The 68,952-nt window shown below is 49.8% G+C and overlaps 4 protein-coding genes across 7 annotated transcripts; 1 reads left to right on the top strand and 3 right to left on the bottom strand.

Moving 5' to 3' along the window:
- The first annotated feature begins 19,264 nt into the window (after positions 1–19,264).
- LOC119821354 (60S ribosomal protein L34-like) lies at positions 19,265–19,632 on the top strand. Its single transcript, XM_038340333.1, has one exon. It carries the CDS (start codon positions 19,279–19,281, stop codon positions 19,630–19,632), a length of 354 nt encoding a protein of 117 aa, XP_038196261.1. The 5' UTR covers positions 19,265–19,278.
- A 2,879-nt stretch (positions 19,633–22,511) lies between these two features.
- On the bottom strand, positions 22,512–26,320 carry Lypd3 (LY6/PLAUR domain containing 3). Its single transcript, XM_038338342.1, has 5 exons — positions 26,236–26,320; positions 25,646–25,777; positions 24,356–24,526; positions 23,847–24,008; positions 22,512–23,005 (listed from the first exon to the last, which is right to left on the bottom strand). The coding sequence occupies exons 1-5, from the start codon at positions 26,318–26,320 to the stop codon at positions 22,512–22,514; spliced, it is 1,044 nt and encodes a 347-aa protein (XP_038194270.1).
- Positions 26,321–33,482: 7,162 nt separating this feature from the next.
- Positions 33,483–51,052, bottom strand: Phldb3 (pleckstrin homology like domain family B member 3). 2 transcript variants are annotated; one of them, XM_038341091.2, is made up of 16 exons: positions 50,865–51,052; positions 50,167–50,616; positions 49,119–49,301; positions 48,797–48,934; positions 45,041–45,169; positions 44,635–44,793; positions 42,895–43,005; positions 42,663–42,746; positions 41,698–41,820; positions 39,177–39,276; positions 38,953–39,043; positions 38,781–38,868; positions 38,501–38,557; positions 36,494–36,719; positions 35,845–35,930; positions 33,483–33,920 (listed from the first exon to the last, which is right to left on the bottom strand). In XM_038341091.2, exons 2-16 carry the CDS (start codon positions 50,398–50,400, stop codon positions 33,786–33,788), a joined length of 1,944 nt encoding a protein of 647 aa, XP_038197019.1. In that variant the 5' UTR covers positions 50,401–50,616; positions 50,865–51,052; the 3' UTR covers positions 33,483–33,785. The 2 variants fall into 2 exon arrangements, with proteins under 2 accessions (XP_038197019.1, XP_038197020.1); XM_038341092.2 differs by lacking the exon at positions 45,041–45,169.
- A 907-nt stretch (positions 51,053–51,959) lies between these two features.
- On the bottom strand, positions 51,960–66,948 carry Ethe1 (ETHE1 persulfide dioxygenase). 3 transcript variants are annotated; one of them, XM_038341094.1, is made up of 8 exons: positions 66,791–66,948; positions 66,248–66,392; positions 65,677–65,825; positions 55,157–55,286; positions 53,778–53,867; positions 53,273–53,389; positions 52,930–53,018; positions 51,960–52,095 (listed from the first exon to the last, which is right to left on the bottom strand). In XM_038341094.1, the coding sequence occupies exons 1-7, from the start codon at positions 66,869–66,871 to the stop codon at positions 52,966–52,968; spliced, it is 765 nt and encodes a 254-aa protein (XP_038197022.1). In that variant the 5' UTR covers positions 66,872–66,948; the 3' UTR covers positions 51,960–52,095; positions 52,930–52,965. The 3 variants fall into 3 exon arrangements, with proteins under 3 accessions (XP_038197022.1, XP_038197021.1, XP_038197023.1); XM_038341093.1 differs by lacking the exon at positions 51,960–52,095 and having other exon boundaries at positions 52,825–53,018; XM_038341095.1 differs by lacking the exon at positions 51,960–52,095 and having other exon boundaries at positions 52,825–53,018; positions 66,248–66,441; positions 66,791–66,923.
- Between the last annotated feature and the right edge of the window lie 2,004 nt (positions 66,949–68,952).

The following is a 68,952-nucleotide window of genomic DNA, read 5'->3' as shown; positions in this document are numbered from 1 at the left end:
CTAAGAGTGACCTTGAACTCCTCATTCTGCTACCAATTTCCAAGTGCTGGGATAGAAAACAAGCGTCGTAAACCCTAGTGATTGGGACTCGGGTCATTTGTGCATGCTGAGCAAGTAAGTGCCTGCCAACTAAGCTGAACCTCAAGCCTCAACTTTCTAGGCAGGCTGAGTAGGCCTGGGAAACTGAGAGGTGGCGCTGAGATACCATCTTCCACCACAGGGTGGCACTCCTCTCCTCCCCCAGGTCTGTACAGTTAAAACCAGCGTGGGAACCAGCTGTGTGCTGTGCATGAGCTGACGCTCAGAAGTGGAGGAGGGCTGCGTGCTTGAGTGAGATGCTGCACGAAGACGCAAGCCTCACTTCGGGATAGCGTGGCTAGAATCTCAGTTCTGCCGCTTCCCAGCCATGTGATCCTTGACCTCGATCCACTTCGTCTGTTTGTTGGAAAATCTGACAGCACATCCCTTGCCTGTATGATGGTGGTTGCCATAGCGTTCAGTTCATCCTAATAATTAGGCTATCACCTGAGTGTTAGCTTTCCGTTGCTGTGAGAAAACTCCTGGGATGATCAGCTTGTAAGGAAGAAAGGGTTGCGTGACTCCTGGGTCCCCAGATTCATGGTTGCCTTGGACTCGGGGCAGCACGAGTGCCCCAGGGTGTGAGCACATGGGAGGGCTGATCTCATGGCATCCAGAAAGAGAAACAGAGAGGAAGAGATGAGAGAGTGCCCTAACTTCCTTAAGGGCATAGCATCAATGGGGCTTCCTTTCTCTCGGTCCCATCAACCTCCCAAGGGCACCACAGCCTGGGAGCTGAGCTGTTAACACACATCCTTCAGGAGAGACTTTCAAACCAGAGAAACTTGACACGGTAAAAGCTTGAAGTCTTTTCCAAATATATATGAAGAAAAGAAATTTCATCTGTTCCACCTACTTGTGAGACCCAAGAGAGGAAGATCACATGACATGTTCAAGAGCAGCCTCAGTAGCTTCGTGAGACTCTCAGAAAGGGGGTAGCTCAGAAGCAGAATACATAGAACGAATAGGTAGTGAGCCTGAATTCTAGAACCCCTGCCTAGAATCAGTGAGGGCTGGGGATGTGGCCTTCACAGGTCATATGATCCTGGAAAAACTGCTTAATGTCCCTGTGCCCCAGTAATCAGACATGAGTTCCCTGAACCTGTTCCTCTCGCCTGCCTCTTCTCCCACGCCATGGGATTCTGTGAGGATTGAATAAGGGTCCAGCACCTAAGAAGGCTTGGGTTTTATGTGCTGGATTCTCTCTCTCTCTCTCTCTCTCTCTCTCTCTCTCTCGCTCTCGCTCTCGCTCTCGCTCTCGCTCTCGCTCTCCCTCCTCCCTCCCTCCCTCCCTCCCTCCCCCCCTCTGTGTGTGTGTGTGTGTGTGTGCGCGCGCGCACGCGTGCTTATGCATGTTAGAAGAGATGGGTGTATGTTGTATGTAGTGTGTACACACAGGTGCCTGGTGCATTCATCTGTAAGAACACATAGAGGCCAAAAGAGGATGACAGATGTGTTCTATGGTTCTGCCCCTTATTCCAGAGACAGGGTCTGGTCTCTCCCTGCACCCGGAGTGAGGCTGGTGGCCAGCAAGTCCCAGCCCTCCTCCTGTCTCCACCCCATCATAGCACTGGAGTTACAGGAATGTGGGACTCTGGCCAGCTTTTTTCCTGGGTTCTGGGGATGTAACTCCAGTTCCAGAGAATCTGATCCCCTCTTCTGGCTTCCACAGGCACCAGGCATGTGTGCATGCAAGCACACATATATACAGGCAAAACACACTCACATAAATTTAGAAGCAAATAAATATTTTTAAAATGAAAATGTAAATGGTGTATAATTGATATAAAGTCAGTCATGCCGGCATTCCTCTGCCAGCTAGGCACCTGGGAGGCTGAGGCAGGTGGATGGCCAGTCTGTATCAAACAAACCAATAATTATGGTTTGAAGGTGAAAGCCCCCACAGATTTGTGTATTTAACACTTGGCCCCTAGGTGGTGATGCTGTTAGAGCAGACTCTGGGACCTTCAGAACAAGAGGTCTGATTGACAGGTAGGTCACTTGTGGGTGGGCTTCTGTCGTGTGTGTATGTGTATATGTGTGACTGTTTGTGCACATTGGTGCAGGTACCCTCAGAGACCATTAGATGGCATCAGATCCCCTGGAGTTGGATTTGTAGATGGTTGCAAGCACCCCATATGGGTGCTGGGAGCTGAGGTCACAGATAAGAGATCCCTCTAGACCCAAGGGAAGCAAGTTCTTAAGAGTTACAGACTAACCCCTCATCCTGTCTGAGCTCTCTGAGTCCTGAATGGCACCATGAGAGACACACCACCCCGTACAAGCTCACAATGTCACCTCATCTATTACATCTTTCTCACCATGATGAACGATTTCCTCTGAACAGGGAGCTAAAAACAAATAAATAGATCAATAAAATCTCTGCTTTCCTTATATTGCTTCTGTCATGCATTTGTTACAAGGATGGCAAAAGTAGTTTTCAAAAGGACGAATAGACAAAAAATATAGTTGGCTACATAGAAGACGATAGATAGATAGATAGATAGATAGATAGATAGATAGATAGATAGATAGATACGGTGTGAGGGAGAGATGGTTCTGTTAGTGTTTGCCATACAAACAGAGGATCTGTGTTCAGTCCCAGCACCCTCATTAAAGTACACACACAAACATCTCAGCTATGGTGGCCCACGCCTGTAATCCTAGCACAGTGGAGGCAGAGACTGGAGGACCTGGGGCTCCCTAACCAGCCCCCTAGCCTACTCAGTAAGTGTTCTAGTTGGCTTTTTGTTGCTGTGATAAACAAACTGGCCAAAAGCACTTTAGAGAAGGGATGAGTTCATTATTAACCTGTCCTTCCAGGTCACGGCTCTTCACTGAAGAACTCGTGGTGGGAATCCCAGAGGATTTCCATCCCCTGGCTCCCTCACAGGCAAGCTGAGTAAACTTCCTTATGCAGCCCAGGATCACCTGCCTAGGGTGGTTCCGCTCACAGTAGGCTGAGCCCTCACCCTCTGCTATAATTAAGATAGGGACTGGAGAGATGGCTCAGCAGTTAAGATTGTTTTCTGCTATTCGATTCCATTGGTCAACTTCTCTGTTTTTATGCCAGTACCAGGCTGTTTTCATTACTGTAGCTCTGTAATAGAGTTTGAGGTCAGGGATGGTAATGCCTCCCGAAGTTCCTTTATTGTATAGGATTATTTTGGCTATCCTAGGTTTTTTGTTTTTCCATATAAAGTTGATTATTGTTCTCTCAAGGTCTGTGAAGAATTTTATTGGGATTTTAATGAGGATTGCATTGAAATTATAGATTGCCTTTGGTAGAATTGCCATTTTTACTATGTTGATCCTACCCATCCAAGAGCATGGGAGGTCTTTCCATTTTCTGGTGTCCTCTTCAATTTCTCCAGCTCCACATGATCTGACCACACAAAAGCCTTTGCCTCTTCAGGCATTTACACAGAGATACACACACTCACATAGCAACACACACACACATAATTAAGAATCAAATAAAGCTTTAAAAAGTAATCAGGACAACTCCCCCATAGGCCGGTCTGATCTGGGCAGTCCCTCAACTGAGGCATCTCCGCTCAGATGCCTGTGTCGAGTCGACAAACTGATGGTCAGTGCAAACTAGGAGAGTGAGACCCTGGGTCTAAGGACAAGGTGAAATGTGGGTGGCACCTGACACATTGTTGCAGAACTGGCGGCCAGCTCCCAGGACGGCACCCAGGGTACCGAGGAACCTAGAAATTTTTCTCCTCTATCTTTGGGTCAGACTCTTCTATCTGAGGGTAAATAACAAAACATACACTTTCTGCTGGTAACTCAAGGAAAAATGAACAAGCACACACTTTCCTGACGGTAACCTTCTCTTTCACTTCAACTTGTATAGTCTCTCTTTGACAGTCTCTATACAGCCACGTCTCTGTTCACACCACTACATAACACACTTCTCTCTCCGTCTCTCACACCGCTCTCTTCCCCATCACACCTCTCTCCTGCTTCTCCTACAGCAGCAAAACCTCTAGACAAATAGGAATCCCATCTTCAGGGTCACACAGAATGCGAGTAAACAATAGAAATGAGCCATACTGATCACACAGTTTCTCTCAGGCTAGGGAGGTCGTACTGATGCTGACCGGGCAGTAAACACGTAGCTCTGAGTGGTGAGGGTTCCCAGGCAGAAAGTGACATTGAAATTCAAGACTTAAACAATAAACCGTTAGCTGGCTGAGCCTCGAGGTTGAGAGTGCGTGCAGAAGTCCATTGCTGAGAAAGTTGTGTCTACTAAAGTTGCTTTGTGCTCTGGCCTAGAATCAGCAATAAAACGCCTGGGAGATTGACCTTGTACATTCATCTCCAGGGGCAGCCAGTTTGCTCTGAATTTGTTCTGAAGTCTAAAATTAGCTGAGTTGTAAAAGACTGTCTTTGTCCTAGATATACAGATTAAGAGGAAATCGTCTTCCTGACCATCCACAGCTATATGTATGCCCAGTAAATGAAATGTTTTCATGCAAACAGTGGGGAAAATACCCATAGCTGTTTTTAGTGACACAGGAGAAAAAATTACAGGCAGAGACAAACAGTCATTTACAGTCGGTGACCTCACAGTCCTTCCAAGTGGGACCCCCCATCAGAGAGTTATTCATCTGTTAGGTCAGCCTGTTAAATACTGGTTGCCACCTACTGTAGACTCCCGTGACCTCTGGCAAGCAATGACACCAGAGGTTGACCCATGTTCTATACATGTACATGCACACTAGTGCACATGTGCCTGCATGCAGATTCACACATGATAGATAGGTACATACATACACACAAACATACATGAAAGGTAGGTAGATAGATAGACAGACAGACAGACAGACAGACAGACAGAGACAGACAGGCAGACAGACAGACAGACAGACAGACAGATAGATAGATGGATAGATAGATAGATAATTATTGATATATAGATAGCTCAATAATAAATAGATGATAGATACGTAGGTATACAGATAGATGATAGGACAGATGCATAGATTGATAGATGATAGGTAGATGACAGATTTTTTTAAATCCCTTACATGCACTTCAGTAAGGCCAAGCAACATCACCACATATCTGGCCTGCCCACCAGCAAGTATGAACTCCTGAGCTTGCTCCTTGGACAGCCACACCCCACAGGGAAAGACAAACTCAGGTTCTCTGCCTAGCCACCCTCACTCCTCTGGTGCCTCCCGTACACACCCTGAATCTGAGGATGTCCTCTGAAGAAGTCCTACATGAGAGCCCCCAGGGGTCCTCTGCTAGTACAGCCCCTGACTCTCCCGTCAGTAGCAGACTCTAAGAGTCTGAGTGGGACCATGGTAGATCATCCTGTAGGCTCAGCTCTCTACTCCTCTGTGTCTGAGACCATGTCATTAGCACCCACCTTCCTTCTTCCTTCCTTCCTTCCTTCCTTTCTTTGTTTCTTTCAGAGTGTTTTAGCTGCACCTGTGTCTGTGAACCTCATGTGTGCCCAGTGCCCTTGGCGGCCAGAAGAGGGCATCAGATACCCTGGAACTGGAGTTACAGAGAGTTGTGAGCCACTGTGCGGATGCTGGGAATCAAACCTGAGTCCTCTACAAGAGCAGCCAGCGCTCTCAACCCCTGGAGAGTCATCTCTGGCTTTTGACATGTAACCCCCTTCCACCAAAAGGCTGAGGTAGAAGGGCCAGTGTCAAGCCTTGGCCTCAATGGCAAGGTGTAAACACTATCATGTGAGGACAAGCCCGCACAAGCTTCACTGAAGGATGAGAGAGCCATGGGGAGCTTAGCCAAGCCTGTCCAGTCACAGAAGCCAAGACCAACCTAGACCAGCTGACAGACAACTCCCAACTTCTGAGCAAGCTCAGCTGAATCCAGAAGTGTGGTCATCTGACTAAAGCCAGCTCAGACCATCCACTCACTAGTGTGAGCATGACCGAAATGAATGATTCTGAGCTCTGAAGCAATTGGTTACATAGCATTATTGTGTCTGACTGACACAGACAACCCGGGTGGCTCTCCAGTCACAGCCGCTCCCGAAGTTGTGTTTATATTTGTTTGTATTGAGATATACAATTTATTTATTTCTGAGACAGGAGCTCACGTGACAAGGCTGACCTTGAACTCATTACTTAAGTCCAAGATAACTTTGAACTATCTTCCAAATGTTAGGATTGCAGGTATGTGTCAACATGCCTAGCTCCTTTTATTTCTTTCTCTATAGGAACAAGGATCAAATCCAAGGCTTTGTGTTAGGAAAGCTAAGCAAGCACTCTACTCCTTAGTTATATCCCCAGCATTTTTTTAAAATTATTTTGAGCTGGGTGATAGTGGCGCTCGCCTTTAGTCCCAGCATTTGGGAAGCAAAGGCAGGTCAGTCTCGGAGTTTGAGATCAGCCTGGTCTACATAGTGAGTTCCAGGACAGCTACAGCTATACAGAGAAACTCTGCCCACCCCCCAAAAAATTATGCTAAGACAGGATTTCATTACATTGCCCAGACTTCCCCACCAGGGAGCGGTGCCAGTTCCTACCATGAGCCCAGGTTGCCCATGTTCATAGTGAACTTCAGACTGGCACCCATAGACATCTTGCTTTCTTTTACTTATATTACTATGTTCCGTGCTGCTGGGGACCTTGTGCACACCTGCAAATGCTCTATTGCTGAACCACACCCCCACGTAACCTGCATGGCCACCTCAGCTATTCTTGGATATCTCTCCCTTACTCCTTTATTTATTTTAGACAGAGTCTCACTATGTAGTCCTGGATGACCTGGAACTCACAGAAATCCTCCTGCCTCTGTATGGGATTAAAGATGTGCCCTGCTGGGTCCAATTTAACTTGTTAGGTTTCTTTTGGGATGGGGGAGTGTTGGGACAGGGTCTCACTATGTAGCCCTGGCTGTCCTGGATCTCACTTTGTAAATCAGGCTGGCCTCAGACTCACCGAGATCCACCTGCACCTGCCTTCCAAGTGCTGAGGTAAAGACATTAGCTCCCATCAGTTAATTTTGTTTTCTTTTAGATAAATTCATTTAGAACTCACTATGTAGCTGAGGATGACTTTGAACTCCTGACCCATCCATCTCTATTTCCCATGCTTAGCTGAATATAGTTTCTTTTTTTAATATTTATTTTTATTATGTATACAATATTCTGTTTGCGTGTATGCCTGAAGGCCAGAAGAAGGCACCAGACCTCATTACAGATGGTTGTGAGCCACCATGTGGTTGCTGGGAATTGAACTCAGGACCTTTGGAAGAGCAGGCAATGCTCTTAACCGCTGAGCCATCTCTCCAGCCCCTGAATATAGTTTCTTGAAAGGAAAAAAGTCTTTCTTCCCTCTCTCTCCCATCCTCCACCCACCTCTCATTACTCAAGGCTGACAAGATTGTTCCGTCACTACATTTGAGGTTCCTCACACTTTATATAATAAAGAAACAAGGAAAATGCTAAAATCCCAGGTTGGCAGAAAGCAAAGCGCCCCTGAGCATAGTGAGCGCTGGGAGGAGAGGGGCTGAAGCAGAGCAAGGGCAGGAGAGCTGATTGGAGAGGTCATGGCTCCACTCAGAGGGGAAGCCGTTCACAGGGAGGAAGCTGTGTGGGCTGGAGAAGCTGTCCCCACAGACTGGCTGTGCCATCTCTACACAAGAAACAGAGGCTGCAGCTGGGAGTGGCTCCATGCCTTTAATCCTAGCACTCCTGAGGCAGAGGCAGAAGGTGTGTATTGAGTCTGAGGCCAGCCTGGTCTGCGTGGAGGGTTCAAGGCCAGCCAGGGATACACTGTGAGACCCTGTCCTGATGATAGATAGATAGATAGATAGATAGATAGATAGATAGATAGATAGATAGATAGATATTTTTATGAGCAAGAAGTTACCAAGGGAGTCGAGAGGAGGTAGTGTGAGCAGAGGGTGTTGATTGGATAATGAATATAACCATGTCTGTGTGTGTGTGTGTGTGTGTATATGTACGTATGTATGTGTATATTTGTTTATACACACACACACACACACACACACACACAAACACACAGATGAAAAGAGTTCCAGACAACAATGTCTAGCTGTTCACTGTCAGCAGTGACTTCCAGACCAGCCTGGACTCTCAGCATAAGCAACGGGAGGCTCTATTTTTGTGGTGGTTGCAGATCAAACTCAGCCTTGAACATGTCAGGCTAGCTCTGTGCAGCCGAACCACAGGCCACTCCTTGGGTTTTGTTTTTGTGTTTTGCTGAGACAGAAAGTCTCGAAATGTAGTCCAGGATGGCCCTGACCTCACACTACCTATCTACCTCAGCCTCCGGAGCCCTTGGATTACAGGCATGCTCCACCTCATACCTGGATGATTGTTTTTTCAATTCGTTCTGGCCGTCAGCTTTTACCTTTGAAGTTTATTTATTCCAACCAAGGTTACAGGACAAAGTTCCAAGGCTCTTTACCAAATGGTGGTCATCCTTCCCCCACCTCACTTAAGAACTTAGCACGTGCTGCTTTTCCCTTAAGGCCCTGATCCCAACTCGACCTCCTCTAAAAAGGTCCCCCTGGAAAGTGGGGGCAGAGTCTGGGGTGTCTCTGCAACAAGATTCAGTCCGCGGTCGGACAAAGCTGGATGGGACCTGTTGGTTGCAATACTCCTTATGGCCACGAGATGGCGCAGTCAGCAGCTATCTGGACCGCCCTGCTTAAAGACCCCCACAGTAAACCCTGATTGCTCAACAATTATCGACAGTTAAAACTCCCACGGGATTCAGATCCTAGGTGGGCCATTTTTTCATTCTGAAACTTAGAGCTGGTTACACAACCTCCCCGGGCCTCTGTCCCTACACAGGCTGTCAGGCTGATGAATGGCTGCTTCATACAGAGCATTTGGGGCAGGCACAAGGAGGGTTTGTGTCAGCACTAGCTACCCGCTTAGGAAGCTCAGCAGGAAACAAACGCCAAATTCAAACTGAGTCATAAGGACGAGTTTTAAGAGACAGCAGGCAAGAACAGACGCAATGGGTCAGGAAGCCACAAAGCCTGGTGAGGCACCTAGAACCGGAAAGATGAGAGCATTTTACCACCCAGACCTGAAATGCAGCCATTAAAAGGACCAGGAAGGTTTACAGAGAGGATTTCAACAAAGGAGGAAAAGTTTAATAAGGAGCTGGGAAAATAATGCTGTACTTAGCAGGAAAGGCCATGCCTAGAATCCCCCAGTGAGGGGCCGGGGCGTGGCTCAGTGGTAGAGGGCTCTCCTAACATACCGATCCTTAGCACCACATGAACCCCAAACTGTGACAAACTCAGTTATCTCAGTACTTTGGAGGTAGAGGCAAGAAGAATTTCAAGATACCCATAGCCACACAGCCAGTGCAGCCAGCCTGGGCCACACCACACCCTGTCTTCGATCTTTTTGTTCTTTCCACTATAAAGCCAAGCATGCTGGCACAATACTTATAATCCCAACGCTTGGGAGGCTGAGGTGAGGAGATGGTATGAATCCCAGGGTAGCTTGGGCTACACTGAGAGGTCTAAGCCAGGTAGAGGGATAAAGCTATACAGCAAGACCCTGCCTGGAAAGGAGAATGAGGCAAGAGGGGAGAGAAAGGAAGAAGAGAAGGGAGAGGAAGGAGGAGGGAAGCCCATTGTGGTGGCCACTGACCACCCTCTCAAGGTGTGACCGTGTCGTCGATGGAAGAGAAGGGAAGGGAAAGGAAGGGCAGGCGGAGGGTAGGGCTGAGGAAGAAGTGAAGAGGCTGGAGAGACAGTTGAGGGAGGAGAGCACACACTGTTCTCACAGAGGATGTGAGTTCAGTTCCCAGCGGCCACATCAGCGGCTCACAAACACCTGTGACTCCATTTCCAGGGGAATCCCATGTCTCTGGCCTCCAAAGGGAGTGTCACTATTCGGAGGAGCAGCTTTGACAGAGTAGGCGTGGTCTCGTTAGAGGAAGTGTGTCACTATGGAGGTAGGCTTTGAGGTCTCATAGATGCTCAAACCATGCCCAGTATCTCAGACCACTTCCTGTTGCCTGCAAGCCAAGAAGTAGAACTCTCAGCTCCTTCTCCAGCACCATGTCTGCCTGCACACCGCCATGTCCCGCCATGATGATAATGGACTGAACCTCTGAACTGTAGCCTCAATTAGTGTTTTCCTTAGAGTTGCCATGGTTATGATGTCTCTTGACAGCCATAGAAACCCTATGACATTTGAGGAAATAGACATAAAAATAAAATAATAGATGCTTCAGGGTCAGAGAGATGGCGTGACAGTGAAGGGGACTAGTTGCTCCTGCAGATGACCTGGTTCAGCCCCTAGCACCCACATCGTGGCTCACAGTTACCATCTGGTGTAACATGAGGGCCGGCTTGTTGAGGTTTCTATCCTGCCCAGTTCCCACAGTCAGTTAGCCCCAAAGAAAATCACAGAAGTCTACATTAATCATAAACTGATTGGCCCATTAGCTCAGGCTTTGTATTGCTCTTATAACTTATATTAACCCATTATTCTTATCTATATCAGCCACATGGCTCAGTACCTTTATCAGCGGGGTAGGTCACATCCTGCTTCTTCGGTGATCTGGGCAGGACTGGGGAGGAATGAGATTCCTCCTTCTCAGCATTCTCCTGTTCTTATTGCCCCACCTTTACTTCCTGTCTGGTTGTCTCACCTATACTTCCTGCCTGGCCAATCAGCATTTATTTAAAACATGATTGACAGAATACAGACAATTCTCCCGCACCAATCTGGAGCCCCAGCTCTGGGTGAGCTGATGCCTGTCCTGGGTTCTTTGGGTTCCCGCATGGTGTGGGAGGTCCTTCTGTCTATGTGTTGCTTTTACTGGTTAACAAATAAAGAAACTGGCTTGGCCTATAGCAAGGTAGAACTTAGTTAGGCAGGGGAAACTAAACTGAATGCTGGAAGAAAGGAGGTGGAGTCAGAGAGAAGCCATGGAGCCTCCACCAGGACAGACACATTGAAACTTTGCTGGTAGGCCACGACCTCGTGAGGATGCACAGATGAATAGAAATGGGTTAAATTAAGGTGTAGGAGTTAGCCAATAAGAAGTTAGAGCTAATGGGCCAAGCGGTGGTTTAGTTAATACAGTTTCTGTGTGATTATTTCAGGTCTGAACTGCCAGGCATCTGGGAAACAAGCAAGCCACCTACTACAACACCTGTACACACACACACATATGAGTATATATTTGGTTTTTTTTTTTTTTTTTTGGTTTTTCGAGACAGGGTTTCTCTGTAGCTTTGGAGCCTGTCCTGGAACTAGCTCTTGTAGACCAGGCTGGCCTCAAACTCACAGAGATCCGCCTGCCTCTGCCTCCCAAGTGCTGGGATTAAAGGCGTGCGCCACCGCCGCCCGGCTATATTTGGTTTTTTGAGACAGGGTTTCTCTGTGTAGCCCTGTCTGTCCTGGAACTCATTCTGTAGACTAGGCTGGCCTCGAATTCACAGAGATCCACCTGCCTCTGTCTCCCGAGTGCTGGGATTAAAGGCTTGCACCACCATTGCCGGGCTGCATATTGGGGTTTTTTTAATTTTTAAATAAATGTTGTGAGTTTAATCAGCCAAGGGATTTGGGCTGAGTCAGCTGGATAACAGTGTGGGGGATTTCTTTGGGACTTTTCCATAGAAGTCACAGCTACTTGCCTGTGGCATGGACTAGCATCCAGAACAAGCTAAGCTAGCTATCAAGGCCTTGTTCAGAAGAAAGTCACCGAGAACAAAAGCACCAAAGAAAGGAAAGGATGCCCTCACTCCTCAGGAATGGCTTGATGAACAGAGCGGGCAGCTAGGCGTCTGGATTCGTTGATTGCTCGCTTGGCAGACACTTCCCAGAATGCTCTGTGCCCACCGGACCCTGAGCAGTCCAGCCCCGCCCTCAGGGAACACAAAGTCCTGTGGCAGAGAGGGGTTCATGCCCCTAGACAGTAACAATTACAGGGGAGTTCCACTGGAGTCACCTGGCCCAGGAATGCACATCACAGAAGGTTGTCTGATGACAGAGATATCTGAACTGAGTCTTGAGAGAGAGAGAAAGGAGTGTCGGCAAGCAGAGGGAGGAGGATGGGCACAGCAGAGGGGACTGCATGAGCAAAGATCTGGAAGCCAGCCGAAGACGATCAGGACAACGTAAGCACAGGATGAAGGGAGGCTAACGACAAACGTGACATGGTGGGCAAGGTAAGGAGGGGGGAGGGGGTTCCAGGCAGCCTCCAGGAGCCTTGGCGGGCACTAGGGCTTTAACTCCCACAGCAGTGGGAAGCCACAAAAGGGTTACAGGCAATGGAAGCCTTGATCAGATTCACAAAGGAGTCCGACTGTATGACAAGCGAAGGGGACGGAGGGTACAGCAGGCAAGATAGACTGTGCTGCACTTCTAAGACAAACAGCTCCAGAGTCAGAATCTGGTGCCTTAAAAACACTAAAGCTTGGACTGCAGAGAGAGACGGCCTAGCAGTTAGCCCTGGCTGCTCTTCCAGAGGACCCAAGTTCCATTTTCAGCATCCGTATTGGGAGGCTCTCAAACTGCCTGTAACTCCAGCTCAAGGGGATACAACACCCTTTTCTAACTATTGTGGGTCTTACACACACACACACACACACACACACACACACTCGCTTGCTCACTCACACACCACAATTAAAAAATTTTAAATGTTCTTAGCTTTTATGATATTTTTGTGGTTGGTTGGTTGGTTGGTTGGTTGGTTGGTTGGTGGGTTGGTTGGTTTTTTGAGACAGAGTTTCTCCTTGTAGCTCTAGCTGTCCTCAGACTCACAGAGATCCATCCGCCTGTCTCTGCCTCCCAAGTGCTGGGATGAAAGGCGTGCACCACCACTTCCCATGAACCCACAGGACTGTTTCGTCTTATGCTAAGGCTGGAGCCCAGGGTCTCAAACCTCATACACACTAGGTAAATAGACTAACAACTCAGATACCTCCCCCCAAGTTCAAGGTCTTTTTTCTATAGTGTCCTCAATCTTGATCCCCACCTTTGGAAGGTTGCTGTTCCAGTCAGCAGGCTTCCAGAGTGGGAAACATTTCACACAGTTCTCTTCTGTAAAGTAAAGAAAGGGTAATCAAGCTACAATCCAGATCCTCTATCTGCATGTATGCCTACACACCAGAAGAGAGCATTAGATCACATTATAGATGGTACTGAGTCACCATGTGGTTGCTGGGAATTGAACTCAGGACCTCTGAAAGAGCAGCCAGTGCTCTTAACCACTGGGCCATCTCTCCAACCCTGGCCATCTTCTATAACCAGGCAAGGCTCCTATAAGTGGGACAGGGACACCAACCCAGCCACAAAACCTTCAACCTACAATTTGTTTGCCTGCAAGATGTACGGGGTAATGGCGGTGCAACGGTAGACTGGTCAAACTTGAGGCCCAGCCACGAGAGGGAGCCCATGCCTGACACTGCCTGGAAGGCCAGGACCAGAGGCTGCACAGCCTGAGAACAGGACAGAAGCAAACATGACTGACAAAAAGAAAAACGTTAATGAACTGATTCCCAATGATAGTCTGCTATTCTCATGGATTGGTACCTAGCTAATTGTCATCAGAGGCTTCACCCAGCAACTGATGGGAGCAGATGTAGAGACCCACAGCCAAACATTAGGCAGAGCCAAGGGAACCCCAAAGAAAAGGGGAAGGAAGGATTGTAGAGGGCAGAGGGATTGGGGACCCTAGGAGAAATCACCTACAGAATCAACAAAGTAGAGCTCATAGGGTCTCACAGAGCCTGAAGCGACAGTCATGGATCCTGCGTGACTCTGAGCTGAGTCCTCTGCATATATTACAGTTGTGTAACCTCATGCTCTTGGGAGACTCCCAACAATGGGAGTGGGGCTGTCTCTGACTCTCTTGACTGTATGGGGGACCTTTTCTACCCACTGGTTTGCCACATCCAGCCATGACATGAGGGTTTGTGCCCAGTCTTACTGTATCTTGTTAGGCCTCCTTGGGAGGCCTTTATTTTTATTTTTATTTTATTTTAAGGGAAACAGAGAATGAATGGATGTGGGGGAAAGGAGAGGTCAGGAGAGGAACTGGGAGGAAGGAGTGGAGGAGGGAACTGTGGTGGGGTGTAATGTATAAGAGAAGAATAAAAGTTTAAGAAAAAGTCATTTTTAAATCTTGGAGATTGTTCCAGGTGACTGTATGTAAATGTCGATTTTGTTGTTGATATTTTTGCTTGCTTTAATTTTAGTTTTTTTTATTTTGGGGGGCACTATTGGGACTTTAGTCTAGGGGCCTCAGACATGCTTTTAGGGTTAGGGTTTGATTCCCAGCAACCACATGGTGGCTCACGACCGTGCATAACTCCAGTTATAGGGAATTTGATGCCTTCCTCTGACCTCCAAGGACACCAGAAAAATCTAAAAAATATTTTAAACCTTTACAAAAAAGAAATTTGTGGCCACATCTCAGCTTCCCTGCCCCATGCAACTGATTGACAGCCCAGTCCTGAAAGGGCTCCACTCATGTTTGTATGTGTGTATGTGTGTGTGTGTGTGTGTGTGTGTGTTTGTGTATGTGTGTGCTAGTGTGTGCATGTGTGCATGTGTGTGTAGTTATATGTGCTCACATGTGTGCATGCGTGCTGTGTGTGCATGTGTGCTTGCGTATATGCACACACATGTACAAGAGTGCAGGAGTGCAAGCATTGTGGGTGTGTTGAATATTCTACGTCAAGAAGATAGTCATGATTGGTTACATAATTAAAATAAAATAAACCCTTCATTAAAAGCACACACTGGGAGAGAACCAGCAAGGCCAGTTTAAGCAGAGCCACCTGTCCCTTGTCACACCTGCTTTGTCCCCAGTAAGCCCTGCCTGCTGTTAAAATCTGTTCCTCATGCATGGATCTCAAAGCTGAAAGCTTGGGGAAAACACAGGGAAGAGTTATTGTCAGCCTTTCTCGTGACTAAAGACAACTCTCCCTCCTTCTGCTTCTATCTCTCAAAAAAAAATATTTTGAGACAAGATTTCACTACATTACCTAGACAGGGCTTTGAACTCTTGGCAGAATTCAAGCCTTGGTCTCAAAAATTCTGGGACTGCATGCATAAACACTTATGCCTTGTTTACTCAGTAAGTTTGTTTTCTGTTTTGGTGCTGGGAATAAAACCCAAAGTTGTGCTAAGCAGGTGCTCTACCACTGAGCCACACCCCAGCCCTCACTGGGGGATTCTAGGCAGGGGCTCTACCACTGAACCACACCTTCAGTCTATACTGTAGGCAAGTTCTCTGCCCACTGAGCTACATCCTACCCTGGGAATTTCTGACTCACTAGCTTGACACTCAGATTCTCCTGTGTGCTTTACAGACAAGCAATGTGTGCGTTGCCTGGGAGATGTGAGCAAAGAAAACAGAAGGTAGAAGCTAGAACCAACAGTCGCCATCCATCACTGCACGCTCTGCCCACGCTCCTCTGCCACAGGACTAGCACTCGTGCTCGTGCTAGCCCCGGGAAGCGCATGTGATTACACAGAGGAGGCAGTGGGCACACAGAAATGAAGTCACCACCCAGTCCACCTAGGCAGCAAAAACAGGATGTAAACCGCTTGCCCATCTTCCTCCTGATCTAATGCAAGCCTAGGACAGACACGGATTCCAGCATTAAGGCAACTCCCACCCCGCCCACAGGGTAGTTTATCCTGTCATTCATCAAGGCAATTAGGATTACAGTTCACTGACAACTGAATCTATCCTAATGATAGGGCCTACGTGGGTAGGACCCAGCAAAAAGTAACCTGCCTGGGAGGGCTGAGCAAATGCCCAAAATTGACAAAGGGAATGGTTGAATAGGTGGATCGGTGGATAAGAGCACATATTACTCTTGCAGAAGATCTGAGTTCAAAGCCAGCACCCACATCAGGTGGCTTACAACCATCTATAACTAAGGAGCGCTAAGGCACATACACACACAAATAAAAATAGATCCTTTCTTTTTATTAACAGCAATGCTAGCCATGGTGGTGCACGCCTTTATTCCCAGCACTCAAGAGGCAGAGGCAGGCAGATCTCTGTGAGTTCACGGCCAGCCTGGTCTACATAGAAAGTTCCAGGACAGCCACCAAAGCTACAAGGATTGATGTGTGGAGCCCGTGCCAGACTCTGTGGAAGTTATAAGACTAACATTTATTGAGTACTGGTGCACTCTAAATTGGTTTAGATGATTTCTGAGATCTTATCTTCATACCCATATTATGAGGTATCCACTGGTCTGCAGACAAGGCAACACTGAAAACCAAAAATACCACTTAGCATGCTCCAACTCATTCACCAAGGAAGTGGTGGGGGAGATTGAAACAGGGTATTTGAGAGGAAGAAATGAGGCACAATGATGGACGCCAGTGTTCCCAGCACTTGGATGGTGGGAGACAGAGGGTTGAGAGTTCAAGGCCAACCTGGGCTACGCAAGACTCTGTCTTTCAAAACAAGTGCGAAGAATGCATATATGTCTCTCAAAACGTGGAAGTCTGAGCCAGAAGGATCTTAAGTTCAAGATCAACCTGGGATACTTAGCAAGACTATCTAAAACTAAGTTATTATTAGATATCATTTGTCAGTTCCCTAGTATTATATTTTTTATTCTGAATAGTCTGAAAATGATTGACACACAGCTAGCTCCTTTAGCCCTAAATATACTTCAGTGTTTGTCTCTTAAATGTACATTATGCCTTCGTGGAAATGAATACCTGACCATAAATGAATTCAAGTGTGGATTCTTAAGGGTTTTTAAAGATTTATTTGTTTACTTAATTTGTATGAATGTGTTGCATGCCTAGTGCATTGGATCAAAAGAGGGCATTGGATCCCCTGCAACTGGAGTTATGGATGGTTGTAAGCCACTGTGTGTGTGCTGGGATCAAACCCGGGTCCTCTGCAAGAACAGCCAGCACTCCTAACCACTGAGCCATCTCTCCAGCCCCTCTGTGTTATGGAATAATTTTTTGTACACTGTGAAGATGCACCTTTTCCAAGGTGCCTTCTGATTCGTTTAATAAAAGAGCTGACTGACCAATAGCTAGGCAGGAAGAGGTTAGGTGAGAGAACCAAACTAAGAGGATGCTGGGAAGAAGGGCGGAGTCACAGGAGTGGCCAGGAGACTCGTAGACTCAGAGAGAAGTATGACAAATATGAAAGAAAAGGTACCACCATGTGGTAGATAGAGCGTAGATAAGAAGAAAAGGTACCACCATGAGGTAGAGCGTAGATAAGAAGTATGTGCTAATTTACGACGTAAGAGGTAGTCAGTAACAAGCCTAAGCTATCGGCAGAGCATTTATAATTAATAATAACTCTCTGTGTGGTTATTTGGGAACAAGCTGGGGGAACAGAGCTGACCAGCAGTCCCAAAGAGAAACTCTGCCTACAAATGGCACCTCCACCTCTACACCTCTGCTGAGATTTTTTAACTGAATTTTATTTTATTTATGGTATTATCGTGTGTGTGTGTGTGTGTGAGAGAGAGAGAGAGAGAGAGAAGCACTGAGTTCAAGCCCCAGCCGTGTCCCTCCCAGCCCCTACGCCAGAAACGTTTTTCAAGTGTTTCAATCAGACGCCCATCCCAGCTTGTCTGCTGTTTCCGTGCGGTCACAGTCAGGTTCTGCGTGTCTTCTCTACCCAGTTCAACCCACATACTATCTGCTTGTCCCACGGCTCCCATGTTCCTCACTATTTGGTTCAGGTGGAGTTGGCCGTGTTCTCCCTCTTACGTCACTGTTTCCATCTGCGGTGTTTACAAGCACCTGGCGCTGGTCTAAATGGAGCCCGTGGGCGTATCCTGTGCCTCTGCTGTGGGCGTATCCTGTGCCTCTGCTGTGGGCGTATCCTGTGCCTCTGCTGTGGGCGTATCCTGTGCCTCTGCTGTGGGCGTCTGTTAGCGGCTTCTGATAGAATCAGTGATTGCGCTGATGAGGGTTGTGCTGTCGTGTTTTGACTGTACTGTATTCCTTTCAGATTTCTTTCTTTGTTCACTTAGTGCCCATTTGTTTGTTGACTGTGTTGTTTCATTGTTGTTGTTTTGAGTCAGGGTCTCTCTGTGTAGCCCTGGCTGTCCTGGAACTCACTCTGCCAACCAGGCTGGCCTTGAACTCACAGAGATCCTCCAGCCTCTGACTCCCAAGTGCTGGGATTAAAGGTGTGCACCCACTACCACCCAGCTTAGTTTTCGTTGTTGTTGTTGTTGATCCTCCTGCCTCCACCTCACTGGTTCGTACCACTCCTAGTGTTCTAGCTTGCTTCTCTAGTGCCATGATAAAACACTGACCAGAAGAAACTTGAGGGAGAAAGGGGTTTCTTTGGCTTATACTTCCATTGTTGTTTGTCATTGAGGGAAGCCAAGGCAGGAACCTGGAGACAGGTACTGAAGCAGAGACCACGGAGAGGGCTGCTCACCGGCCTTGCTCTCCATGGCTGGCAGAATCCACGGAGAGGGCTGCTCACTGGCCTTGCTCTCCGTGGCTGGCAGAGACCACGGAGAGGGCTGCTCACTGGCCTTGTTCTCCGTGGCTGGCAGGATCCACGGAGAGGGCTGCTCACTGGCCTTGCTCTCCGTGGCTGGCAGAGACCACGGAGGAGTTTTACTCTCCATGGCTTGCTCAGCTCTCTTTCTTATACAGCTCATGTCTTCCTGCTTAGGGGTGATCCTGTCCACAGTGGGCTGGATCTTCCTATATCAATCAGCAATCAAGAAATTATCCCATAGACATTCTTACAGACCAATCCAATGGAGGCCACACCTCAACTGAAATAACATCTTCTCAGATCTACCTAGGTTAACATAAACTATGACAAACAACTTACTTACTTACTTACTTATTTACATCAGTGTTGACTCGTATTTCCCAATATGGACTCTTATTTCTTTCAATACAAATCCATGTTTTTTCCATGTGGTTTTGTTTGTTTGCTTGTTTGTTGTTTATTTGGTGGACTATAGTTCTTTACTCTGGGTATTTAATTTGATCTTCCACTTGTCCTAGATTTGGTCACAGGGAGCCAGTCTAGGACACTTCCTGTCCTTCAGCACCCGCTGCTCCCCATCTTTCTTTGCGTGTTCTCTAATCTTCTCTCTGTGTGTGGGTGTGTGTGTGTGTGTGTGCATGTGCACACCTTCTCTCTCACCCGCCCCCTCAGGCACTGTCCACCATTGTTATTTAAGACTTTCTTGCTCTTCCGGGGACGGTGCTTAGAGGCACTCAGAATGGTCCAGCATTTGACATACCATCGTAGGCTCTCCTACAACACAGCCTCCAACAAAACTAGGCTGTCTCGAACCCCTGGCAACAGGATTGTTTACCTTTACACGAAGAAGGTTGGAAAAGCACCTAAATCAGCATGTGGTGTGTGCCCGGGCCGACTTCCAGGGGTTTGTGCTGTGAGACCGAAAGTCCTCATGAGATTGTCGAAGACAAAGAAGCATGTCAGCCGGGCCTATGGTGGCTCCATGTGTGCCAAGCATGTCTGTGACAGGATCAAGCAGGCTTTCCTTATTGAGGAGCAGAAAGTTGTTGTGAAAGTGTTGAAGGCACAAGCACAGAGTCAGAAGGCGGAATAAACGTGCGACTTTTTAAATAAAGGTCAAGGCTTGGTCTGTGGAAAAACAAAAGACTTTCTTGGTAACCGTGTGGCCCAATTTTGAACCAGTATGTGAGTGCTTGGCCAACGGGTCTCCAGATGAGTCAAAAGCCCATGAGGACAGTGCACTCTGGAAGAACCAGTGGACTTCGGGAGAGCACAGACTACTCCTGGGGCCCCATGGCCTGCATGCTCTCTTCTCTCTCGTGATTCTCTTGGTGATTCTACTGTCGTCTTGTCAATCATAAATAGGACAGATGTCGTCATTGCTGGAAGCCCCTTTTTTTCTCAACTATCTTCCCCTAAAATTCCTTGGGAGCTGATGCTTCTCAGGCTTCTTGTCTGGGGATGCCAGCTGTCACTGCAGACCCTGGGAGCTGTCCTGACCCAGTGCTGACAAGATCACAGGCAGATCACCTCTATTTCTGTAAATACGTTTGGGAACAGGGCTGTTAATCTCGGATATGTGTTCCTATGCCAAGCACCCTTTAGACAGGATGGACCTGGCTTGATATTTGGCCCAGTTAGCACAGTGATAAGTGTTGTTTTTGGTTTACAGATGATTTGAATGTAAACGTTAGGAAAAACATATTTGACATATTTTATTTTGCCAGAGGTTACTGTTGGAGGATGATTACTGTTGTTTGTTAGTATGGAAAAACATGCTTGTGTTTTGATATATAAATAAAGATGATTGGAGCTATTTGAGGCCGACCGTTTGTGTGACACTCATCTGGTGGTCAGACAGTTCATGTCTTCACCCTGACGCCCCTGCTCTGTCTCAGGACCTGAGCCCAGGCTGTGCCCAGACCTCAGCAAGATTTATTTATTTTTATGTGCATGAGTGTTTGGCCTGCATGTATCTGTGCAGCACATGTATGCAGTGCCTATGAAGACCAGAAGAGGGCATCAGATCCCCAAGAACTGAGGATTATTGAAGTCTGTGAGCAGCCATGTGGGCATTGAGAACCCAACTGGATCCTCTGCAAGAGCAGCAAGGTTTGTTTGCCTGAGTCATCTCTCCAGACCCCACCTTGCTTTTTGAGACAGGATCAGTCATTAGCCTGGACTCTCAGCTGGCTGGATCCTCATCCCAGGAATTTCGCCATTCCATCTCTACCCCTTAGAGCTGGGGTGACAATCATGGCCCAGCAGGCCCAGCTTTTTCTCAGGGGTTCTAAAACCAAATCCTCATGCACGCAAGCCCAACCTCACTGACTGGGCCATCTCTGCAAACCCCTACTACCTTACTTTCTAGATCAACTCTTTTTGAAACAGAGACACTAAAGAGGGGTGCAGACCTGTCATCCCAGCATTTTGGAGACCCAAGGCTAGTGGAAGATATATGGTAAATCTTTGCCTCAAGTGTTCAAGGCTAGCCTGGCCTGTGAAGTAAGTTCAGGCCAGCCAGGGCTACATAGCAGACCCTATTTCAACAAAATAAAATATGTTGAACAAATGAAAATGTGGCTTAGCTCATCTATAAAATCTCTTGGGTCTTACCTTCTCTCCTAGCCATGTTTAAGTTCCTTATAATGCGTACTTTTAAATTTTGTTTGTGGGAAGGGGAACACACATGGCATGGCACCCAAGTGGGGGCCAGAGGGCAAGCAGTTCTTTGTTTCTACCATGTGGGCTCCAGGAATTGAACTGAAGTCCTTGGGTATGGTAGCAGGCGCCTGTTACACAAGGATCCATCTCAATAGCTTTTTTTCCACTTGATTTTTAAGACAGAATTTTATGTAGACCATACTGGCACTGGTCCTCCTGTCTCTGCCTTCCCAGTGCTGACATAAAGGCACGTGCTGCCATATCCCAGCTTTCCAACTTTAAGCTCTGTTGAATATATAATGATTTTTTTTTTTTAGACAAGGCGTCAACGTGTAACCTTGGCTGTCCTGAAACTCATTGTGTAAGAATAGGCTGTCTGATGTGGGATTCCCTTTGTATGCTGTGATTACCATTGATTAATAAAGAAACTACTTTGGGCCTATAGCAGGGCAGAACAGAGCTAGGTGGGGAAAACTAAACTGAATGCTGGGAGAAAGAAGGCAGAGTCACAGAGAAGCCATGCAGCCACCACTGGGGACAGACACGCTGGAACCTTGCTGATAAACCACAAGCCTCGTGGTAAAATATAAAATAATAGAAATGGGTTAATTCAAGATGTAAGAGCTAGCTGATAAGAATCTAGAGCTAATAGGCCAAGCAGTGATTTAATTAATACAGTTTCTGTGTGGTTATTTCCGGAGTCTGGGGGGGGGGGGCAGGAAATGAACAAGCAGCCTGTACCAACAGGCTGTCCTTGGTTCCATTTTGAGAAAAAAGGTAACAAAAACCTTGTTCTGAAAGATGAACAAGGTGGAAAGGACTCAGCGCACTATACAAAGTAACTAAATCTTTATTGGTGCCTTCCTGTGCCAGCCAGACACATAGAAAGGCAAGAGGCAGATCCCTGCCCTGGAGTAGTTCACACAGTCTCCTAAGGAAGACAGGAAAGAGCCGCAAAGATGCCAGGCAAGCCCAACATTCAGGGAATGAATCCACTGTCCACCTGCCTGGCTATGAAAACTGGGAGAGGAAGCTAGCCGGGCACTCTCCAGGACTCGCTCAGCCAGTAGATTTCTCTGTCCTTTTTCCTGGTCACCATGGGGGAAACTCAGTTGCTGCACCAAAAAGCTGGGCCACCCCAGCAGTGCATTGACAACTGCAGGCTGCTTCTGGGAGCTGCAAACCAGTGCAGTGAAACTGGAGATGCCGGAGGAAGGGGGGTTGAGCCAGTCCAATCCAGTGAGAAACGGAGAGCTGGTACCCAGGGCCAGGGAAGCAAGGTGAGGTGGACATTTCAAGACGAGATGCTCATAGCAACGCACCAGCAACCACAGTCAACAGAAGAGCTGGCAACCCAGCCCCCAGAAACACAGAGCCTTCATTAGCCCCACCTTTTGGGGAGTTCTTTTCCATATTGCTGCGGTCTTGGTGGCCCGCAGCACCTCCAGTCAAACGGGACTCCTCTTCTTGTGCAGTATCATGTTCTACTTCATGGGGAGAAGTGTGGCTGGCTGGGGCTGAGGTGGGCTTGGTAGTAGAGGTGGTCGTGGTCGGGGCACCTGTGGAGGTAGTGCTGGAGGAGGTCTGTGCCGGAGTGGACGGGGCTAGGGTGGTTGGAGGGGGCAGTAGGACTAGGGGTGGGATTCGAGGGGAGAAATAAGTCTTGTTGCGGAGGTCAGAGTTACAGCGGGGACCCTGGCAGCAGGAGCCACTAAGTGTGAATCCTGGACCCGTCACCCCATCCCGGGTGCAGGAGTCATCCTGGACGCAGCCTCGGACAGGTAAGGACACAGTCACATTGGCTGTAAAAGAGAGACACAGAAAGGTCTATCATTGGACAATAGGGGTTGGTACAGCTTGAGTAAACCTTAGGGGCTTCTGGAACAAGGCAAGAGCAGCGAACCCCAAAATGAGGCTTGCACTCATTAGTTCAAACATCCTAACCCTGGTGCACTTTCTGCAGAGCACTGCGCTCTTGTTGTCTGCTCACGACCGTGTTTCCACTAAATGCTTTGAGAGGAAAAGGGTGAAACCCAAGCTCCAGATTTGTCTTGAAACAAAGATTTCAACCAAGACATTTCTGTGATCAAAATTCAAACATAACCTCACCTTTTCCTCTCCCTGCTCCCTGCTAAATTTTAGTCTTAGAGTCTGAAATACAGCTCCTGAGAAACACCTGGCACCAGAAGGAATTGCAGAACTTCTCCTCCCATAGTGTGAGTACCAGCCCCTCACTGGGGGATTCTAGGCACACCCCCAGTGCTGAACTACACCCCTTAATGTTGTGGAACAAGTGGGACCCCTAAGTTTTCAGGGCTCAAACCAGATTTCCCAAGGCACACAGGCAAAAGCTTATAAGCTTAAACACAAGTCTCATTTCATTGTCTCCCATTCCGTATCTGGTATTCTTCTATAGGAATGTATACACATGCGCGTGTACACACACACACATATACAATTGTGGGATCTATAGGGTAGTGGACTACATTTCCCATGATGCTGTAAGACAAGGTAAGCGCCAAAGTCAAGAGCAGCAGTTCCCAGCGTTTGTTGAGGTGGAGAGTTGGACCCTTGAGATGAAGCCACTGCAGATGGCTATCACAACTCCTACAAGTCTCAAGCTCCTTCAGAGGGCAGGCTCACCTGCCGTCAAGGTGACGTTGCCATCGAAGCAGCCCTTGTAAACGCGGCCGCTGGCGTTGTAGCAGTTCACAACTGGAGGCATGGTGCCCTGGCACTCCTCGCGGCTCTTCCCCAGGCAACTGTAGCACTCTGCGCCATTGGGCTCATAGGCACTCTCGTTGCCTGCGGCGGTTAGGGGCCAGCCGGGAGGGAGTGGAAACAGAAAAGGAAGGGTCAAGAGGCGGTGATGGCTCAGGCCTGTGCTCCTACCTACTCAGGAAGCTAGGACAGGAAGATAGCAAGTTCTAAGTCAGTTTGGCCAGAAGAGAACCACAGCTCAACTGGCCTGCTCCCCAGGCATGGCCTGATGTACCTGTGACTCCGCCCCCTTTCTCCTATCAGCCCCGGTATCGACCTAGAGTGCATACATTGTTGACGTCTGCAGTCTTCAACCCGCCACCCCCGCAGCCCTGCCTCAGCTTGCAGTAGCCTCAGCTCCCAGCCTTTGTTTGACTCTGCCTGCCACCGACCTGCAGGGTTGAGGCCTCGCGAGGTGAGGTTGAGTTTGTCGTTGCATCGGTCCTCGGTGCACTGCTGTAGCTGGATGAAGGCCAGGAGTCCGTGAAGGTCCAATCCACGGTCGTTCTTGCCCTGGAGTCCGGAACCACAGCCCCGCACCGCCACAGAGAATTGCCCGTGAACTACATAGAAAAAAGGGGGCGGGGTCTGAGCACACCGGCCTCTGCGGGCAGAGCTTTGAATGAACAATAGTCCTGGGTCTGGCGGGGGAGTGGGGAGGGCGGCACCGGACACGACCTTAAAGAGAGCAGGTCCCTGGGGACAGAGTTACAGGTGGAGTGTGCGTGTGGGGGCAGGTGGGTCAAGGAGAAGAGCTTCGAAGAATACAGTCCAAAGAAAACAAGCTCATTGACAAACAGGACAGCCTCGAGGGGGAGAGGCTAAAACTGGAGTTTCAATGGGTACATCGAAAGGGGGAGAAGCCTCCGAAAGTAGCTTCAGAGGGATCCAATTAAGAGACTGGAAGCAAAAAGAAAAAAAGTCTAGGAGACAAAATGATGGTGCGAGCCTGCAGTCCCAGCTACTGGGGAGGTTAAGGAATCCCCGTCCAGCTTGTAGTACATAACGAGACCCTGTCACGAGCAAACAAAACGGAACTTCGTGGTACAAGCCTGTAATACCAGTGACTCGGAAGGCTGAGGAAGGAGATTCACCTGCCTAAACTTTTTTACAGTGTTCAAGGGCCAAACTGAGCTACTTAGGCTCACTGTAGAGTGCTTATCTAGTATATGTGCTGGGACCGGGGTTCAGACCACAGTACCATACAGATGCCTGGAGAGAAGGCCCGGTGGATGACCTGGGGGAAGGTGGGGTTACTAAAGAATCTGGAATCTTAACGGTGGAGTTTGACTCGGAACCTCAATAATCTTTGTGTTGGTTGGTGGGTAAGTCTTCCTGTAGTGAGTGAGCAGAAAGTGGTAAAGATGTCTCCATGATGGTGGTTGGAATGAGCCCTTGTAGCCTAGGGCTCTCCAGTCAGTCCTGAACAGTTTGCAACTATTACCCACCACACACACACACACACACACACACACACACACACCACCGGCAAGCCCCAACTCCATCACAGCCCCCTGCCTGTCGACAAGCTTAAGCTCAAAGAAAGAAGGGCGAATCTGTGCTGCGAGGTCTGAGTGGGGCTGAAATGAAAAGGCGTGGCCAAGTCGGGAAGGTCTGTAAGGAAGCGGAGCCTCACAGGAGGAGAACGAAGAGATAAGTCAGAGACCACCGGTGGCACTTACTGGTCTCCACCGCCCCCACCGCCTCGGTACAGACGTCAGCTCCTGGACCACACTTGACGGTCTTCATCTTGTGCGGAGCGCATCCGTCATCCGCCTTCTGCACGCAGCTGTAGCACTCCAGGGCCTGCGCTCCTGCGGGTGTGGACCGGGTAGAACCGAGGGCTCTTTGTTAAAGATTTCTCCCCCCACACAGAGAAAGTCTACCCTGGTGGCCTCTGTCCCGGAGTGAGATGATCCTACCATGCAGCCAGAACAGCAGGAGGAGAAGTCTTCCCACAAGTCTCAGAGAGTGGGACATCCAGGACCCTCTTCCTTCCCACTTCCTGAGTCTGCACTGGGAACTTTCCTCTCCCACCTGCTTATTTCCAAGAGAGGAGATCCCTGCGGTGGAGCCTCTGTTTCCGGATGGGGGAGTGCCTCTCTCACTGTATAGGAGAACCTTCCGCACTGCCCCTCTGCCCAGGCGGGGTAGGAGAACTCACACCCTGCCTTTGACTGGGATCAACTTTCCTTGTAGGACTTTCTGGGAAGGGCTGGGGGATTATCTTCCTTGGGAGCCCCCCACTCTACCCTTCCAGTGGCACACTTACCTTCACACAGCAGTAGCGGCAGCAGCAGCAGCCATCCGGTGGTCCAGACCACTCTCTGTGCATCTCCTCTCCTGGCAGCATCCATGGCTGCGTCCTGCTCTCTCCGCGTCCCCCCTGGGTGTGCCGCCTTCCAACCCGGGCCCTCTTACCTGAGCCTCAGATGAGTAACCTACCCCGGGGCAACCCTGGCCTTGCCCAACCAGGCCAACTCAGCGTCCGCTGTGGGGCGGGCCCGCCTCTAGGTGCGTCACCCACAAGGAGAGCGGCCCCTGCCCTGTGCCCTTGCCAGAGACGGAAAGGGCAGGAGGGAGTAGAGGTTCCATGACAGTCCCCTGGATAAAGCATATGTGTGTTTGAAGGCAGAGGGAGTACCAGGGCTCAAAGAGAGATAGGGGCATTCAGGGTGTGCTCGGGTCCTGAGCACCTTAGCCTGGGGATTGGGGACCCTGAGCAGAACCCCTGTGTATCATCACAAAGCTCCTAGTTGTATGGCAAAGATAGAAATTAATTAAATAATTGGGGAAACTGTTATTTTCAAGTCACTTATTTGCATATGCCTGTCGTCATAGCCCTTAGGGAGCCGAGACAGGAGGATTTCCAGGACTTTGAGGCATGATGAGTTTCAGGCCTGTCTGGACTACAGAGTGAGATCCTATCTCAAAAGGTCAAAACAAACATCTTGGTTATTATTTACAAGAGATTAAGACTTTGGAGGAAAAAAATAGAGAGCTACAAGCAGGGTTGGGATTTAGAAGTATAAGTTCCAATATGTTTATGCTGGGAAATAATATAAAGTATCTATCAAGAAATGACTAAAAGGGTATATATAATCGAAATGCATTGCATACATAGATGAAAGTCTCAAAGAATGAATAAAACGGAAAAAGAATTCTTGAACACCTATCATGTGTGCTGGGCACTACAATAAATCCTTTAAATTAAAAAAGGGAGGGTGAGTGGAAAGCTAGGATAGTGGTCTAGGGGTCAGCAGTACAGCCCCTGCCTAGAATCCCCAGTGAGGGGCTGGGGTGTGGCTCAGTGGTGGAGCCCCTACCTAGAATCCCCCAGTGAGGGGCTGGGGTGTGGCTCAGTGGTAGAACCCCTGCCTAGAATCCCCCAGTGAGGGGCTGGGGTGTGGCTCAGTGGTAGAGCCCCTGCCTAGGATCCCCCAGTGAGGGGCTGGGGTGTGGCTCAGTGGTAGAGCCCCTGCCTAGAGTCCCCCAGGGAGGGGATAAGATAGTGCTTTGTGCTAGAGCACTCACCCTGTATGTATGAAGTCCTGGGTTGCATCCCCAGTATCATCACTCCCTCTCGAAAAAGATAAAACAAATGGAAAAAACATTCCTACATTTATGAGAATGTTGCTCAGCAATGGAAAGTTTCAACAGACGGTATATGCAGCTGCACAGATGGATCTTTAAAACAGTGGTACTCGAAGAAGTCCTAAGTAAGACAACACAGGGTGACTTTGTGCACACGGAGTTCTGAGACAGACTAAACTAACCCACAGTGAGAGAAAAACGAACAGGACTTCCCTCTGAGAGAGTCTTGTCCTGGAAGAGCCTCTTCCATCTTCATCCAGGGACTTTGGGCGTGGCTGGTGTGTACAGAACTGCTGAGCTGTATATCCAGGCCTTCACAGAAGGTACATTATCCTTCAGTAGAAACATGAGGACGCTGGGCCTGGTAGCCCAGTCCTACAATCTTAGTACTTAGGAGTCTAAACAGAATGTGTTTGACCCAAGTCAGCTACACACATCTGCACCCCCAACATAGGAACTGAACAATAAATAAGTAAATGTAATGAGAATCACAAGGCCCTACACAGGGAGAGCCTTTAGAGAGGTCAATCGTAAGAATAAGGACAAGAATGAGCTAGTGAATGAGCGAGAGAGAGAGAGAGAGAGAGAGAGAGAGAGAGAGAGAGAGAGAGAGAGAGAGAGAAAGAGAGAGAGAGAGAGAAGAGCAGGTGAAATGGCTCATGCTTAAAATCCCAGACTCAGGAAGGTGAGACAATAGGATTGCACTGAGTGGGAAGCCAACCTGGGCTACATAGTGCAGTCCTCTCCAGACTCGCCAAAGGGTGCAGGAGACTAAATCAGCTGGACAGTTTCCAGATAGAAAAAAAAAGAGAAAGTTGGATGCTTGCCTGGCATGCACGAAGCCCTGACTTCTATTCCCCAGAGTGGCAAAAACCGAGTGTGATGGAGATGGTGACAGGAGGTTCTGAAGTTGAAGTTCATCCTCAGTTACATAGGGAGTCTGAGGCCAGCCTGGGGAATATGAGACCGTGTTGGGGGGAGGGAGGATGAGGGAAGGAGGGGGAGGAAGAGGAGGGGAAAAGACCCAGCCAGTAACTGTCAGGAGTTGTCTGGTTAATGCAGGGGCCAAAAGGTTGTACTGGACATAACTAATCTGACAGAACAATCATGTAGGACAAGATCACCTGTGACTGTGGAAGACCCATGCAGAAGACCACGCCACAGAAACAAACAAAATCATCACACAAACCACAATAAGTCTCAGCCACCCCACATCCTGGTGAGCGTGAGCAGTCGCTCAGTTAGTACATTCATGGAAATTACGATTTTATCCTAGCTTTGCTCTGCCTGCCTCGACCCTAATGCTGCCCTTGCTCTGCGACAGGATTCAGGGCAGAACAACACGCCACATCCTGGAACTGTCCCCCAAACCACCACACAGGAGCCCATATCTTTTCAAAGATCTCTCCAGTCAGGAGTGGTGATCAATCTTGGGGTCCCAGAGAGTCAAGGTCTTCATTAGCTAGATAGCATGTTCTAGGGCAAGCCTGAGCTACATGAGATGCTGAAAAAAAAAAATCCCAAACATTTTTAAGAGGAAGAATTAGCAGGGATTACTGATGAATCAAATGGGAGGGAAGCCTAAAGGTGTGGTTCAGCTTCATGTGGCTTAGCAGTACAGTGCTTGCCTACAATCAGTGAGAGGCTGGGGCCTGGTTCAGTGGTAGAGCCCCTGCCTAGAATCCCCCAGTGAGGGGCTGGAGTGTGGTTCAGTGGTAGAGCCCCTGCCTAGAATCCCCCAGTGAGGGGCTGGGTGTGGCTCAGTGGTAGAGCCCCTGCCTAGAGTCCCCCAGTGAGGGACTGGGGTGTGGCTCAGTGGTAGAGCCCCTGCCTAGAATCCCCCAGTGAGGGGCTGGGTGTGGCTCAGTGGTAGAGCTCTTGCTTTCATGAGTCCCTGGGTTTAATCTCCAGCATATAAAAGAAAAGGGGGCACTGCGGGAGTAGGAGGTTTCTGAGTCCATTTTCTGATCTTCAATGTTCTAAATTCAATTCTCTAACACTAGTACAATCACAACAGCAATAACAATACTACTACCCCAGAATCGAGCATTTCTTTAGCACCAGAATCTACTCCAAACAGCAGCCTGTCCGGTCTTATCAGTCCTCTCCCGTATGGTAAGAAGAGTTCCTGTCCTACGGCCCATAAACTCTGTGCGCCACACTGCTGAACAACCCCGCAGACCAGGACAGGTCCACAAAGGGAAGATCGAGCTCGCTTCACAGAAGAGGAAACTGGGTCAGGGAGAGGCTTGGAGGATGTGAACTCAGAACTGTCTGCAAGGGCCTTCAAAGTCACGTGTTGCCACCAGAGTCCCTTCTGGGATTTGCTTTAGCGTTTATTTGGTTTTATTTGTTTGTTTGCTTTGTAGTGTGGGGGTTGTTTGTTAACAATGCTGGGTATGAAGCCTCACACACACTTGGCAAATGTTCTACCATGAAGTTATCTCCCCAGCCCTCTTTTTACCTGTTGTGTGTGTGTGTGTGTGTGTGTGTGCACATGTGCACACATGATGCTCCCATGGGAAGGGTGCATGCACACACCTGCCTTCAGATAAACACATTCATACTTGTGGACATCAGAGGAGATGTCCAGGGTCCTGCTCTTATTACTCTGAGATGGGGTCTCTCCCTGAATCTAGAGTGAGGCTGGCAGCCAGCAAACCCCAGCAATCCTCCTGTCTCTGCCACTGAAGTTACAGGTGTGTGTGTGGGAATTGCCTGGCCTCTGTGCCTCAGTATCCCCCACCTGGTTTGTTTGATTGTTTTGGTGTTTCAAGACAGTGTTTCTCTGTGTAACACTGGCTGTTCTGGAAGTCACTCTGTAGACCAGGCTGCCTCAAACTCAGAGATCCACCTGCCTCTGCATCCCGAGTGCTGGGATTAAAGGTGTGCGCCACCACTGGCTGGCTGTCCTCCATCTGTTTAATGGTGGTCTTAACGTAGTCTTACCTCAGAGGCTGCTGTGGGAGCAATGTCAGATGTTTGTGAAAAGCTTCAAGCCATTCTCTACGCTGAGAAAGCCTTAGATTTTGGTAACTTCAACAGATTGTGATTGGTTATTGACAGTACCCAGGTGTTCAGCTCCAGCTGTGTGCTGGGACGGTGTAGCACGTGCCATGGTGCAGGCCCATAATCCCAGCACTCAGAAGGCTGAAGCAAGAGGACTGCACGTTCAAGGCCAGTTTTGAACAAAATGACGGGCCATCAAGATAGAGAGTACGGGCACTTGCCACCAAGCCTGACAACCTGGGTTTGGTCCCCACACCAGAGGAAAGAACCTTTGTTCTTTCCAAATGTGCACCACGTCACACATGCCCAGATAAATGCACAAGAATAATAAACAGAATACGCTTTGTAAAAAAAGAGAAAATACACCGATCCTTTTATAAGCAGCCTGTTGGGAGGGGTGGAGCATGGTGTCCGTTCCTCAGAGTAGGAAACTGAGACCAGAGCAGAAGTTGCTCATTCAGCTCTGCAGGCCAATGTAGTGGCAAAGTCAGCCCCAGCTGGCTGGATTGCTGACTGATGGTAGGAAAATAGCAGCTGTGTTCAGAAAGATATCTGCTCCCCAGACCCTACCCAGCACCCCTGTTCCCAGCAATGACAAGCACCTCAGTCACCTAGGTGGAGTCACCTGTCATCCAGAGAAGACTCAAGAGAGAAAGTGAGTTGACTCTTGTGATGTCATTCAAAACTGGCTCCATCTCAGTCCCACATCTTGGCTGTGCACCCCAAACTAGTGCTTTTCTCTCTCTGAGGCTCCAAGGTATCTTTTTCGATTTTTCTTTTTTTAAACAGGGTCTTACCATATAGCCCTGCTGGCCTATAACACGCTCCATAGACCAGGCTGGCCTCAAACTCAGAGACCCACCTGCCTCTGCCTCCCAAGTGCTGGGATTAAAGTTGTGTGTCCCCCGGCCCTCTAGCCCAAAGTGTCTCTCTTATAAAGGAAATGATGATGCCGCACAGAAAGAATAGAGCCTGGAACCAGACAGCCTGGAATTTTAATCTTGCTGTGTGGCCCCAGGTAACTCCAGCTCCCTCTCTGGATTTCACCCATTTCTGTAGAATAGGTTTGAACACCTCAGGAGAGCTAGAAGTCCCAGCGGGGGACAGACAGTGATACTGCTGTGCTTTAAGCTCAGGAGGCCCCACAGGCCTCAGGAGCGTGGGAGAGTTTCAGGGGAGGAACCCCAACTGGTCAGACCAGAAGAGCTAGCATCTTAGGAAGGAGTGGGACCCAGGGTGGGGAGTCTGCTCTTGCTCAGGCCTGCCTGGATTTGGGCTGCTGACCTGAGCCTGGCCCAGGCCCAGGGAGCAGAAGTTTGTTTGTGTGCTTGCTGGGCTAATTTGCGTGTTTACTGACTATTTGCATAACACTTATGCATTTGTTTCCTTGCAATCTTTGTATTTTTGCTGTGCGCTGGAGACAATATCCAGAGCCTCCTGCCTGCTAGGCCGCGTTCCAGTGTGGAGCCTTTCCAGCCCAGCTCCTCACGCACTGGAAGGCTGTGGGATATGCCTCACTTTCCTGGGATCCATAGAGGGGTCCCATGAAGACAAAGGTTCCATCAGAACAGTCATGATGCAAGCCTCAGACATGCCTGTGGCCTTGTCCGGGATGGGTTTTCTAGTCCTCTAAAACCAGGAAGGCTCTGAAACTCAGGACAATTTCCCTTCGGACACACGGTCAGAGGCGTCCGGGAAGGGGTGGCCCACATGTAATCTTGCCCATTACACGCCAGTGTTCCCTACACTTGACTTACAAAGCACAGATCTAAAACGTAATTAAGAACTGAGCCTAGCAGGCTGGAGAGATGGCTCAGAGGTTAAAGAGCACTGTCTGCTTTTCCAGAGGACCTGGGTTCAATTCCCAGTACCCACATGGCATATCACAACTGTAACTCCAGTTCCAGGGCTTCTGACACCCTTGCCTGGACACGCATGTATGTAAAATAAAAGTAAATTTTATATATGTATAAACTAAGCCTAAGGTAGCCAGGCACTCTTCTGAACAGAGACCCAAAGGCTACACTGGTCAACTCAGCCTGGCTACCAGCGAGAGTTTCTTCTGAGGGAACACCCTAGATGAGACCCAAAGGATGAAGAGGGACACAGTCCAAGAGTTCTGATGGTCTTGTTCACAGCTCTCGGTCATCTTCAGCATCACTTTCTCACGAATTGATTCATGTGCCCAATGCCCAAGACCTTTACTGCATGCCAAGGTCACTGTAGCGATGAGACACCCTAGGAGACAGCTTTGTTGCCAGGAATGACTTGGGGCAGTCAAGGCCAGGATGGGTGAAACTCAGGGTAGTCAGATTGCAATGGGATGGGCAGGTAGGACTACGTGACTCAGCCAAGGCAACCAGGGAGGGCTTCCTGGAGAAGGGAACCGGTCACAAGGTCCAAGATGTGTGTTAGGAATGGGAAATAGGCTAGGTACCCAAACAAACTGAATGAGCAAAGACCCAGAAGTGACAGGGGCCCTCTCTCCTCTCTGTCTCACTTTTACAAAATGATACTGATATCACCAGAACAGTCCTGGCCTGATCCTCTGGGGACTACAAAGGGGTTGGCTCAAAAGGAGGTGCCTGAACAAGCTGGGGAGTTGAGGGTGGGGAGCTTCTAGATGGAGCCATTGAACTAAAACTTTACAAAAGGAAGAGGAGGTTAGAGCAGAGAAATCCCGAGGAAAATCCAGGAATGAGGACATGCAGAAGTTCCTATGTTTGAATGAGAGGAGGCAGATAAAACTAGACTACAGTTCCAAATCAACCCCTAAGGCCACATGTCTGCCCACCTCTTCTCCCTGACCTTAAGGGTTGAAAGTCTCCATTGCTAGATATACCCTTTGGCTCAGGGGTCCCGTCTAGGCGCAGAGGGGCCCCAGGGCGCCTGAGCTGGAATCCACACCAGCAATCCTGTTTTTCTACCATGTTTAATTCGGTATCAGAGGAGCACCAATAAATAGTTCCTTCCGCCCCCTGTAATCTTCCTCCTGACCCAAGCAGGGCCTCCAGGGCCTGGCGATGCCACCGCTGGAAGCCACTTGCAGCCTAGATCCCTGCGACTCAGGCCAGCTGAGTTTGGACGGCTGCAAACTTCCCAAGAGAATTCCAAAGGGGCGGGGCCGAAAGCTTCCTGAAGTGGGCGGGCCCAGGAGGCCGAAACGTGCGCGTAGAGGCGGGGCTCGCAGGGACGTCCTTTCTCAGAGGGCGGGGCCGCTCAAGGGGCGTGGTTTTCGTCCGCCGCTGTCACAATGACATCCATCCAAATACGCATGGCTTCCGGGCTGGGGGCCACCATATAGAAAAGGCGTTCGTAAGTCTTGACGCAAAAGGTCAGGCGGGGACTTGGGCTCTGGAATATACAAGGAGAGAGGGTGATTGAATCAATTTCCACAACTGTCTTCCTCAATGGGGTCTAGAATGCCTGCCCTCACCTTTTTTTGAGACAAGATTTCACTGACTGGCCTGGAACTCTTCCAGTCTGGCCTCGAACTCAGCTATCTGCCTGTCTCTGTCTCCCCAATGCTGGGATTAATGGTGTGTGCCACGATGCCTGACGTTTTTCATTTTGTTTTCGTTTTTACCCCGCCCCTTTCTTTGAAAGTGGGTCTGACTTCCTAGCTCAGGATAGCCTCAAATTTGCAAACCTCCTGAGGGCTGAGATTACACCACACCCAGCTGGAGCCCATTTTCTGAGCACCAAATGGGCAATTCTTGAGTAAACCCCAAGTCCATTATGATTTTAACTCCAAGGGAAGGGGTTGAAATGTGCCCATTTTTTGAACGAGAATACTAAGACTTGAGATTTTTTTTAAAAAGAAGAAAAAAGAAAATCAGCTGGAATTCCAATTTAGCCTTTAAAAGCCCATAGTTGGGGGGCTGCAGATCAGCAACTCCATGTGAGATCGACAGTTGAGAGCACTGGCTGCTCTTGCAGAGGACTCAGGTTTGATTCCCAGCACCCACATGGTGCACACAGTGATCTGTAATTCCAGTCCCAGATCCGATGACCTCCTCTGGCCTCTATGAAAATACATCCAGGCAAAATACTCATACACACAAAATAAAATAAATCTATAATATATTTTAAAACAAACAGCCAGGTTATGGTGATGCACGCCTTTAATCCCAGCACTTGGGAGCCAGAGGCAGGTGAATCTCTGTGAGTTCAAGGCCAGCCTGATCTAAAGAGTAAATTCCAGGACAGCCAGAGCTACATAGAGAAAACCTGTCTCAAAAAAAAAACCACAAACAAACAAACAAAAATGGTCAACTTCTTCCCAAAGAGGATTCTAAGCAGAATTCCAGCTGCCAACATTTCATTTTCTGACCTTGTATTTTATCTTCCTCCAACTTAAGATTCTCCTGCCTCCACTTCCTGCATGCTAGAATTACATACATGTGCTAAACCAGAATCTGATCAATCTCTCCCTCCCTCCCTCTCTCTTTTTCTCAATTTCTCTCTCTCCTCAGGGTCTCTGTAGCCCTGGCTAGTGGTCTGGAACTATGAATTCCAGGCTGGCTTCAAACTCACAGAGATCCACCTGCCTCTGTCCTCCTGGTGCTGGGTATTAGCTGTGTACCAACCACCATGCCCAGTGTATATGATGCTAGAACTCAAACTCAGGGCTCTGTGCATGCTAGGCAAGTGCTGGGGCTGGAACTCAGGGCTCTGTGCACGCTAGGCAAGCGTTGGGACTAGAACTCAGGGCTCCGTGCACGCTAGGCAAGAGCTGGGGCTGGAATTCAGGGCTCTGTGCACGCTAGGCAAGCGCTGGGGCTGGAACTCAGGGCTCTGTGCATGCTAGGCAAGCGTTGGGACTGTAACTCAGGGCTCTGTGCACGCTAGGCAAGTGCTGGGGCTGGAACTCAGGGCTCTGTGCACGCTAGGCAAGTGCTGGGGCTGGAACTCAGGGCTCTGTGCACGCTAGCCAAGCACTGGGGCTGGAACTCAGGGCTCTGTGCACGCTAGGCAAGTGCTGGGGCTGGAACTCAGGGCTCTGTGCATGCTAGGCAAGCGTTGAGACTGGAACTCAGGGCTCTGTGCACACTAGGCAAGCGTTGAGACTGGAATTCAGGGTTCTGTGCATGCTAGACAAGTGCTGGGGCTGGAATTCAGGGTTCCGTGCGTGAAGCGCTCTACCATCTGGGCCTAAGAGCAGCCCCAGGCTCAGAACATTTATTCACTCCCTGGTTCTTGACAGTAAGTACAGCAAGAATGGCTTTCCCCAGGGTGACCTAGAGAGCAGCAGTTGTGGCAATGAGCGGAATGTCACCTTGAAGGCACAGCGTAAGTGGTCATAATAGACTTCTTCGATGGCCTGGAAGTAGATGACACCTTTGAGCTTGGTCTCCTCCTTGTCTGGTGGGAAGAGAGGGAAACAGACCAGTTAGAAGTGTGTGTGTGTGTGTGTGTGTGTGTGTGTGTGTGTGTGCTGGTGTCATTGAGCCCTAGCACTGAGACTAAGTAAGGGACATTATAGCAGTGTGACAATCCCAAATCTGGAGGGAGGTGAATGTCTATGCTAGACAGGAGAGAGGTCTAGCGACTACATGAGCCTGGAAATCCTGGGTCCCTGAGAAGAGGTGTGCAAGGAGAGCTTGAGCCCCAGGGCTCCTGGTTCTGGGGTCTGGCTGTTCCAGCAGGCGGGGCACTGTCAGCCTGGGCCTGGTCTCCCTGGTGTCTTAGGAAAACTGGAGCCAGAACTGAACTAAAGTTATCTGTGTTATTGAGTAGAAGCAGGGGGGTCAGGGGTTCTGGTGGCTTAGGGAGGAAGCAGTTAGGACAGAGTTGTTTTAGCCTAAACTCCAGAGTGTATGGCAAGGGCTGGGAGCTAACCCCTGGGTCGTTATGCAGCTTAAGTGGGAAGTGGGGACCTGGACTATACAACCCTCGGCTTGAAGCTGCCTGGCCTCCCAGCTTACCAGCATAGTAAGCCAGCCTGCGAGCCTGCCGGTCAAAGCAGAACCAGCGTTTCCTCCAGGTTTTGATGCGGCCACCCATCTTCACCAGGGGCCCACGACAGCAGCCCCCGGACACCCGCAAGTGGGGACAGCTTTCTGGGTTGTGGCCCCAGCGTTCCAGGTGCTGTGGGAGGTCCAGGACCCGGGGACCAGGAGGGCGCGGTGGGGGTGGGGGTGGGGGCGGGGCCTGCAGAGCACAGAGAAGGGGTCATTGACCAGGAGCTAGGAGCAGAATAGGAACTGCGGCCTAGAGGCTGAGAGAGCCAACCCTTCACAGGGACACTAACACGGACCATAGTGACACATAACTCACGTGTGAGGCTGAGGCAGAGGATTGCCATGAGTTTGAAGGCTATAGATGCCAATAAAAGAGGAAATTTGTGTGTATGTGTGTGTGCGTGCGTGTGTGTGTGTGTGTGTGTGTGTGTGTGTGTGTGCATGCACGCATGCGTGCAACCTGTCTGTCATTCTAGCACTAGGGAAGTGGAGGCAAAAGGATCAGAAGTTCAAGGTTATCCTTGGCTCCATAGTAAGTTCAAAGCCAGCCAGGGCTACAGAGAGTATCTCAAAAAGCCAAATAAAAATACAAAGAAAAAGAGTTTGCACTCCGTAGGAGAATAGAGGCAGGCTGTCAACCTCACCCTCCTAAGTGAGTCACCTTCATAGATTGTCTGCCGGAGGGCTACAGTCCCTGAACTAAATAACGTAAGGTACCTCAGCATCCTAGAGCTGGTTCCAGCCCAGCCCTTGACAATGGAATCTCAGACATGCTTGTCTGTGCACACAAACACGGTGGGGATACACATAAGGGAACAATGCACTCGACAGAGGCTGTTTAATAAATGATGTTACTGGTGCTGCATTTTTAATGCTGACAGGTTTGTGCAGAACAACCCAGAAGGTTCTGTTGCCCTTGCTGCTTCCTGGCTCTCCTGAATCTGAGGGATGGGGCAAGAGGGTCTCTTGTAGCCCACACTAGCCTTGAAATCACTCTGTAGTGGAGGACGATCTTCAATCAATTTCTGATCTTTCTGCCTCCGCCTCCCAAGTGCTGGGATGACAGGCACGAGCCACCATGGCTGGTTTCTATGGTGCTGGGGATGAACCCAGGCCTTAGCGCAGTGCCAGACAAACAGCCTACCAGCTCCCAGCTCTGTCTATACTGGAAATTGTGAATGGAGTTTTCCAACTGCTGTGAACGTGTATTCTCCATCTATAGTAACTGCTGAGATAGCTACCGGCACATGGGAAGGAAGAAAACAGGAGAAGAAAGTACCTGGGGCACAGCTCAGGGTACAACTTGTAATTATCACACACAAGACCCCAAAACAAGAAACACACACAAGGGCTGGAGAGATGGCTCAGAGGTTAAGAGCACTGACTGCTCTTCCAGAGGACCTGAGTTCAATTCCCAGCAACCACATGGTGGCTCACAGCTATCTATAATGAGATCTGGTGCCCCCTTCTGGCATGCAGGCAGACATGGAAGGAATGTTGTACACATAATAAATAAATAAATCTTAAAAAAAAAACTAAAAAAAATGATTAAAAAAAACAAGAAACACACACAAGACAAGAACACGGGGATGAGGAGGTGGCTCAGCTGATAAAGGTGTTGGCCTCCAACCCTGACGGTGTGAGTTCCATCCTTGGGACCCATGTGGTAGAAGTTGAGAAGTGACTCCCAAAAGCCCACTGTGGTACATGCTTGCCTGCGTAAGCACACACAACTTGAATAATAAACAATATAAAAAAAAAAGCAAGAACAAAGAAATGGAGTAAGTCACCCAAGGAAAGACTATGTATGGGTGCTGATGCATGAAACAGGAATAGACTGGGACCTTTGGACTTTTCTCCATGGGTCAAGCAGGACCCTTTGTTGTAGTGTCAAAGGCAGGAAACAGTGAGGTGCAATAAAAGGGAAGAACCAAGAGGAAAATGAGACCAGAAAGGACACAGGGGACTGACCATGATGGCAGGAACTGAAGGGCCTGTGGAACCTTCTGGGCCTCTTTTCATGTCTTCCTGTGAATTCATGAGGGAGAACCAATGAGGATCCCAACCCATAAGAGAGAGGGAAACGTCTGAGGGAGGAGGGAGGATGCTGGGCCTGGACCCCTGGGTCTGAGGGAGGAGGCTGGGCCTGGACCCCTGGGTCTGAGGGAGGAGGGCTGGGCCTGGACTCCCTCAGGCAAAGGAGAAGGCTGGGGTCAGACCCCCCATCTAAGGAGCAGACCCACGGTCTCACCCTGGCCTTGAGCAGCCGTTCCCTCTCTGCCACAGCCTTCTGCAGGAGCCGCTCCATGTGGGCGATGTCTGGGTGAAGTGCCGACCGTCTAGGCAGACGAAGCAGCGACTGGGAGGTTACCTCAGCTGGCCTCCTCCTCTTCCCTCTTCTCCTCTCCCCCCTCACACCTCACCTATTCCCAGGGCCACAGTTGAGCAGCTGATAGAGAGGGTGTCTCCCAGGAGTCCCCACTGCTTGTGCAAGAGCCGAGGCCTCCAAGGGTCCTGAAGAAGAGGGCACAGGAGGAGGCCAGATGTTTCCTCCCTCCCCGCATCTCTCTAATTCTCCAGCCAACACCCAAGCTGTTTTTCCATCCTCTGTTGCAGGATGGGGCGAGGGGGCAGAAACAGTCCACACCTGTACAATGGAGGGACAAAGGTCGGGGGGATCCTCTCTGGCTGACCCTGTCTCCCCTCCTCCGGGGCAGGCTTCCTGTCCTCTGGAGACCAATAGACCCCTGAAAACACACAAAGGTTGTAAGTGTTTGAAACGGAAGCATTGGCCCAAAGGTGCTTAGGATAATGGCTTTGCTGACAGCTGCGCTCCCTGGGCAGAGAATGGATGGAAAAGGCTCTAAGCTTATCAGTGGATTCGTGATTTGATGTCATCATGTGGAGGCAGTGGAAACCACAAGACTGGACCGTGTGCGCACTGAGGACATGGCTCAGAAAGGGCTTGTCACATGAGCATGAGGACCAGACATCCATCCATGTGGGAAGTCAGCACTGTCTGCCCAGCACCACGACTCAAGCACAGGCCGTCAGATCTAAATCTGAGTTCAGGCCCCGTGTAGCGGAGGAATTGGTGATTCCCACCCCTCCAATAAATAAACAAATGTGAAGAAAAGGGAAAAGGCGGGTGTGGTGACAATACCAAGTTCTGGGGAGGCAGAAACTGGGGGATCCCCGAGTACTGCTGGCCTAGCCTGATCTGTAAGCCTCAGGACTCAGTGAGAGTCCCTGCCTCAAGAAACAAGATGGGAGGCTAGAGAGATGGGTCAGAGCACTTACTGTTCATGCAAATGACCCGTGTGGTCCCAGCATCCACATCTGGCAGCTCAAATTACCTGTAACTCCAACTTCAGGAGATCAAGCACCCTCTTCTGGCCTCCGTGGGTACTGCACTCATGTGCACATAACCACCCCCACACAGATACATACACACACCTTTTAAAAAATATTTTTAAAGGGGCATGGCCACCGCAGTGATGGCTCAATGACCAACAATACATGCTGTTCTTCCAGAGGCCCGGGACTCTCTGTGTAGAGCAGGCTGGACTCAAACTCACAGAGATCCACCTGTTTCTGCCTCTGAAGTGCCGGGACTAAAGGTAAAACCCACTGCATCTGGCTAAAAATAAATCTTTAAAATAAAACAAGGAGGACAGCTCCTTAGGAACAACAGCAGAGACCAACCTCTGGCCATCTGCATGTGTATTCTCACACACAGAAACGTGCAAACTCACACCAAGAGATGCGTCTTTCTGAGAAGTAGGTTTCTTGGGGTACCCCCTGAAAGGGTTTATCTTATCCCCCACCCACTCTTTTGTTTTGTTTCTTCTTCTTTCAAGACGGTTTCTCTGTGTAGTCCTGGCAGTCCTGGAACTCACTCTGTAGACCAGGCTGACCTTGAACTCAAAGATCCCTCTGCCTCTTCCTCCTGAGTGCTGAGATTACACCGGGCTGGCCCCATCCACTTTTGTGCTCTCTGCTTCCTGGCTGACGTGAGGTGAGCGGGCCCCACACACACCCTTCTACCATGATGCTCTGCTTCAGCTCACTTCAGGCTCAGCATCCTGGGAGCCAAGTGACTCAGGACCGAATCTACAAACAACATGAGCTAGAAGCTGTTTGACTCATTAAGCACTGCCACAGAGATGCAAAGTCACGGCCCAGACACACATCCTCAGAAAAAGCTGTGCCGTCTCTGTCTCCGCGAGAAGTCAAGAGCACTGCCTAGGAAAGCCACCAGCTAACTGTCCCAAATCAAACATCACAGAAAGCCGAGACCCCAATTTAACCCCAGTACCAGAAAAAAAAAAAAAAACTTTTCAAAGGACTGGGGATGTTGTTCAGTAGGTAGAGTACTGACCTCACAAAGCCCTGGGTTCAATCCCCAACACCACATATAACAGCATGGTGGCACAAATCCCTAATCCCAGCACTCCTGGGGTGAAGCAAGAGGCTCAGAAGTTCAGGGTCACCCTTGGCTATGCAGTGAGTTTGAGGCCAGCCTGGTCTACATGAAAACCCGTCTTGAAATTTTTTTTTTTTTTTTTGGCAGTTTCCAAGTAATTTTATTCAGAATTCTTGTGTTTGTTTCCTGAATCAATAAATACTATACAAAACAATGTAAAAATGGCTACCATATTCTCTCCCCTGCTCCCCTCACCTGGGGAACAATTCCCCGGACAACTTCCCGTCTTGAAATTTTTTAAGCCCGGTGGTGGTGGCACACGCCTTTAATCTCAGCACTCTGGAGGCAGAGGCAGGCAGATCTCTTTGAGTTTGAGGCCAGTCTGATCTACAAAGAGACAGCCAGGGCTATTACACAGAGAAACCCTACCTAGAAAAAATAAAACACACACACACACACACACACACACACACATACACACACACATATATATGGAAACTGAGGATAAGTGCTGGGCCAGGAGGGGTACAGAGAGACGAGAGACGACCTCATCAAAGTAGACTGTTAATCTCTTGGGTTTCAGGCTCTCATCTTGTATAGGAGAAGTGGGTGTTACGCAAAATAACAAGTACAACAGTAAATATGCTGTGATCAAGTTTCCACATCCCCCCCATCTCTAGGCAGAGAGCACCAACTGAGTTCCCTCCCCCCCTCGCCAGTGAACATAGGGAGACAGAAGCACCTGCAGGGAGCTGTGAACTGAGAAGAGGCAGGAAGAGGTGGAAGCGGAGGAGGCAGCGGTGGCATGAGCAGTGGGGTCCTGCAGAACCAGCAGCTGTCGGTCTGTCTTCTGTGTGAACAGCAGCTGGGAAGGGAGAGGGAAGTGGTTACAAAAAGACAGGGTGTGTACGCGCGTGTGTGCACATGCATGTGCGTGTGTGTGTGCTTGAGCTTGCACGTGTGTGCGTGCTGGAGAAACACCTCAGCAGTTAAGAGCACTGACTGAAGCCAGCCAGGTGGCACACACCTTTAATCCCAGCACTTGGGAGGCAGAGTTAGGCAGATATCTGTGCGTTTGAGGCCAGCCTGGTCTACAAGAGCTAGTTCCAGGACAGCTAGGGCTGTCCCACAAAGACACCCTGCTTCAAAAAAAAAAAAGCACTTGAGTTCAATTTCTAGCATCCACATGGCAGTTCACAAATGTCTGTGACCATTTCTTAAGCAAGAGGGCCAGAAGACAGTCTTCACTACCAGTCTCCCAGCAAGAGCCTGGGCTACAAGCATGGAGTGCCAGTTCTTTGAAGATGAAGGCTGGCCCTGGACCCTGGGTCTGAGAAAGGATAGCTGGCCCAGGACCCTGGGTCTGATGGGGGAGGGCTGGGCCTGGACCCTGGGTCTGAAGGGGGAGGGCTGGGCCTGGACCCCTGGGTCTGAGAAAGGAGGGCTGGGCCTGGACCCTGAGTCTGAAGGAGGAGAGCAGGGCCTGGACCCTGGGTCTGAGGGAGGAGGGCTGGACCTGGACCCTGGATCTGAGGGAGGAAGGTTGGGCCTGGACCCTGGATCTGAGGGAGGACAGTTGGGCCTGGACCCTGGGTCTAAGGGAGGAGGGGCCAGAAGCTCAAACTCTGGGTTCCTATGCGTATGAGGTTGGGACCCAAGTTCCCAGGTCTGAAGGAGGAGGACCAGCAGGTATAGAAAATCCCTTACCTTGGTGAGCGCTTTATCGGGCTCAGAGAAGTCCCCACTACATGTTCCCTGAAGACAATTAAGCTCAAACAGCCGGTTCCGTTCCTAGGAGAGACCATCACAGGTCACCACGGTATCTCATCTCACAACACAGGCCACCCCTACATATCTTCTGTGCTGGGAACTACCTGGCTACTGGGAGCTGGGACATGCAGGCAGGTGAGGGATGGAGCAGGCCTCTGGGAAAACTCACCTGTGTGAGGGCTTGAACAGCCTCCTCCTTCTTCCTGCTCAGCCCCCAGCTCTCGGCAGTCATTTGCTCCCCCAGAGACTTGAGCTGTTCCTCCAAGACCTGGATGCGGCGCTGCAGGGGACCCCCATTCTGGTCACTCAAGTGTCTGCCTGGGTTGGATTCCCAGGCCACCCTCCCACGGTGTCCGGCTTTTACCACACCCCCTCATATACCTCAGGAACTTGGGAGAGAGATGGGGCATTAAGTCCCTTGGACCCTCTTTCTTTTTTGGAAGTGAAGACCCAGAAGACATCTGGGGTCCGTGGTGTGGAATGATCCACAGACAGACGCCAAGGGAGACACAGAAATGCATAGAGAATGGAGAGAAGGGCTCAGAGGTTGAGAGTATATACTGCTCTTGAGGAGGACCTGGGTTCAAGTCCCAGCACCCACAGCAACTCCCTCTAACTCCAGTTCCAAGTGATCTGACAGTGTCTCCTGGCCTCCATAGGCTTCTGCAGACCCTTGAACACAGATTCAAACACAGACACACAGACACACACACACACACACACAGAGTTAAAATAAATAAATAAATAATCTTAAAGAACTGGAAAAAAGGAGCCATGCCATAATTATAACACCCAAGAATGCTGGGCTGTGGTGGCCCATGCCTTTAATCCCAGCACTCAGGAGGCAGAGACAGGCGAATCTCAGTGAGTTCGAGGCCAGCCTGGTCTACAGAGTGAATTCCAGGACAGTCAAGGCTACCTACATAGAGAAACCCTATCTCGAAAAACCATAAAAAAAAAAAAAAAAAAAACCAACACCCAAGAGCCTGAAGCAGGAGAATTGCCTCAAATATGAGGCCAGCATGGACTACGTAATGAGACCCTATCTCCAAAACAAACAAACCAGAGGGACAGGGGTGCGGCTCAGCTGGCAGAGAGCTTGCCTGGTAGGCTTGAAGTCTTGGGTCCCACCCTCGGCACTGCATAAGCTGGGTGTGGTGGCTCACACCTTCAGGCCCAAGACTCAGGAGGTAGATGCGGAGGATTGCAAGTGTATGTCATCCTTGCCTACCTAGCTGGTGCCAGGCAGCCAGGGACACATGCAGACAGAAGCAAAGGGAAGGAAAAGAGAGAAAGAAGACAACACTCTTCCAGAAGAGCTATGGGACAGAGACTCGGCAGGAACTGTTTATGAATGGGTGGGAAGCTGAGCTGTGTAGTCAAACTTGCCCCACTTCTCCAGAGGACAAGGCCAAACTTTAAACATAAAGCTGCCAGAGTGAATGAGTGGCTGGGGCCAGCAAATAAAATAAATAACAATAAATAATAAGAAATAAAGCAACAGCTCAAATGGTGGCTCAGAAGATAAAGGTACTTGTTGCCAAGTCTCATGACCAGAGTTAGATCTCAGGGGGCTGACGCAGCCGAAGGCAAGAATGTTCTCCTGCTCTCTGACTTCCGTGACATGCATGCTCTAACACAACGAATGAATGAATTTAAAAGCGATAACAAATCCCAGCTCTTTCCTTTATGAATGAAGAGGAGAAGATAATGTGAGCACCTTGGCTTTCACTGTCTTCAGTTACAGTATGAGAAAAGGGTCCAGGATGTGCCTTAGAGTCTGCTGTAAGGAGCCGGTGGCTCACGAATGGTTACCACCGTGTCTGAAACACAGTGAATGTACCAGAACAGTCATGGAAATGGAGGAATGGGAAGGATGGAGGAGGCAGGGCTGTTCCAGGGAACTCACCCTGTGCTGGGCCACGCTGGTCTGAAGTGCCCGGACCTTGGCGTCTGGAGCTCGCCCCTCAGGGCTGTCCCGCTCCTCATCCACACGGCTCTCACGCTCCAGCTGCTGGAACTCCAGGTCCTCATATGAGCGTTGGGCAGCATCTAGCTGCTCTCTGATCTGAGGGTGGGACACAAGGGACTGGAGGCAGGAATTCTAGACCTGAGGAAGAATGAGCTGGTGGACCTGATCCACACCCCTAGCTTTGAGGGAGAAGATTGGGGTCAGGACTTCTGGGTCAGAGGGTGGAGGAGTGGGTCCTAGAACCCCCACATCTGAAGGAGGAGGGATGGAGCCCGGACTCCTGGGCCTGAGGGAAGAGGCAGACATGGAATCTGGTTTCTAAGAAGGTCCAGGGAGCCCTCACCTCCTGCACCCCCTGCAAGAGCCGCTCTCTCTGGTCCTCCGGCTGCAAATCAAGCTGTCCTTGGGCCTCCCTAAGCCTCTGGCGAAGACTCTCCACATGATCACGCTCCTGGCTCAGCTGCCTCTGCTCCTGAAGGAACAAGCAGGCTATGGGCCTGGACTCAAGCAAGGAAGCCGACAACAAAGACCCAGGCTCTGCTGGGGTGTCTGCTACTCATGCCAGGACTCCCATGGCTGCTTTATGGCCCTGCTCCAGAGGAATTACCATGGAAACAGTGCAAGATAACAGGTGACAGCCAGGTGTGGTGGCAAACTCCTGTGTTCCTAGCACTCAATAGGTGGCAGCAGGAGAATGACAAGTTCAAGGCTTGCCTGGGGCATAAAGACAGATGCTAGAAAGGGGGGAAGGGAAGGAGAATGATTGAGTCTTACATATGAAATATCTGTGCTGCACTGAGCCACACCCCAGCCCCTCACTGGGGGATTCTATGCAGGAGCTCTACCACTGAGCCACACCCCAGCCCCTCACTGGGGGATTCTAGGCAGGGGCTCTACCACTGAGCCACACCCCAGCCCCTCACTGGGGGATTCTAGGCAGGGGCTCTACCACTGAGCCACACCCCAGCCCCTCACTAGGGGATTCTAGGTAGAGACTCTACCACTGATCTACATCCCTAGTCCAGGAGTTACATCTGATGCAATAATCACTCTACAGTGAGCAGAAACCAAGCACTATTTAAAGCTAATGAGATATAAGAAATTGTAAGACAGTTTTTGGCACAAGCTTTCATGGAAAGGTCCAAAAGTTTTGGAGGCAAATCCTGTGTGTGGGTGGATGTGGTTGTGGAAAGAGAAGGGCTGAGCAGGGGGTTACATGGAAAATGTTATATGTACAGTTCATGTTTGGTTCAGTCTGCCTTCATCATTGGGGTTCGTGTGGTGCCATGGAAAGACTGGAGCAGACGTCTATGCTCAGAAGGACTTCTGGCAGTGAAGGTGTGACAGTGAGCCATCCCTGGGGAGTGTGGACGGAGAGAAATAGAGAGGAGGAGATAGGAAGGAGGGAGCAATCCCTATGGGCTCCAGGGGTGAGGAGCAGGGGCATTCAGTGCAGAGTTCACGGTCTGGTGATAGAAGATCACAATGTGGAGAAGATGGTTTCTCAGGATGGCTCTGGATATGGTCAGTAAGAGACATAGACCGAAGGAGGAGGCTGGGCCTGGAGTCCTGGGTCTGAGGGAGGAGGCTGGGCCTGGACCCCTGGGTCTGAGGGAGGAGGCTGGGCCTGGAGTCCTGGGTCTGAGGGAGGAGGCTGGGCCTGGACCTCTGGGTCTGAGGGAGGAGGGCTGGGGCCTGGACCCCTGGGTCTGAGGGAGAAGGCTGGGCCTGGAGTCCTGGGTCTAAGGGAGGAGAGCTGGGCCTGGAGTCCTGGGTCTGAGGGAGGAGGCTGGAGCCTAAACCCTGGGTCTGAGGGAGGAGGGCTGGTCTGTACCTCTGGGTCTAAGGGAGGAGGGCTGGCCTGGATTCCTGGGTCTGAGGGATGAGGGGTGGGCCTGGACCCCTGGGTCTGAGGGAGGAGGCTGGGCCTGGACCCTGAATCTGAGGGAGGAGGCTGGGCATGGACCCTTAGGTCTGGGGTAGAAAAGGCTCAGAGCACAGATATCTGCATCTGAGAAAAGAAATGCCTAGAACCCAGAATCCTAGACCCAGACCGAGACCCCGGAAGAGAAATCAGGGCTCAGGGTGACAGGGCTCTTGGACTGTAAGGCCAGGATGCAGCTCCTGAACACAGAGTCACAGCTTACAATGTCAACAAGGCTGCAGTGCTGATGTTTTCAGGCTGCGGAGCATTGGCCTGGAGAGATGTCAGGCATCTCTAGATAAGGGAGTCTTAAGACCAGGGTGACTCACTGAGGTCACTGACATTCCTCAGACTCAGTGGAAAGTCATAAAGCAGGCCCAAATCTCACCACACCTCTACAACCAAGTGACCATGTATTCATAGAGAACAGAGGGGCTCCGACTGTCCCACAGATACATGGTCACCCACATCCTGGCTACTGACAGAAGACTCAAATTTTTGTTTGGAGTCATAGTGCAGGCCTGTAATCCCAGGCCTTGCATCCTCAACTACAGAAGGAGTTCAGTACCAGACTGTGCTACAGACCCTGGGTGGGGTGGAGATAGAGGAGGAGACAGAACCAGCTGCTCTTGCTATAAGGACAACACATGATTCTGCTGTGTACCCAAAATTCCAGGACTTGGGAAATGGAAGCAGAAAAATCAGGGGTTCAAGGTCATTCTCAGATACACAGTGGGTTCAAGGCCAGCCTAGGCTATCTGAGATGTAGTTTCAGATACTGTCTTAACAAAACAAAACAATAATGGTGCCAGAGAGATGGCTCAGCGGTTGCAAAGGACCTGAGCTTGTTTCTAGCACCTGTATTACAGGTACTGACAGCCTTTAACTCCAGCTTCAGCAGATCCAACGTCCTCTTCTGGCTTCTGAGATCATCTGCATGCATGTGACACACACACACACAATCTGAAAAAAAGGTCTTGAGAGGCAGAAGCAGGTGGATCTCTGTGAGTGTGAGGTCAAACTGGTCTACATAACAAGATCCAGGCAGGTCAGGGTTACATAGTAAGACACCATCTCAAAAACAGAACTAAACAAAACAGCCATAAAAAGTCACCCAGAAGATTTGGTTTCTTCAACAATCAACAAGCAGGTGGACAAATATGAGAAACTCAGTAGTTTACTAAACTAAACAAGACACTGTGGGGAGGTGGCGCACACCTTTAATCCCAGCACTCAGGAAGCAGAGGCAGGTGGATCTCTGTGAGTTTGAGGTCAAACTGGTCTATAGTGTGAGTTCCAGGACAGCCAGGGCTACAAAGAGAAACTCTGTCTCAGAAAAAGAAAGGAAGGAAGGAAGGAAGGAAGGAAGGAAGGAAGGAAGAAAGGAAAAAAGGAAGGAAAAAAGGAAGGAAAAAAAAACAAACAGACTGCAGCCACACTGCCCTGGTACACACCTGTAAGCCCAGCACTCAAGAAACCGAGACAGAAGAATCATGGGTTCAAGGCGAGTAAGGGCCACATAGGGAAACCAAGTCTCAAATAACAGTCACACACACACATAAAGGAAGTTCTTATTTGTCAGTGGCACCTGCTAACTGTATGTTAACTGTATGTACAGGCAATGTGGCTTTTCAATGAGCATTTAAAACTTGAGCCAGTCTAGGAATGTGGCTGAGTGACAGATCACTTTGCCTGTACCTAGAATCCCCCAGTGAGGGGCTGGGGGCGTGGCTCAGTGGTAGAGCCCCTGCCTAGCATCTCCCAGTGAGAGGCCGTGTTGTGCCTCAGCCTAAAATATTTGCACTGTTTAGATTCTTAGCATAGATCCAGGGATCCTGGCACAAGGAAGAATTGGAGGAAATAAAAGAAGGATATTAAATGAATCATTGCTGAAGCTGGGGAGCACAAGACACCAGCCTAACCGAGTATTCAAAAGTTTTGAGAGTATGAAAGGTTTCCTGGTACGCTGTGAAATGAAGGACAGCCGAGAAAGAGACCTCAGTCATCAGGCATCCAAGTCAGGCCCGGGAAAGAGATGGGAAACAAGGAACGGGAACCCAATTTCTCTGTCTGAAGAACAAGGGTCTCCATTAGGCCTGATCACGGGATGGTGGAGACTGCAAGACTGAGCCAGGAAGAAAGGAAAATGATAATGGAAGGGCTGGTCAAACCAACCTGTTCCTGCAGCTCCTGGCTGCTCTGGTGGGACTCCACCTGCTGGCCCAGCAGCTCCCTCAGCTGCTCTTCCTCCCGCCGAGCAGCCACCCGTTCACCGGCCAGTTCACCCCGGAGCAGGGCCACCTCCACTTCCATCTGCAAAGAAAAAAAAGCAAGTTTTGGTGCAGGTGCAGCAGCCGGGGTGGAAGACCGGCCTGGGAATGGCCCTCTAGGAGAGGCCCGGGGCCTGGAACACCTGATTATCAGAGATCCAACAGCTTAAAGTGACCTTGCAGGTTCCCCCATTGGTTCATTTCCCAAGGGCTCCCCCCCTCCTCACCTCGATCCTCAATTCCTTCTTCTGGCGCTGTAACTCCTTCACACGCTGCTCCATCAGAGCCACGCGGGTCAGTGCCTCCAGCTGCTGTCCTCGCAGCCGCCGGGCTGCCCCTCGCATCCCTTCCCCAGGAGGGAGACATGGGGAAGGTGTGGCTGAAATCTGCACGGCCGGCGTAGCCTCGGGCTGAAATTAGAGAGGGTGTGATCGGGAGGAGAGAAGTCCCCCTCCTACAGTCACCAAACAGGTCTGGTCCCCACACCAGTTGCGCCTCTGGGGGTCACGAGCTGCCTAGTTTAACTGCTTCCATTTCTGTCAGAAAGGAAGAGCATACAGGGGGGCGGGGGAGGGGGCTCCAAGTTCTGGATGGGTACAAAGGCTGGCGGCTACTATGCCAAACTGCATGAGCTTGCGCTCTCTCTCTCTCTCTCTCTCTCTCTCTCTCTCTCTCTCTCTCTCTCTCTCTCTCTCTCTCTCTCTCTCTCTCTCTGTGTGTGTGTGTGTCTATCTCTCTGTCTCTCTTTGTGTGTCTCTGTCTGTCTCTCTGTCTCTCTGTGTGTTTCTGTCTGTCTGTCTCTCTCTGTCTCTCTCTCTGTCTTTCTCTTTGCACAAGTGCCAGTGGAGGTCAGAGGATCGAACTCGGGTCATCAGTGGTGGCAGCAAAGGCCTTTGTACCCAATGAACTCACCTGCTCCTGAGTCTCAGCCTCTTGGCATCACTTTCTCAGAGTCCCTGGATCTCTCTCTTTCCCCTGTCTCTCTGACTTTGTCTCTTCCACCTCGGCATTTCTTCTTTTTGTTTCCCTGTTGCTGGATCTGTCTTCCCCGCGTCTCTCTTTTGTGTATTTGTCTTACTCTCTCTGTCTCTGTCTTACCAAGTTTCTCTGTTTCTATCTGGGTCTCTCTGGCTCGTCTGACTCTGGGTATTTCCGCCGGTCTCTGGGTATCTCTCCTTACTCTGGGTCTCTCTCTGGTCTCTTTTCATCTGTCCTTCTGTGTCCGGCCCCCTGCTTAGGTGTCTGTCCGTCCGGGTCCCCGCTGCGACCCCTCACCTCTTCGCGGCAGCTCTCGGTGCTGCTACCTTCTCCCACTTCTTCCTCTTCCTCCGCCGGCCGCTCAGTTCCTTGGCAGCTCGGAAGCTCTGCTGGGACCTCTGGCTCCTCGTGCTCTTGGGACTCCTCGGGGTGCCCCTGAGGATGCATGGTCCCCTGAGGCTGGACCTCGGCGGAGCATTCCGGAACCTGAGGCGACGAGGAGCCCTCCTCCGAGGCGCTGGGTGTTCCCATGGCCGCTTCGAAGTCCTGCGTGGTGGGTGTGGTCAGGGCTCTGGGGCGTGGTTTTGATACTTTGGGGTGTGGTTTAGAGCTCGGTGAGCGTGCCCAGGGGCGGAACCCAAAGGTTCAGAGACAAACGCTGAACACTCTGAGGGCGTGGCCTGAAGCTTCCTGGAGACCCGCTCGGGACTGGGGCTCGGCTGGAGGGCTCCCGACGGTGACACACACCTAGAGTTGGGAAGTGAATTTTGAGTCCGGGATCCCAGTTCGCCCCGTGCTAGCGAGTTGCACACTGTGCATTCCCTTTGTCCCAAGTGTCATCCCCGAACCCTCCCACCAGCCCTCTCCACAGTTTCCCGGATTGCCTCCAAGAGACCCCAACCCCTCCTCCGCCCAGGTCTGGCCCGCCCTCGTTCCCGAAGTTCAGAAATAAGTCCCGATCCCCCTGCAGGACAGCAGCGTCCAAGGCTCCTCACCCCAGGATCTAGGTTCGTAGTGACTCCCTCTCCGGATGCACCTGGGGCCCAACGCCTCCGTTTCTCCCCGGGAGGAGATCCCCGGAGGTCGCCAGCCTCCTCCCCGGCTCTACACAGGGCACTGCGACTAGTGCCGCGAAACAGGTGGCTGGAAGGAGGGAGGAGAGGCCGCCCCGTCCCCCTCCCCAACAGCCCGGAAGTGGAGGGGGGGGGACAACAGGTCCGACGGCTCACCAGGGAGGAGGGAGCCAGCAGTCTGCCCCGCCCGCAGCCCAGGCACCCGGCCATCCCGGCCCCTCCGGCCCCACCCAGCGAGAGCCCAGCGCCCAGAACTCCCACTCAGCCTCCCGTGCCCCCATTCCTGTGCCCCTGGAGGGCCGGGTGTCTTGGCCACCTGTATATAGCAGCCTCCCTAAGGCCAAGACCCAGGAAATCCTCAAAGGAAGATAGGAATGAAGATGGGGCCCTCCCCTATAATAAGCCCTTTGGAAGGGCCCTGACCGGTTTAGGGAGCCGGACAAGGGGAGGGGGGGGGTATATCCCGAGCTGAGTCAGCCATCTGCCCAGAGACAGACTGTGCCCCACAAGCACACAGTTTACTATGGGGGTGGAGAGCAGAGGTTAAAGGTCACAGCTAGACCCTTTCCTTTCTGGACAGAAACAGAAAAATACCTGGCAAGCAAAATCCGATTGTCAGATGTCAAGAGCTGTGCAAAATATCTGACACACCTTAGCGTCCTCTAACAGCCCGTAGAAAAAGAGACGGACAAGTCTCCATTTTACAGCTGTGGGAAACTGAGGCTGCAGGAAACAAACGCACCCAGGATCGACAACCGCCCTAAACGATTTTTAAATTTTATTTATTATCTTCATGTAGGCAATAGTAAAGACACACAAATACCACCTCATGTATGTTGGAGGTCATAGGACAACCCTGGGAAGCGGTTTCCTTCCACCATGGGAGCCGAGAGCTTTTTTTCCTCAGCCATCTCGATGGCCCACAGGTCTTACTACTCACTTTGTCTCTCAAAAATACGTATTCACAACTATTAGGCAGCCTGTCACTCCAAGCCAGGAAGCACCTCAGAGATCATTCCAGATGATAGGGACAATAACAGTGACAGGCGCAGGGAGTTGGTCATGTAGGCAGAGAGCCAGGTGTCACGTGCGTGGATTTATCCATTCATTGAAACATCCCGTTGTTATTATTTCCATTTTACAGTTCAGGAAGCTGCAGGGTGGAGAGGGCCTTACTTGGGCCTGGGACTCCCAGAGGGAGAGGCTCACACAAAATTATGTGCTGTGATGCACGACCATGAGGGTACCTCCCTACATCAGTGTGTGCACCCCCCCCCCCCCTCTTCCAGGGCTCCCTAGACTTCCATCCCTGCCCCCATCACCTTGACCGCTGCTGTCTCCTCTTCCTCCGTTCACTTTGTGTATGGCTACACAGTCTACAGGTATGTCTGTGCACCATGAGCACATCCAAGGCCCAGAGAGGCCAGGTCTCCTGGAGCTGGAGTTACATATGGTTGTGACCTGCTTGCTATGTGGATGCTGGATGGAACAAAGGTCGTCCGCAAGAGCACCCAGTGCTCTTAACCACTGAGATATCTCCAGCTCCCCCTTCTTTCTTTTCTTTTCTTTTCTTCTCTCTCTTTTTTTTTCTCTCTCTCTCTGATAGGATCTTACATAGCCCAGGCTGGTCTCCAACTCACTAAGTTCACTAGGTGGTTGATAACCTTGAACTTCTGACCCTCCTGCCTCCAGCTCTCAAGTTCAGGGATTACAGGTCTGCACCACATTGCCTGAATTATGCAATGCTGAGGATGGAACACAGAACTTTGTACATGCTAGGCAAGCATTCTACCAACGGTGCCACATCCCAGTCTATCGCTGGCTTTTGAAGGCATTCATCTAAACATAATTCCTCCCCCCAAGAAAACAAGCAGAACCCAGATTCCTGGCAAAAACAAAGTAAAGTTTATTTAAGAAGCTCAAGTAGCGGTGAGATAGGGGTAGGAGAGAAGAGAGGCTCTGGGGTGAAGCCCCTCCCCTCACCCACCTAGTGCAACGATTATGAGCAGCTGGCTGGGATGAGTCAGGAAGGTGGCATCTGAACCCCACAGCGCATGTTTGCTGGAACAGCAAAGTCTGAAAAGAAACCTCAAATGATTCTGAAGACATAGAATGACTCATAGCTCACGGAGACCCAGAAGTGCTCAGGGCTCTTTTGAGGGACTACAGTTCTAATCCTCAGTCCTTCCCTTCAGACCCCAGCCTCCTCCCTCAGACCCAGGGATCCAGGCCCAGCCCTCCTCTCAGTTCACGGAGTTCGGGATCCTACCCCCTCAGATCCACGGATTCACACCCCCCAATCACTTTCCTCAGACCCTGGGTAAACTCACCTATCTGCTGCGGCTTGGGCAAGTTCAGGTTGTCCATGACCTTAATAAACTCCTCACAGGTGAGGGTGAGCCGTGGGTTCAGAGTCCGTTCCTCCTCCACAGTAGAAACCGTGAGCCCTGTCCGCCATAGGGGAGGGGAAGAAAATTAACCAGGGTCCAATACATTGGGCGGCTCAGAACTACATTTCCCAGGAGGCCACCCAAGCCTGGGACGAACTGGCCCTTCCCTGAACGGTTCTACGACACTGTACCGCCTCTCTTCAGGCACTATGGGAAATGTAGTTCCCACAGTTCCCCGTATTCTAGGAGGACGTCCCAGGAAAACCTATGCCCTGCAGATGTATCTTATTGTTTTACATCCACACAGCACGCCCAAGCACATAATCTTCTGAGCCACAGGAACTTCTGGGTTCTGTAGCCTCCGTGTCTCATGAGGACAATAGGCAGAGGGTATTCCCCTGCATTAAGCGACAGAGGTCTGTCATGGCCTCTGGCAAGCCCTCACCGTGGTAATCGTGAGCCGGGTAGATTAGACAGTTGCCTGGAAGCGTGAAGATCTTTTCATGCACAGAGTGGTACAAAGTCCTAGCACAACCTGAGGAAAGAAAACTTGGAAGTCAGAGTCACAGGGACAAGAAGAGCCCCCGACCCCCTTCTTCCAGAAGAGGACAGGGAATATGGAGGAATTATGGCTAAACCCTCTCCCTCATCTCCTGCCTAGAAAGCCCATGTTTCAGGAGACACAGAGAAGGAAGGGCATTCTAGCGGGTGGAACACCATATATGAAGAACCGATGACCGGTGAAAAATTCATAGGGATAATTTGTGATTCGGTAAAAGCCGAGAGACTGTTAAGTACCAGGGGTTGTGACACCCTCCCTGGGGAGGTGAAGGAAGAGCTCTGGGCCAGGAAGGTGGCCATGAGGACAAGGGGAAGAGTGACTCTAGGATTTAGATACGGAGTGCTGAGTCCTGGGGCGGGGGGGGGGGGGGCCTTCCAGAGCAATAGTGCAAGCATAAGGACTGAGTTCAAATCCCCAGAACTGAAAGCACGGTGTGCTCTATGCTCCTGTAACTCCAGCTCTGTAGGCAACAACCTGGTTGCCAGCCAAGGTCCTCAAGGAGACAAGGTGAAGCATATAGACATCTGCCCTGGCCTATGAGCACACCCCAGCCACACACAAGTGCACATATACCACATACAGATATACAAAAAATTTCTGAGTCCTCAGTGAATAGGTAAAAGGGAGGTTAGGAGTCACATGCCAATCTAACTGCCCCCTAAAGCTAAACCCCAAAAGTTACACTGCCCATTAATGATTAAACAATACACAGTAACAACACTGTTGTGTGTTTGGGTGTGTGTGTGTGCACACATGTTCTATGTTAGCCAAAATGACCTTAGACTTTCTTTTTTTAATTTAATGTGCATTAGTATTTTGCCATGGGTTTCTGGTCTCCTTGGAATTGGAGTTACAAACAGTGTGAGCTAGCTGCCACATGGGTGCTGGGAACTGAACCCGGGTCCTCTGGAAGAGCACTCAGTGCTCTTAACCATTGGGCCATCTCTCCAGCCCCAACCTTATACTCTAGATCCTTCTGCCTCCACCTCCTGAGTGCTGGGATTTTAGAGTACAGTTCAGCTATTCCCAGCTGATGAAGTATGAGTATTGCATCTACTCACTGAGCTACACAGCCCCAGCGGCACATTCATGCATTTATTCTTGTGGCTGCATTTTTTTTGAGACAGAGTCTCTCTACAGAGCCCTGACTGTCCTGGAACCAGGACCAGTTGGCCTCAAACATGCAAAGATCCTATTCTTAACATTTTCACACACACACACCCTGACACTGAGATCCAGGGCTGGAGAAAGGAGTTGGTCACCTTGTTGGAAGTCTGTTCGCCCACACCCTCGGATCAGCAGGGCATCTCCAGTGAAGGCCATGCTCTGGTCATCCAGGACAAAGGTAACACAGCCTGGGGTGTGGCCAGGGCTGGCCCGAGTCTCCAAGGCCTGGCAGGGATGCAATGCAGAGAGACAGTCACCAGCAAGCTTCACTGGTCCCCCCTAAAGCCCCATCCACCTGAGAGAAACAGCTGAACAAAGTTCTACAGCAACTACTTGGTTTAAAGTTAATCTGAAGACTGGGCATGGTGGCAAACACATTAAACAAAGGTCCTTGGGAGTGGAGGCAGGAAGAACTGATGTGGTTCACAGCCAGCCTGAGCCATGACAGGACCCTGTCTTGGGGGAGGGATCAATTTGAATCAATCAATCTTCTTTCTTCCTTCCTTCCTTCCTTCCTTCCTTCCTTCCTTCCTTCCCTCCCTCTCTTTGACAGGATCTCTTGTATCCAGAGTGGAATCAAGCTTGCTATGAGATCAATGATGACCTTATCTTCCAGACTTCCTGCCTTCATCTCCCAGCTCTGGGGCTGCGGGTTTGCTCCTCCAGGCTTTAGTTTATACAATGCTGGGGATGGGATCCAGGGCTTTGTAGGTTTTTTGTTTTGTTTGCCAAGTGTTTTGGCAGCTGAATGAGACACATCATCAACCCAGACTGAAGTTCTGAAGAACAAAAATACCCCAGATGGGTTCCCAAGATAGTCAGATAGCCAGAGACGTGCATTTGTAACAGGCTTATACCACAAGGGTCATGCACGCAAAAAAAAAAAAAGGGAATTATTATTATGCATCTCAATAAGAAAATAGCAAAATAAACAGCAGGCTGTACACACACAGGCTGTGGGTTGGGCCTGCAGAACTACCAGAAAACAAAGACTAAATTAGCATTGAGAGTCTCGCTGATGGACAGGGGAGAAGACTCTGTGGATAGAGGTGCTCACTGCCAAGCCTGAGGACCTGAGTTCTAAGCCCAGGACCACATGATAGTAGGAGAGAACTGGCTCCCTCAAATTATCCTCTGACCTCCATAGGTATGCCATGGTACATGCACAGATATGCAAATGAATGTAATAAAAATTGAGTGCTGTTGTTGGAAAGAAACTTAATGGTATTTTAAAAATGCTTAATATAATTACAAAAAATTTACTATCCAGTAGGGGCAAAGACGGGTTATAAAGCAACTTCTACCGTGAAATCCTTGTGCTGGGCTGGGGAGCAGATGCCTATAACCCTACTACTAGGGAAACTGAGGCAGAAGGATCATAAGTTTGAAACTAGTCTAAGCTGCAAAGTTCCAGGCTCCCTGAGCTCAGAGGGAGACCCTGCCTGAAAGGAAAAAGCGGTGCTCTTGGTAAAACAAAAAGTTACCAGCTGAACATGTACTCTATTCTGTTGCTTTTCTTGGTGGTGTTTTGAGACAAGATCTTCCTAGGTAGCCCAGGCTGGCCTTGAATTCATGCATCTTCCTGTCTTGGCCTCCGAAGTGTGGGAATTATAGGCATGTGCCACCCTCTTCTGTTGGCTGATGGTTTCTAAGGGTCTCAGCCCAACACAAATGGCAACAGCCCAGCAGATGTGGCTGGAGCATGTACCAGGGACTTCTACTACCATGACGGACCATTAGGCCCTGATTCTTTCCCTTCCTGGCTCCCTGACACAGACTCCCTGTCATGATGGCTTGCCCCAGCCTGGGTTCACAGCCAGCTCTTCGCAGACTAGACCTTGAAAATGCTGAGCAAAGGTCCTTTCTTCTTTTTAAAAACATTTAAGATTGTACTTTATTTACTGTGTGTGTGCTTGTGTACACATGTGTTCTTATATGTGAGCATGGCTGTGTGTGTCTGTGTGCATATACGCCATGGCTTGTGACTGTTGGACAGATGACAGTCGGCTGGCGCTGGTTCTTGAACTCCACCACATGGGTCCCAGGGTAAACTCTTGTCATCAGAGTGGGCAGCAGCGTCCCCTACCCGCGGAGCTGCTTCACTGCTCCACCTCTATCTATGTTTACGGTGGGAACTGGAGAAATGGAATCACACCAGAGTTCTACTGCGAGCACCCAAGTCAACCACCTGTAACACCATGTTACAATCACGTTGCCACTCCAGTTCCAGGAGATCTAACACCCTCTTCTGGTCTCTAAGGGTACCTGACACGACACACACACACACACACACTCATAAACATATATACACAATTAAAAATAAGTATTTTCATGACATTTGTCATAGACATTTTGAGACAGTGACAGAAAATTAACAGCCAAAGAATTCAACATGGGAGTACATGGTAAGAATTCAACATGGGAGTACATGGTAAGAATTCAACATGGAAGTGTACTGTCATAAAATTTGGGAGAACAAGTCTACCATGGTGGCTCAGGCCTAAAACCCAGCACTCAGGAGGGGCCAGGGTTCAAGATCACCCTCTACTGTACAGTGGATTAGGGGCCAGACTGGCTACATGAACTTTGTCTCAAAACAAGACAAATAACTTCTGAAAATTAAATATCTACAAATGAGAGCCAGCAAGCTGGCTCACTGAATCAAGGGGCTTGCGGCCATGCCTGACGACCTGAGTTTGATCCCTGGGATCCACCAGGTGGAAGAAAGCTAACTCCTACAAGTTGTCCTCTGACCTCCACACAGGAATTGTAGTATGTGCGTGCCACCGCCACTCGAGCTAGACACCCTACAGGTGAGCTGCAGGGCTGTGGGTGTCCAGCTAATAACACCCACGTGAGTGGCTCTGTCAAAATTAGGCTAGTCTCACAAAAGGCGTTTGGAGGCTTTTCTTCTCTTTCTCCAGGCACTGGAGTGCTTAGAATAGTTCTGGCATGATTGTTTCCCGTTAAGTATGGAATAACTCCCTCATGTGATTTACGAGAGGTATTTTCTACACATACATTTTTCACAACTATTTGTATTTGGGGAGATGGTGCTAAGAACTGAATGCAGAGCCCTGTCTTTGCTAAGCAGGGGCTCTACCACTGAGCCACACCCCAGCCCCTCACTGGGGGATTCTAGGCAGGGGCTCTACCACTGAGCCACACCCCAGCCCCTCACTGGGGGATTCTAGGCAGGGGCTCTACCACTGAGCCACACCCCAGCCCTTCACTGGGGGATTCTAGGCAGGGGCTCTACCACTGAGCCACACCCCAGCCCCTCACTGGGGGATTCTAGGCAGGGGCTCTACCACTGAGCCACATCCTCAGCCCCTCACTGGGGGATTCTAGGCAGGGGCTCTACCACTGAGCCATATCCTCAGCCCTCTTTTTAACTTATTTGTTTAGTTTTCTTTTTACAGAGTTTCATGCAACCAGGCAGCCTCAAAATTTTTCAGTAGGCCAGACAGACCTTGAATTTGCAACCCTTCTGTCTCAGCATGCAGAAATGCTGGGATTACAGATCTCCCACATCTTTTAAGATGTTCCATGGCCACTGTAAAAACCAAATGATAAATATTCCTATTACTTCCCAAGGTTTCCTTGAACCCCTTTCAAATGCACCCTTCCTCCACCCTGTCCCCAGCTGAGCCCTGGCCTGCTTCCTGTGTCTCTTGATGACTCTGTAACTCATCTGTTCTAGAGTTTTATGTAAATAGATCAAAATAGTTATAAACAAAACAAAACTGTTGGAAGCTGATGGCCTAGTTCCTAATCTCAAATCTATCAGTTCTTAGGGCCTATTTGATTATTTGCAAAATATACATAAATGTTATTCCCAGCCTCTTAAAATGCTACAGAGATTAAACTGCTTCATGGATAAACAATTGGTGCTTTACAGTAAAAACAAAAGGGGGGGGGCTGGAGAGATGGCTCAGCAGTTCAGAGCAAGTCCTGTTTTCCCAGAGGACCCCAGTTCACTTCCCAACACCCAAAATGTGGCTGACACCCATCTGTAACTCCAGGCACACGCATGATGCATATACATATGTATAGGTAAACAGTCACATAATTTTTGCTGCTTTTGTTTTGCTTTTGGAGATGGGGTTTCTCTGTGTAGCCCTGCCTGTCCTGGAACTCACTCTGTAGACCAGGCTGGCCTCAAACTCAGAGATCTGCCTGTCTCTGCCTCTTGAATGCTGGGATTAAAGGGGTACACCACTACCACTCAGCAAAGTAAATATATATTTTATAATTTTTAAAGTAATACATAAGACACTGGGCATGGTGTTGTAACCTTATCATCTCAGTACTCCAAGGCAGGTGGATTACAAGCTCATGTGGACTGCTGAGTGGGTTCAAGGCCAGACTGAGCAATTTAGCGAGATTCTGTCTCAAAATGAAAAGTAGGGGCTGGAGATGGCTCAGCAGTTAAGAACACTGAATACTCTTGCAGAGGACCCAGGTTCAATTCCAGAACCACTCGTGACAATTTTTAACCATACATACATAATTCCAGTTTCAGGGGATTCAACACCCTTTTCTGGCCTCCTCGGCAGGCACTCATGAGGAGTACATACATACATGGAAGCAAAACACTCATACACATTTTTAAAATGTCATTTTAAAATATAATGATAAGGCTGGGGACTTAGCTCCGTGGTAGAGCACTTGCTTACAGTGACTGAGATCCTAGTTCAATCCCCATCACTGGAAAAAAAAAGTTGTAGACGGTGTTCACTTACAGAAGACAGCCCCCACTTTTTGTGAAACTTGCTGACTGATGAACCGCCCAGAATATCCCGGAAGAGTATGGCCGGCCTAGCAACAGCTGGTCAGAGGCCGCCCTGGCTGGATATCCATCAGCAATGCCTCTTTCTTTCCAGGACACATAAAACACAGGATATTATGTACAACCAGACTCTCCCAGGCACCGGGTGGCCTCGCAGTTCACGCAGCCTGCACTGCCCCCTAGCGGTCAGCCAGCTCCAGGCGCCAGGTCCTATGGCCCCGTCTGCCTTCCCAAGTCCTAAGCGGTGTTGGCGCCCTCTGCGGTTCGTATGCCCTCAAATCTCATTTCCCCACTGTCGCCAAATGACTGTGTCTCCATCGGCTACATTTCCTTTATTTTGTGAAAGAAAAGGTATTTAAGATGGCTCAGTGGTTAAGAGCTCTTGCATAGGACCAAAGGTTGGTTCGCAGCAATGAGATGAAGGCTTACATCTGTCCTTAACACCAGTTCCAGAGGATCCCATGCCCTCTTTTGGCCTCCACAGGAACGGGGCATGAACGCCCGTGTACTTACATGCATGCAAAACACACAGAAACATAAAATAAAAATAATAAGTTTTTTAAAAAGAGGAGGCAGACAAGATGGCTCAGCAGATGGCTGCCAAGACCTAAGTTCAATCCCCATTATCTACACTGTGAAAGGAAAAAAAAAAAACCTGAGTCCCAAGAGTTGGCTGTCCTCTGACATCCATACATAAACCCAGCACATACACACAATAAATAAATCATGTAAATTTTAAGTAAAAGGACTAATGATAACAACAAAAGAAAGAGGACTAAAGATGTAGCTCAGAGATACAATGCTTGCCTAGAATCCCCCAGTGAGGGGCTTGGGGCATGGCTTAGTGGTAGAGCCCCTGCCTAGAATCCCCCAGTGAGGAGCTGGGGTGTGGCTCAGTGGTAGAGCCCCTGCCTAGAATCCCCCAGTGAAGGGCTGGGGTGTGGCTCAGTGGTAGAGCCCCTGCCTAGAATCCCCCAGTGAGGGGCTTGGGGCAAGGCTCAGTGGTAGAGCCCCTGCCTAGAATCCCCCAGTGAGGGGCTTGGGGCAAGGCTCAGTGGTAGAGCCCCTGCCTAGAATCCCCCAGTGAGGGGCTGGTGTGTGGCTCAATGGTAGAACTGTGGGGGCAGGAACCAAATTGGACTGAACGCCCTGTTTTAAGTCCTATCATCTGAGAGGACTCTTGGCTAGAACAGCAAGCAGGGTCATGCCTGGGAGGCAAGCAAGGCGGAGGTGAAGGCAAGAGGATTACATCAGAAGTTCAAGGTCCATCCTGGCAATATAACAACAAATCCAAAGCCAGCCTGCCCGCACTACGGGAGACTGTTAGGAGAAGAAGCCGGAAGGGGTGGATTTTAGCCAGGTACCATAGCACAGGCGAAGGAAGCTGAGACAAGAAGATCTCTGTGAGTTCCAAGTCACATCAGGGGGTGGAACATGCTAAAACTCAAATTTTAGGAGCCATAAGTGAGGCTCTGGAGCTCACAGCTAGACTTCTATCTTGTTTGTGCCAACGGCTTTCACACACGACAAGAGAGGCAGGTCACCAGAACGCATTCCCTGTGGCCTGTAAAGATTAGATTAACTATAATCATTCACAGAAGTTGGCCAGGCCTGACTATATAACCATGAGAAATAAATAATTTAAATTCAGAAGGCAGAGAGAGGCAGAGGAATCTCTGTGAGTCTGAGGTTAGCATAGATTAAATAGTGAATTCTAGGCTAACCAGAGCTAACCTGCCTCAAACCAACAACAAAAATGACAACTGCAGACACAAGAGGAAGGAAGGCAGACAGACTCTGTGTACTTCTTATCTTTGGTTTGGAGAAAGGGATACTTTCTGTTGCCCAGGCAAGCCTGGTACTTGCTAGTAGCTCGGGCTGCTCACAAGATTAAGACTTTTCTGCATCTCCCGAGCTAGGATTAGAGCACTGCATCACCGGGCCTGTAATTCCCCAAAAAGCTGAATGCCAAGTGAAACTTGGTGATTGTGCAAGTCAGGATGGTCCCCGGGCAGAGGGATCAGCGGCCAGGAAGAGCAGAGAGCCCTGTGGGGTCATGAGGATGCTCTGTGTAGGGATACGGGAGGATGGAACCCAAGAGTAAACATATAAGAACACAAGCAATTTGTACAAGTACAGTGTGTTCACACTTCACCTCATTTTATATAACACCATTTGTTGTTTTGTTTTAGAGCTTGAAACAATCTCATGTCTTTCTTTGAATGTTTTTATTACATTTTATTTATTATTGTTGTGAAGGAATGTGCATGCCATGGCGGTCAGAGGACAGTTTGTGGGAGTGGAGCCCCAGGTTGGCCTTGAGTTCATTATATAGCCACAAATGGATGACCCAGAAATCCTGATCGTCCTGCCTCCACCTCCCAAGTGCTGGGACCACAGGCTTGTGCCACTACTCCCAGCTATAATTCAACTTATTTTTTTTCCCCAAGACAAGGTTTCTCTATATAACAGTCCCAGCTGTCTTGGAGCTCGCTCTATAGACTAGTCTAGCCTCGAACTCACAGAGATCCACCTGCGTCTGTCTCCCAAATACTGGGATTAAAGGTGTCTACCACCACCACCTTAGTATAATTCAACTTTTAAAGGGGGCAGAAAACGTAAGAGTCAGGAAAAACAGACCCATAAGATCTGTAAAGAATTTATGCCTAGTAAGACCCACACTAACAGGCGTTGACACAGCTGTGGGGTCCTGGAACCTTCACACAGTACAGGCAGCACTGCAACTGGATCCCACAAAAGTCCATCTAAGAATCTTCGCAGTAGCATCCCCTCAGTGGTCCCAACGTGGAATGGCCATCGCCTGACCAGAGGATAAGTAAAATATGGTAGGTCCATCCTACGCCAGACTGTCGTTCAACAATCAAGAGAATGAAGTACCAACGGGGGCCTGAACATGAATGACCCCTGACAACACACTGAAAACAGAAGCCAGCCTGAAAGACCACAACAAGTTCTATGTGATATACAGACAGGAAAATTCAGACAGACAGAAAGGACAATAAAAGAGAATAAAAGCAACTTAATGGCCAAGCATAAATACCTGAAGTTGCCGGGCAGTGGTGGCGCACGCCTTTAATCCCAGCACTCGGGAGGCAGAGGCAGGCGGATCTCTGTGAGTTCGAGACCAGCCTGGTCTACAAGAGCTAGTTCCAGGACAGGTTCTAAAGCTGCAGAGAAACCCTGTCTCGAAAAACCAAAAAAAGAAAAAAGAAAAAAAAATACCTGAAGTTGTAGCGACTAGGGAGGTGGGGGCTATAGGATCAGTTCAAGGCCTGCCTGGTGTGCAGAGTGAGTTCAAGGTCGACTTGGGAAAGTTCCTTCTCTCAAAATAAAAAAGACTGGGGCATGGCCTGCCTGGAAGCCCCAGTGAGGGGCTGGGGTGTGGCTCAGTGGTAGAGCCCCTGCCTAGAATCCCCCAGTGAGGGGCTGGGGTGTGGCTCAGTGGTAGAGCCCCTGCCTAGAATCCCCCAGTGAGGGGCTGGGGTGTGGCTCAGTGGTAGAGCCCCTGCCTAGAATCCCCCAGTGAGGGGCTGGGGGATAGGACAGGAGTAGAGTGTTTCCCTAGCAAGAATCAGACCCTAGGTTTTATTCCCTGTACTGGGGGGAAATGTTGCCTAAAGGTTGGGTGTTGTGGTACAGCCAATCCTAACAACTGAAGGGTTGAGGCAGGAGAAATGACAAGTTCAAGACCAGCCTAGGCTACAGAGCAATATACAAAAAGAAGGAAAGATTTATCCAAGGCTGGGAAGGATAAGAGGACGGCTTCGGGTGATACCTTGACAAGAGTCATAAAAACATCCTAAAATGACATGCAGCTATGAACACAACCTTCTATGATTGCAATACTAGTGATTGACTTACGGCCTTCCAATGGCTGAATCATAGGCATCTGGATTATATCAATAACATGCAGTAAAGGAAAGATAAATATGGGAGCCAAACGCAGCTAAGCCCTTTATCGTTCATCAAACTCATCAATCGCTCTTCATTGAGAAGGGCCTCTCTTTTCATTTATCGCTTTGTTTTGTTTTCTTGTTTTGAGAGAGGGTCTCCCATGGTCCAGGCTGACCGTAAATCTTCCTGCCTCTGACTATTCAGATTGAAAGTGTGTGTAAGCATGGCAGCTCTTTTTTTTTTTTTTTTTTTTTTTTTTTTTTTTTTGTGGGGTGGGGTGAGATGCAGGGTCATGTGTAGCCCTGACTAGCTTCAACTTGATAGGTAGCTGAGGGTGACCTTGAACTTCAGATTTTCCTCTCTACAGCTCCCAAACACTAGGATTACAGGTGTGTGCTCATTACACCCATTTTAAGGGTTTGGGTTTTTAAAAGATTTTTTTGAAGATTTTTAAGATTTTATTTTATTCTCACTGTGTAGCCTTGGATGTCCTGGAACTCTCCCAGTAGAGCAGGATGGCCTCGAACTCACGGAGATGATCTACCTGCCTCAGCCTCTACCTCCCAAGTGCTAGGGTTAAAGGCATGTGTCACTATGACTGGCTTGTTTTTAAGATTTTAAACAGTCATTTGTTTATGTGTATGTCTGTGTGTCTGTGTGTCTGAGTGTGATTCTGTGCCAGACAAGGACGCCGGTCCTCCCGGACTTGACAGCTGCGTCAATTGTGACCAGTCTGAACTGGGAACTGGGAACCCAACTTGGGTCCTCTGGAAGAGCAGCAAGTGCTCTTCTCTACAAAGCCATCTATCCAGCCCCTAAGGGCCCCAGTCCTTCTAACCTTCCACGCCCCGCCCCACTCCAGAGACACTCGTTACTCTCTAACTAGTACAGCTGACACAAATGAGCAATGTATCTTTCATCCGCTTCCAAATACACGGGTGAAATCAAAGTCTCTTAGGCAGTTACACGCTCTCCACACCACACATGGCCCTCGGTTCCGCCAACTGCCTCCAAATAAACTGTTCCCATTCCACAAGACCATCAACCCAGAGGCCAGGACCTCAAGCTCACACCAGACATTCTGTCCCCTGGGTCAGCCAAACTACACCTTTGGCAATTCCAATCACCTGTTTCCTCCCTCTGGGTACAACCCCCCACTCAGTCCACTGTGCCCTGGGTGGCAAAGCTGGCTGGAAACCAGCTGATTAAGCATGTAGCTGACAGGGGGGGAAGGAAGGGAGGGAGGGAGGGAGAGAGGGAGGGAGAGAGAGAGAGCTGGAGAGGGTGGGGGGAGGGGAGTGGGAGGGAGGGAGGTAGGGAGGGAGGGATGAGAGAAGAGATAGAAGAGAGAGAGAGAGAGAGAGAGAGAGAGAAAGAGAGAGAGAGAGAGAGAGAGAGGAAGAACCTTCAGGCCTCTACTGGATGAGGCAATAGGGTTGTGGCTAGGGTGAGGCTTCAAGGCAACATTTAAGGAGGAACCCAGGTTGACCCCAAATTTATACCACCATGCCAGTAAGTGCCACCTTAAGTAGTAGTCATGGGTACCTCCCAAGACCCACCCCAGACCTATTGCTGGACAACAGGATGCTCCTTCCTCAAAGTCAAACTCCAATCAGCTTTTATGGAAATGTCCAGGTCAAAGAACCTGCCCCAAAGCCTCAGGAAACTTCCACGCTGTTGACTTAGGGGGATTGGCCAGAGGCACGCCTGCCTACACAGCCTCCTGCCCCAGTGCCCCACCTGAGTTTATGGTACTTTACACAGACAGCAAAGCTGAAAAGTCGGTGTTTACATCCACTGAGCCCTCTTCCCTCGGACCCAGCAGCCCCTCCCCCTTCTCCCCAGCACCCTCTTTTCTTCAAAGCCTAAGGGATTCAAGCCAACACCTTCTTCCTAAGACCAACTCACAAAGCTTCCGAAGCAGATGGAATCACCTTCCTCAATGTGCACGTCAGCCTGGGCTCCACTGAGGCGGGAGATGACCGACTGGCAGCCAGGGAGCAGGGACCGGAGAGCCCCTGAGCCGGTGATGTGATCAGCATGGCAATGGGTATTCACTAGGAGAGAAAAAGGCAGAGCAAACTGAATGTTGCCAGCCCACAGCATCCAACCCTCAGACTCAAGGAGGCAGACCCTAGCCTTCCTCCCTCAGACCCAGTCTCCCTAATCAGACACTGTGTTCCAAACCTCAGCCCTCCTCCCTCACACTGTGAGATCCAGACCCCAACCCTCCTCCCTCAGACCCAGGGTCCAGGTCGTTTTCCTCCCTCAGATCCAGGGGTCCAGGCCCACTCTCCTCCTTCAGATCCTGGGGTCTAACCCCCAAAACTCCTCCCTCATCCAAGGGTCCAGACTCCAGCCCTTCCCCCAGACTCCAGGGTCCAGGGGTCCAGGCCCCCAACCAGCTTCCCCTGTTTCCCCAGCGCACTTTCTCCGTGGCCCCGCCTCTCTCCCGTCCAAGTTTGGTCCACAGACTAACCCGCGTAGAGCAGCTTCAGCCCCAACTCCTTAACCAGCTGAGCATCCCGTTGAGCCGTCTCCAGAACAGGGTCGATCAGAAGGGCCTCTCGTGACTCCGGGTCACCCAGAAGGTAGGTGTAGGTGCAACTCTTGGGCTCAAACATCTGGGAGGGGTGGGGTACCGGAGAGAGTTCCCGGACCTGATTTCCATGCCTGGGGACCCAAGAATCCAGGCCTCCCTTCCATCATCTTCCTAGGATGCAGCAACCCCACCCCTCTTTGCACAGGGATCAGGAGTCAGCTCCCTCCACCGGAGCCAAGGAATTTCAACTTCCAACACGCCTCTAATCAAGGACCCCGCCCTTCTCTGGTAATGGACCCAGAACTCGGCCCCAAGCTCAGGGTACCCCTGACTACCCACCTTTAAGGGATCGGGAGCCCTTTTTTGCAACAATCAGGCGTGATGGACCCCCGCCCCCCATATTTCCTTTAAAGAACAGAAGAGTCCCACCCCACACACCACCCCGGACCAGGGGCCGCTCGGTCATTCGCCTCGCCGCACCTGCCTCAGGAGGACTGGGGCCCTGGATGAGCTTTGCTGGCTCAGCCGTCGCACGGCGACTCTGAGAGCCGCGCTCGCCATCGTGCCCGGGCCGGCTCTACACTGAGCCCAGCAGCCTCCCAGCCTGAGCCCCACGCACCGGGGCTGACCCGGGAGGGCGGGGCGGGGCGGGGCCTGTCTTAAAGGAACCGCAGATGACCCGACCCAGGAAAAGCGCCTGCGAAGGGGAGACCCTGAAATAGGCTGAAAAGAGATCAGAGTACTCAGGACATCCGGAGATACTGCTGTAGAAACAGGGAGAGAAGTAGCCTCCAGACACTTAGAGACACGGGACGTTTTCCAGAAAAACACGTGGTCAGCTAGTCATCCTGTGAAAAGAAAAAGAAAAAAAAAAATCGAAAGTCAGTATCACCGGCGTTTTGAGGAACTGTTGGATAAGTGTCTGATTACAACTCTGTTTTGTTTGATTGTTTGGTTTGGTTTATTTTTATTTTATTTTAATTTTTTGTTTGTTTGGTTTTTCATCACATATCCCTGGCTATCCTAGAACTTCCTCTGTAGACCAGGCTGGCCTTGAACTCAGAGATCTCCTGCCTCTGCCTTATGAGTGCTGTAATTAAAGGGGTGTTCCACCACCTGGGGCTGAGACAGGACCTTTCCATCTAGCCCAGGCTGACCACAGACTTGTGGCAATCCTGCCTAAACCTTCCAAGAACAGCAACAAAAATTAAGATTTTTAAAAATTATTTTTTTAATTATGTGTGTATCTGTTTGGTGGGGCGCAGGTGAGGACTTGTGCCAATCCCCTGGAGCTGGAACTACAGCAGGCTGCGTACTACCCAATGTCGGGATAGAAATAGAATTTGGGTCCTCTAAATGCTCTTAACTGAGGAACCATCTCTCCAGCCCATAAAAAAAAATCTTTTAAATATTTTAAAATTTCTTTTTTGAAAGGATTCTATGTGTATGTGGAGGTCAGAGAACAACTTTGTCAGGTTGGTCCCCCCCTTCTACCCTTACATGGCTTCCAGGGACCAAACTCAGGCTTCTAGCAATGGTTGCTTAGCAACTGAGCCATCTGAAAGCCCCTCATAAAGGTTATTTAAGCAACTTTAGTCACTTTGTCAGAAATAGTTATTGTTTTTCTTCTTTCTCCTTTTGTTCTCTCTCTCTCTCTCTCTCTCTCTCTCTCTCTCTCTCTCTCTCTCTCTCTCTCTCTCTCTCTCTCTCTCTCTCTCTCTCTCTTTGTTATTTTTAGACTGGGCCTTTGTAGCCTAGGCTGGATTTGAAGTACCACGTAAAATTAGAATGACTTTGAACTGCTCTGTGCACACACACACACACACACACAAGCACACACACACCACAAACACATTTTCACTTCCCAAATGCTGACATCACACCTGGCTAACAGGGTTTTGTTTGTTGTTCTTGACTCTTCTGTTTCTTCCTCTCACAAACATCTCCGTGCACATAGGCGCCTGCTTTGTGTTGTATCTTGCAAGTTCACTGTGAAGGTCATTTGTCTTCTTTGGGAGTTGAAGACTGAGAACTTACTGATCACTTATACCAAGGATGCAGAGAGATCTGGGTGTTGTGATGCAGGCCTCTAATCCCAGCATTCTGGAGGCCCAGGTGAGAGGATTGCTGAGTTAGGCCAAGGAGGCCTGCTGCCCAGTCAGGGTTATTATAGCTGCAAAGAAACACCATGACCAAGAGCAGGTTGGAGAGGAAAGGGCTGATTTGGCTCACACTTCCACATCATAGCCCATCACTGAAGGAAGTCAGGACAGGAACTCAAACAGGGCAGGAAGCTGGAGGCTGATGCAGAGGCCATGGAGGAGAGCTGCTCACTGGCTTGCTCCCCACGGCTTGCTCAGCCTACTTTCTTATAAAACCCAAGACCACCAGCCCAGGGAGGTCCCACCCACCATGGTGTGGGTCCTCCCCCATCAGTCATTAAGAAAATACCCTACAGACTTGTGTATAGCCTAATTTACAGAGGCATTTTCTTCATTGAGGTTCCCTCCTCTTCGATGACTCTGGATTGTGTCAAGTTGGCATAGAACTAGCCAGCACATCTACCCACTAAACCCTGTCTCAAAAATAAACTCACAAAGCTGATAAATTGCATTATCTTAGTGCAGACTATAAAACATTTT

The sequence above is a fragment of the Arvicola amphibius genome, chromosome 8 (assembly GCF_903992535.2).
Source record: "Arvicola amphibius chromosome 8, mArvAmp1.2, whole genome shotgun sequence".
NCBI classification, from domain to species: domain Eukaryota; kingdom Metazoa; phylum Chordata; class Mammalia; order Rodentia; family Cricetidae; genus Arvicola; species Arvicola amphibius.
The sequence above is the reverse complement of the archived record's forward strand: the minus strand, read 5'-3'. Positions and strand labels throughout refer to the sequence as shown.

Bases quoted from the DNA above. Each gene is read 5' to 3' on its own strand.
- LOC119821354 (XM_038340333.1), top strand. From the start codon at position 19,279: ATGGTCCAGCATTTGACATACCATCGTAGGCTCTCCTACAACACAGCC.
- Phldb3 (XM_038341091.2), bottom strand. From the start codon at position 50,400: ATGGGAACACCCAGCGCCTCGGAGGAGGGCTCCTCGTCGCCTCAGGTT. The intron at 44,794-45,040 runs GTGAGGGCTCCC...TCCCACCCTCAG, and splicing joins TCTTGCAGGGGGTGCAGGAG to ATCAGAGAGCAGCTAGATGC. The intron at 38,558-38,780 runs GTGAGACCGTGG...ATGAATTCACAG, and splicing joins AACGGCTGCTCAAGGCCAGG to GAAGACATGAAAAGAGGCCC.
- Ethe1 (XM_038341094.1), bottom strand. From the start codon at position 66,871: ATGGCGAGCGCGGCTCTCAGAGTCGCCGTGCGACGGCTGAGCCAGCAA. The intron at 66,393-66,790 runs GTGCGGCGAGGC...CACCCCTCCCAG, and splicing joins CCCCAGTCCTCCTGAGGCAG to ATGTTTGAGCCCAAGAGTTG. The intron at 53,019-53,272 runs GTGAGTTTACCC...GTTTCTTTTCAG, and splicing joins GCCCAAGCCGCAGCAGATAG to ACTTTGCTGTTCCAGCAAAC.
- Lypd3 (XM_038338342.1), bottom strand. From the start codon at position 26,320: ATGGATGCTGCCAGGAGAGGAGATGCACAGAGAGTGGTCTGGACCACC. The intron at 25,778-26,235 runs GTAAGTGTGCCA...CCACACCCGCAG, and splicing joins GCCGCTACTGCTGTGTGAAG to GAGCGCAGGCCCTGGAGTGC. The intron at 24,009-24,355 runs GTCGGTGGCAGG...TAACCGCCGCAG, and splicing joins GCGAGGCCTCAACCCTGCAG to GCAACGAGAGTGCCTATGAG.